The following is a 72,089-nucleotide window of genomic DNA, read 5'->3' on the forward strand; positions in this document are numbered from 1 at the left end:
GAAGTCTGAAACAAAGCCCAAACACTGTATCTTTTCCAGTAGGAATGTTTCCAGTAGGCTTCCACTGGCTTTCGCACATAGACTATCTATTTGGCAACCTAAAGCCGAATTTACAGGATTTATGAGACTAGTAAGATAAAGCACCATGCATATAAATCATTCAGGACACCATATATAATAAACAGTATTCATCTCAGTAGTACTTTCAAAAGCAAAGAAAATGACAACATTTTACTGAAAGTTTCCCAAAGTTCTTTCAGTTTTGCAAGTGTTTTTAAAATCAGATAAACAAATTTCAACAACAGCATTTACTAACATTATGCCAACTACAAATTTTCTGCTTTTGTCTGTTTTGTTTAGTCCCTAGTGTCCCAATGGCTATTTCCCCACTTTCCCTTGGAAAGTATTCTACACACAGACAAATTCCAGCTTTAAGAAACTTCACCTGCTACTTGCATATTTTTCCACTGTTAAGTTACTCAAATGAAAGTGATGGCTCAATTTCTGCTTGGAACGTACACTACACTCTTCCTCTACTAAACATTTAGAGACTAAAAATGTTACCAAATAAGCATCATCCTTTCCTGCAGCTGTGTTGTAATAACACCGAGAATGTTGATTTCTGTTAATCTTTCTTTAATGGTTCCTTCAGGCTCATAATAATCTTTAATGTTCTTTCACAAATTTCTCTAGTCTTTCAGTATCATTTATGTATCACAGAAATGACAGAAATTACTATTTGCATTTTAGAAAGTCAAACGAATTCTACTTTCATCTAGAAATCTATACATCTGAGCAGAAAGTTATTTACTTTTTGGATTTAGTCCAAATTAAAGCCAGTGTAATTGAGAGCAGAATTGTCCCCTAAAACACAATGGAGATAAACAAGAAGTAAATGTACTATATTTCTGTTATTTTTATGCACGACAGTACCAGTTGCATTTTATAAGACAAATTTTAAAACAGCAAAGTCATCAAAACTTTGGCATATTTTCTTTCCTAAGAAACACCTAAAAATGCCCAGAAGAAAAAGAATTATTTATGATTCCTAAATTTCATTAGTAAACATTCAGTATAGACTAATTTATACCTAATTCAGAAGAGTGGCACATATTATATATATACATAAACATATGTATTCTTATGTATCTATTTAACGTTTCTAATCCATAAACAGACTTCAAAGGACTTGTGATTGGTGAAGATACCAATTAGACATTAATCTGCATGAAGAATTGGCCCTACGTTTTTCCACCTGTTCAGGTAGGCATGCTGTGCTGTGACTGTTGAACTTGAACAAGTGTAAAGTCTAATGCTTTAGGGAAAGTATGGGAACTTGAATACACAAGTGATTCCATGTAGTCTGATGTATCTTTAGAGCACTCAAGAGATCATTTGCCATTGAAAAGTATAGGCAACAAAAAGTTGTAATTTGATGCATGAAGAAAAAAAAAAAAACAACAGTATCTGTAGACCAGTATAAATATTTGGCCTTAATTAAAAGCAATACCTCAGAATATTGTCTCTGGAGATTATGTTTGTTTTAGCTATATTTTTCCCTGCACTTTGGAAACAATAGGTGCTTTCAATTACACAGTTTTCTGTAAATTCAGAGGACAACAAGAAAAAGAAAAACAAAAGGTAATCTACAGAGGACAGTTTGCGAGTGCATTCTGAGCTTGTGTGTCATGAGACCTAAAATATATTCTGGAACAAACTGTGGGATAATGGAAGTCTTTAAGAATCTTCCTATTTATTACACTGGAGCTGTAGGTTGACCCAGCAATCTAATAACTCAGAGCTTTTAGAAATATACTGATTAGCTGCACAAGAAACAAAAAGATTCTGTGCCTCGATCCTGTTTGAATTTGTGGGTGTCTAATAATATTGCTGACAAAATGCCTTCCCAAGGTGAATTTTGACTGTCCTGTCCATTGACAGAATAGTTCATATAGCAGAAATTGTCCAATAGACTCAGAAGTTATTGGGCCAGAGAAGAATCTGTCAGATGGGTACACAGCTTGGAGATAGGAAGAAACAACATTTCTGTTCCTGACCACGTATAAAAGACAAGAAAATATTTATGAAACAACAGTACTTATTTACGGCATTCACTGAATCAAAATATTTCACAAGATCACACTGACTAAGGAGATAGTTCTTTATGATGAGGTGTTTATTTAGTTTTTCTTTTTCCTGCATGCCAGAGAAATAAAATCTTGGGTGTAAACTGGTTAGTGAAGAGAGATCAGCATCTTGGGAGAATGAGTAACATCTTAGGCAGAGTCATCAGATTCCTTCCGTTTCCTCCAGTACAGGGAGCTAATAACCAACCAACATACTAAGTTTTTACAGCTAAGTGACTAAAGTGAAGAGGGATGAGGCTGGGCCAGCAAGCATGGAAACCACAAGACTGACAGCTTCTCAAGAGTTTTTTCTGCAAAAGTTCCTGGGTCCACTGTAATTTTCCAGGTTCACAGCCTGCAGGTGAGGCAAAAAGTACTTGTTCCACTTTTCAGAAATACATTTAGTTTTCTTACTAAAGTAAAACGGTTTAAAACATTGTTCAATTATGTTGAATAATTGTTTAATAACATTCAACTTATTCATCAATGACCTGGACAATGAAATGGAGTGCACCCTCAGCAAGCTTGCTGACAACACAAAGCTGGGAGGAGTGGCTGATACCCCAGGGGGCTCTGCTGTCATTCAGAGGGACCACAACAGGCTGCAGGGTTGGGCTTCTTTTCTTGGCAGAAAGAAGCATTCAAAATTCTTGGAGTTTTCTGAGACTACTAGCCAAGACTCTGATGTGATAAGGTTATCATAAAAGCTTTCACTAGTACATTCTTCCTCTCAGATAGCAAGCACTAGCTTTATAGAAATATTGAGAAATCTTCTTCTAAACAATTTAACCCCGAGGAGACCTGGAGACCTTTCATTTTTTAGTAGGTGACTTAACTTATTTGGTGGAGAAACCTTTTTTTTCTCCCCCCCCCCCCAATTCCTTAATCCCTTTTATGCAACCTCTGTTTTCAGAAAATTCACTCATGGGAGGGAGAAAAATGCCCATTAGAACTGTTACTACTGTATGCTTCAACTCACTTCTAATGTTCTGATTAAATTTATTATTTTTTCTAATTTGCTTCTAGATTTTTATTTACCATTATTCTATTCACATCACATTAGTAAGTAGAATGAATTATCCACTTTCCAACCCTAATTGGAGAATGGATTAAGAGTTTTGATCTGGTGCCATCAGCATAATTTGAAACCAGGTGGTATTAAACCAATTAGATTTCTTTTAATTGATTTTTGCATTTTATGCAGTAAGGGAAATTCATTGATATTCATTTTTGGAAAAGAGATAACAATGACTTCTGAAACATTGCCAAAATTTTAAATGACTTTACAAAAATTTAAGTCAATATCAATTCTTTAGGAAATTAATGGGACTGATTTTATTGTAAATAGCTAATAATTGTGCAGCTGGCAACCCTGAGTTAGTGATTGTTCAAAGAGTATCATATTAAAGTTCTGAAAGTAATGGAAAAGTTCTGAAATAAATAGAATTTTTAATCAAGTGTTTTATAATGTACTTGCAAGTAAAACATTTTTCACCTTACAAAGAAGTGTGTTACAATGCTTTTATCATATAAGTATGAAAGAGTTTATATTAGAGCTAGTCTAGTCTTTAAATGGAGGCCTAAATACATTTGAATGAGCGACTCTATTTCGGATTGCAAAAAGAAAATTATTTCAGGTTGCTGTCAAATACTCTTTCTTTCCATTTTTTCACACTGGAATGAAGAGCTCTTGAAATTAAATGTTTGAATGAACAGTTTATTTCAAGCTGATGATAATGCTTTAGTTTGAACTTTTTTGTCTTTTGCAAACAAAGATTTTGTTCTCCTTATTAAACTGAGGTGCATTTTGCATTAAAACATCATTTTGACATGCCAGGTCAAAACTCCTAGTGTTTTTCTGGTTTTCCACCCTTTTTTTTTTTTTTTTTTTTTTAGCTTAAACGCTGTGAGAAATTTAAAATGAAATTGGGATTTGTTTCCGGCAGAAGCATTTTTCACTAAGAAAAGCTTTTGCCTGGAGTTTCCTTCAGCTACAGTCCTGAATAATACATTGTAGGTAGCTTTGCGCATAAGAGCATAGAAACAATTGTATATTTCACAGATGCTCCTCAGGATACAATCCCTCCAGAGCTCTCTTGAGAAGGAAATCCCACTTTTAGCCTTTAGAAAACCTACCAGATTCTGATTCATCACTGTGTCCAGCTGCTGCACTAGGGAATGACTGAAACCAAGGCTCTTTCTATTCCCTAGTGATTCTTAACCTGTTGGCAATAGCACATATTAGCATGAACAAAATACAGAGCTATTCAGCCTCCAATTCTAAACTAGAGCTTTTCCATCCAGCATGACATATTGTTATAAAAACCTGATTCTGCCTCACTTCTCTCTTATAAGCATTGAAAAGTAGTTGAAAGGAAGAAAAATAACGTCAGGAATTTGAAGCAGTGCCCTTCTTACTGCATTTATTTTAATGCATTCATCTGTGGGGTCTCAAATCTTCCTTCTCACCCAAGCCTGGCCAACTCAAGTAGCATCCATTCCAGTGCTTTAATGAAGCTCAGTCATTATCTTTGAAATTTTGTTTGGGTTTGTCCCCTGTGTAATCTGTATCTCATCTTTTTTTCAGAGGACATGCACAAGTGAAGGCATAATTTAGCTTTTTGATTTGCCTCACATTTCAAAAACTCTTCTGCAGCATGATTGTTATTCTAAAGCAAATACTTACAAAACTACATTAAATAATCCTGTGCAAAGAAAAAAAAAAAACAAAAACAAAACACACATACACACACAAAAACAACCCTCCGTGCATTGAAAAACGACTTATCAAATACTGTATGGGTATTTATTTGATTATTCCACAGTATGTCAGTAGAATTGCTTTAGTCAAATGTAACATTGAAATGCTTGCAGAAATAATATTTTTTTGATCTATCAGGGTTTAGAAAAGGATAAAGTTGTCATTAATATTTTGAATTCTTCCATTTCAGTTTTCAGTTCTTAAACATGAAAATATACAATATAGCTAGATTTCTATTCAGTGCCAAGTACCAAACCACCTTATACATAGGACTTTTTACTTCTAGCACCATACATATTTTTTTCATGTGCCCAAATCTCATTTAGCATCCTCTAGACTGTTCATTAGGTCAGCTTAACCTTAAAACCAAACATAGAATCCACAGCATTAGGTTTCTATCTCAGATCAGTGTTGAAATATTTTAAAGGCTTTGAGCCCATACACTCAATATGTAGACTACTTCTCCTGAACAACAGAGTGTGTTTTATGTTCCACTTTATTTAGTAAGGGTGTCATGGAGCTGCATTGAAAGGGTTACTACAGAAAGCTGATGGGTGACAGGAAATTCAAGATTTTCCAGCCACATCAAGAATATTGACTTTCTGAAGCTGACTAGATGATGTGAGCTACTTCCAACAATTCAATCTACTCCATTCAGAGTACAGTTAGTTTATAAAGGCATGCAATCTGTAGAGGACTGTTTCAGGGTCACTGTGCTACAGCCCTCTTGACACAGCCAAAAGAAAGTCCTGAATAGAGGATGAGAAGTCTGATTACTGATTAGCTTCAGTAGCTTCAATGTTATTTCAATCAATTCCCAGAAGGAAGTTAGCAATCTGCCCAGCATCCAACAAAAGATTGGTATTAAAGGGCTATTATGATGGGAACACTCAACTCAGAAAGGTAGGGTTTTTTGGTAGTGGTGGTGGTGGGTTTTTTTGTTTGGTGGTTGTGTGGTTTTTTTTTATTGTTATTACAATCTGGAGTTCTATATTTAGGACTTCTTTATTGTAAAAATCACTTGTTGAATTTATGCCCAAAAAGCACCTTTGTTTCACTTATATTTATCATGTCAAACTTTATACTCAAAATAATTGTCTCAGAGGCAGTCCTCCTCCCACAGATCAGGTGATTCTAAGTTCATTTAATTAGTGAACATTAGTGATTTCTTTTTAAGATGAAAGATCACTGGAGTACTTTATCTATTTTTATGATTTTTATTTCTTTATACACAAAGCATATTAAATTGGACATTTTCATAACAGTCCAGGTGTTCCTCACCATTTCAATACACAAAGAAACAAAATCTTTAAACTGAAAATATATATATATATATATATACACACACACCTGAAAAAAGGAATTACAAAAGGATGGACTAACAATTAGATTGTTAATATAGAACATGAAATATGAAGGAAATATTCTGCAATGCATTTTGTTTAACCTTAACGAAAATACTTAATATGTCAGTCTTGTTGTTGTTCTCCCAGAAAAATGAAAAGATATCTTCCTTCCCAGGAGTGTGATGAGGATTAACACACTAATACGTCAATAACTGAGGCACTCAGATGCTGTGCTAATATAAAAAATGTCTTCCATGATTAGAAAGATTTACAACTTCAAAAATATAACAAAACCTACTAAATATGTAAATGAATTCAGTGTGTGCATAGTCTTAAATGTGTTAATTTGTATGGTTTGTTATTCAGTTTCTCATAGTTACTTTTGGATCAATTTGCACTTTTCAAAAGAAAGAAGTTGACTTCCTAATTATCAGTGATGCAGACCTAGCCTGATGGCATCTGAATAGCTACCACACTGGTGATGACTCTGAAATCACTGTTAGTGTAAACTCTCCAATTGAAACACAGTAAATAATTTTGTTGTGATGTCTATAGCCAATTTAACAGGTGTAAGGGCTCTGAGCAGCAAAAAATTTCAATTTAGTTTTTGCCAATACAGGGAGTAACTCTGACTTGAAAGCAGGGGAGCAAATTACATTGAGCTAGAAAGTCCTCTCTTTCCATCACTTCTCTGTTTCAGTTTTTCAATTTTTTCCTGCTTTTAGCAAGAAAGAAGAATATACGGTCAAACAAGAAAAAAATGAGAGTACACTGCATGGAGAGAAAGGAGTTTAAGGGGAGCTGCAGTATGAATGTCAATGTATACAGATGAGTTACAGTCATAACTGAGTATCATTGCGTATAAATTGCATCACTGAGCCGCAGTGTCTTTTCTACACATTAGTCAGAGAAAAATGCTGTCCCAGGAGGGATGCCTGGCTGTAGGCTCTGTGGAGTCTTGTCCACCTCTAAGCATAGTCAGAAGAGGTATTTGGACGCTTAATGAGTTTTAGTAGTGGGAAAGTGAGTACGATAAGATTTTAAGCACATCCAACACCAGGAAAGAGTTTTTAGTATCTGAATTATGCACATAAGTGCCCAGAAGGGCTAGTAACCTGTATGTGTATCCTTTCCTCCTGTTCAGGCTGTGCAGATGTTAATTTGCACCCAGGAAATCTATTCTATATAGAATGGACAGAGCTTTCTTGGCGGAAAACTAAGGTACATTTATTTGCAATAGTTCAACAGTTTTCACTGAGATCTGTACCCTATTGGCAATATAAACATGACTTTATCAGTCTAGCTCCACAAATATTTCTGTTTCAGTCTTTTCATTTGTCATACAGATATACTTATTTTTTACTTATAAGACCATAACAAAATTTTGTTCATTAATATCTGCAGTCTGGTTAGATACCAAGAGTAAAAGTACTAAAATGTCCCCAAATTTTTGAGCCCAAATAAAAAAATATTTCACTATAAATCATTTACAGTAAGTTTTCCATGTTGTTATGGTCAAGAATGGTAAGAGTATTTCTTAATAGCCAAATTTAACAGCTAACTATCAGATAACAGAAAAATGTCCCCTTGAGGCTTGTCATACTGACGTCTGTGACAAACCAACACAAAAAGCAGGTATCAAAGCTGCGGGGATCTCTTGTTGTAAATGCTGTGGGCATGTGTTTGGAGATATTTTCACATTCCAGAGATTTGTATTATTAGTGCTTATTCATCAATAACTGCCAGAAATCTACTTGTTGGGAACATTATGAGCAAGCCAGTATTTGAAAAAAGAAAAGCTATTCTTTGTTAATAGTTCATATGAGTTATTTCACTGGACATAAAGGGTTTGGGAAGGTATTGAAGGTTAATTATAAATTATGCATAAAATTATGTAAAAATAAGTATAAAACTACAATTTAAATTACAATTGAATAGTATGTTCAAACTTTGAACATCACACGGCTGATTTAGCTACTCTCATTTATGTTTAAATGTAGGTTGTTTTATGAAGAAGGGAAAAATTACAGTGGCTTTGGACTGTGTGTTTGGATCAAAAAGAGCATCACAGTCAGTAGGGGAATGAAAGCTGCATCTTCAGTATCTTGCTGTTACTGATTACTCTGGCAATTATGCCACTACCCAATTAAAATGCTCAGACTCTTCATTGTAATTAACACATCTCTGGCATGTGATAAGTGCTTTGAGAGGAAGAACTTTTAAAACTGGGGAGTTTCACACTTAAGAAAGTGAACTATCATTCTGCTGTCTAGAATTGAGCGCAGTGTAGCAGAGGAAATAATTCTGCCAGTGCCCCAGAAGATCTCAGTGTTACTTCTTCAAAAGAGCAGCAGGTCAAATCTTTTGTAAAGGCACTCTCATTTATCTGGAGAAGAGCTTTAAAGATCAAGGTCATGTTTGTTATCCAATCCTGGCAGCCTTCCAGTAAGCTTTTTCAACTCGTCTCCATCCTGCATTACACTACTGCACATTTAGGATCTCCCTTACAGATTTCAACTGATCTCTGCACATATATTCTATAGTCCCACCATACTTTATAAATCTGAGATATCAGGAGATTGCACACCTAGAAGCTCACAAGAAAATAGAAATACTTAATAAAAATACTAACGTGGACAAAACCATTTTATATTTCATTGAAGAAGCAGATAACAATCCATTATTTAGAACAACAACAACAAAAAAGTAATTAGATGCTTTGGGAAAACTGTACTCAAAAACTAAGGTATGCCTAAATCAGCTTTCAATGTTAGTCAATGCCAGTTTAGTCAGAAGTGTCACTCTATACAGGGAGAGGTCATTTTTTCAGACATAATGGCATAACTCTCTAAGCAGTTCTATGCAGAAGAGAAAGATAGATAATCAGAACGGTAGTTTGACAGGGACTGAAAAAAAAAGAGGTAAGAGAAAGCAAAGAATGAGACTTGCCAGGACTGACATCTGGAAGGAAAGAAGTTTACAACTGTGGGAAAAGTAACTGCAGCCTGCCGTTTTATTTCTTCCCTGTTTACAGAAACTATTTTATATCTTCTTTGAAAATAAATAGTATGATAAAAGATACATTCCTGCCTCTGTCATCACTTTATCCCCATGAAATAAACAGTCCACATTCATATTTTCTGTTGTTTAGCTATTACCATCAAAATGGTAAATGATACTAAAATCTCACATAGACTGTTTATCCATTGTAAGTGCTTCATGTTCTAGTTTAATTCATGCAGATGACATTTCCCACACTTTAAATGGAATTTTTAAGTATTAGTAATTTCAATAAAAAATATTTCACTAATTAAAACAATCAAATCTTACTGTAAATGAAAAGATATATTGGACACTTCTCCACATTTAACTATTGAAACTTCAGTAATAAGGACAACTTGTCTACAGTATACATTAAGAAATTATCCCATTTGATAGAAAGTCAATATATAGATAACCAGATGGCTTTCTTTATCTAACACTTAACTGCACATGTTCATACGTAGCTGTCAAGGGATAACTTACGTGTTCAGCAGTGTTTCCATAGTATTCTTATTGAGAAACCATTATGTCTGTCAATATTTTTCTTCAGTGCTAAACATGGGGACATGAACATTGATTTATTAATGAAGGCAGCTCAATGTCTTTCTCAGTTCCTTTTTCTTTGTCTCTATATGTAAAGAACATATGGTCTAACTAGAAATCATCTACTCTCATTTGGATTTATCATTCTTGGTAATAGCAAAGCTGATGAAAATGCAGTTTTGCAAATGTGCTGAAGTCTTATGAGACAGTAACTTGGTTATTAAGGCCTTCTCATCCATGATATGACTAGAAAGTGATATACGTTCTTACTAATTTAAAGAGATAGGACAAGTCATTAGAATAATTTATGGAAATGAAGTTGTGTTTGTATACCTACGTATATTTTTGGTTTAATGCCAGTAATAAAGGAAAAAAAACGTTTGATTGTTTGTTTTTAACAGACACCCTTAGGGTTTTGTTTTGTTATTTTAAAGTTTCATTTATTAATAATTGTTGAGATTAGTTACGAGGATCCAGAGCTTCATTAGATGTTTAACATGCCCTTCAGATGGTATTCAGTTAAATACAATTGAGAATGTCAAATGTTATTCCTTAGTATAATTTGTTTTTCAGCCATTACAAAAATAATTAGATTAATCTTGCCAGACAGCAAAGGCACACTCCATTTGATTTAGGTGAAAAATTGCATCTCTTACATACTGAATATCTGAAGTACATATTCAATGAATAATTGTCAATGCAATATCTCGGTGTGTATTCAGGAATTAAAAATTCAGGAAGAAAAAAAGAAAGCAAAATGAAAAACAAATATGCTGATAGTTCAGACAGACCAATCTGCTAAATGAAAAAAAAGGGGAGGTACTACCAGGAGACTATAATATGACTCAGTATTACAAGGTTGCTTTAATACAAGTACTTTCATTTAGTGAGATTACACAGTGGGTAATGACGAAAGAGGGACAGATGATTTTACTGGGTATTGATTCTACATTTCCTTTAAGTGATGATACGTGTTTTACATATATCAATACTACATTACATGTGCTTTTGGTCATAAACACCTGTATGTGTTCCTTAGGTAAGGATATATTTGCATCCAGTTGTTACCACTCATTCCAAGTAATTGTTCATAAAGCCTGATCAGAAGATGCATTACAATGCCAGGGAAATACTGATTGTCTACAGATTGTGATGTCTCCCTCTCACAGAGGAAATAAAAATATGATACCTTATTACAGGGGAACAGAAGTACTAATCCTGCCACCTACCATGCTAATAAAAACAATTAATATTTTTATATTTAAGTATTTAAAAGCTAACTGCTATAGCAGACTTGCCTATTTCCATGTGTATTTCTTCATTAAACTTTGACCAAAAAAAGCAGTGTTATAATCATTTTTCTCTCTGACATTTGAGTCCTCAAATTAAAACAATTTACACAAAATCTTTTTTCCTCTTTTGCCTGTGATGTATACCAAGCCTATTCCAAGGGTTCACTTTTAGTTTTTCTTTCCCAAGGAACACCTGCCTCACGTAAAGCACACAAAAAAGCTGTTATTCATATTTTGTGTGCAACCTTAAGGTCAATATACAATGTGCTATTTACACCCTGCTCTGGTGAGAAAATTCTTAATCTCTTCATGTCTTTCTTTGTCATGCTTCCTAGAAGCTTCGTAAGTTTTAATTGATCTCCAGCGACTCTGGTAGGTAGTAAGGGAGTTTGTGTACATTCATACTCTGCATGAAGCCTGGACTTCTGTCCTGGCCCTTGTCTTAGACAGCATAATGATTCGTTGACATTACAAGTAAAGACATATTTATGTTGCATAGTGACAATCTCAGTTTGATTAATTTCTTCTACTTCTCTCTGTTCCCAGATCCTACATCAGCCAAAAAGAGGTCGGAAACCCGAGCCAGGAAAATAAAGCTCACAGCTGATAACAAGAGATGAAGAACAGAGAGAAAGAGGAAACATATCTGCTCTTGTCCCCATTCCTGCCCCTCTGTTCCGTGCCCCAGGTGGGAACTCAGAAACAGCCTTCTCAGACTGCCTTTCAGCTGTCATTCATTGTTGCCTGTTCAAATTGCAAAGCAGCAAATATGTCTGTTTCATATCCCTGAATTTCCCCAGATTACAAGACCAACTCAAAAGGCAATGATAGCCTTATGGGCTATCATAAGGGGCTATCATAATATGGGCTCACTGAATGTTAAAAACAAAAAAAAGTCTTAGGGATCATCCAGAGTGTTCAGACGCCTATAAAGCATACAGTATAAACACAGGCATCAATTCCATTTTGTGGATGAAGACAGAAGAGGTCAAGATAAAAAGTGTAACCACATGAACCTGATATATTTTGAGCATTTTTTTTAAATAATTTTGTTATTATTGGATTTAAATAAATCAATTTATGTGAAAAGTAATATTGGTTTTAGGATGTATTTTTGACAGTTCAGCTTTACATCCCTACTTTGACTATTCCTGAAAACTTCATGATGGGCAACTAGGCAACCCTTGAATAAAAAATATTTTGATTCATGCAACCTACACAGTGACAGGACTGCTGCTTTCATTCTGGGATGCTCTTCAAAATCTCGTCTCAGTGTCACCAAAGCAGATGATACCCAGTCTCAGACCATCTCTCTAATATGCACTGAAGGCATGAGAAGTTCTGGGAAAAAGCAAAGGGTTTGTTCTAAGAAAGTGATGATGTAAGCAAAGTTTGGACTTGACAGAGAAGCAATTTAGACATAACTAATCTTTTTTAAAAGGAATAAATAGTAAAAAACAATTGTTTCTGGCATCAGACTGACACTTATAAAATCAGCAGTGTAGTGGAAACCAACAGTTCTAAGAGCCTTGGGAAGAAAAACAACATCTCTAAAGCACTGAGTAAAAGCAGTAGACATTTTGCCAGAGGTAATAAAAAACTTGAATGAGACATCCTCCTTTAAAGTTGTGGCTTGTAACATTATGAATATCACGTAGTTATAAACTCCACTTCAGAGTTGTCAGTGACAATCCCCAAAGAATACTACAGCCATCAGTCTGGAACCTTTAGTATTCAGGGTGATACATAAGGCTGTAGATTTGCCTTAGATATACATTTGACCTCATTAATGTATATAAATATCTGAGGGGAGGGCGTCAAGAGGATGGAGCCAGTCTCTTTTCAGTTGTGCCCAGTGACAGGACAAGAGGCAATGGGCACAAGCTGAAGTACAGGAAGTTCTGACTGAATATGAGAGGGAATTTCTTTACTGTGAGGGTGACAGAGCACTGGAACAGGTTGCCCAGAGAGGGTGTGGAGTCTCCTTCTCTGGAGATATTCCATACCCACTTGGATGCCGTCCTGCACAATGTGCTCTGCATGATGCTGTTCAGCAGGGGGGCTGGACTAGATGATCTTCAGAGTTCTCTTCCAACCTTGGCCATTCTGTGATTCTGCAATTCTTTATTCATTCATAGGTCTGGCATCCTCTTAGTCTTTACTCTGACCTTTCATGTGTCTTACATCCTAGTTACATTCTACTTCCACTGGAAGCCCAGTGAAGTTTTTCTTTCAAAGAACAACAAACAGCAGCAAAATGTAAAATCTTGATTCAATGTTTTGTTTTTCTGCCCATGGAACTGTGTGTTATAAGAAATGACAAATTGGCAGGTTACTGTGTTCAGAGGCACCATCCCCACTTTACATCTATCAGCTTTGCATATAAAAAATAAAATAAAAATGTTAATTTTTGGTGGAGGACCTGTATCAGGCTCTTCTTTTTCCTTCCCAACCTGACATGCTCAGCATCTGCTGCCCTCTTACTTCTAGTATAATATGTTTCATGATAAAGCTTGTGGAATGCAGCCAGTTAAATGCTCCTCTTGGAAGCGCACGTACAGGTAATCCTGTAGGTAGCAGAAGGTTTTCTTTAAAGATTCTGCATGGTCCAATGGGTAAATGAAGAATATCATGTATAATTCAAATGCAAGGAACAATTTAGGGAGGAAAACTGGTTAACTATATGATAACCTGAGAGTTAACCCATTACCTTTGAGAGAAATGTCTTGGGATCTTCTAAAACCATACACTGGAACATCTTTTCTTCTCAAGCTGTAGAAGAAAACTCGGCATAGGCAGAGAAAACATGGAACTATGGAAAGGAAAATGAATCTCTTACATTAAAAGATAATGGAATAAACATAACAAAATACTTTACCTAAGAACTCCTTTGCTCCTATTTCTGCTGCAATTTGCGATCTCATGCAATTATTTGCCAAGTTTAATATGGCTGTCTTTGTGTCAAAAAGACCAGCACCTTTGACAGGCTGGCAAACATTCAAAATTGAATAGAAGTTGTTTTCTACTTCTGGTTTAGCAAGCTCAGACTGTCTTTTCCATCATTAATCATTATAGTCTTAAATGATACTTCGGAAATATTGGAGAATATTTAAGATTTCATCTAGGAAATGTTTACATATTTTTACTGAGGGACTCTGTCAAACGATCAGAAGCATTAAAAGGTTTCTGTTGGTATGACCTTTTCATATTCACAAACATTGATCCATTTTTGGTGTAACACCTGACAACTCAGGTCAGCAGTAATGTATTTCATAGGACTTGCTGTCTTAAACGATGTCAGTCAGCATACTCATTCCTGACAACTAAAGGAAATGTCTGGGCACTAACTTCAATGCAAATCGTCTGTATTATTTTAATTCTCACCACAGCCTCAGTGAAGGGCAATCAGCAGGGATATCGAAAGCATGGAGTAGACCATCTTCCCCTGAACTGTGACATTTTGTTTTAATACTTCAAATGCTTCTCCCTGCATTACTGTGATCTTTTATGACTTCACAGGATTACCTAAGTTTAAATTAAACTGTTCTCTTTCAGCCAAAGAAGTTTCAGAATGCAAACACTGATGCAAGGAAAAGAGTAATTACTCCAACAGTGGTATCTCTGAAAGTTAAGAGTTAATTGCACACAGGAAGAATAAAGGGAAGAAATGCCCTCTCCATAAGGCTATCAAAACAATTCACTGTGTGAGTAATTAAAACTTCTGATAGTGCTCCTCTATTAAGACTGGTTCAGTGCAACATGTCAGAAGCACATCAAGGTAGATGGGATCTTTTTCTCGTTTCACCTGCAGAGCTTGGATAAGGTCACTGACTGCCTCAGTCATTCTTGATCTGTGTTCTAGAATCAGCAAAGTTGTTTAAAGCCTCTACAGAGTAAACATTTACAGCGAAATCACTAGAATATGACACAATTTGTTTGAAAAGGTCAAAAGCAAGAAAACAAACGAAAAGGAGTGACCAGACTACAGCTCCACCAGGAGTATTATAGATAGCATGTATATTCTTCCAAGAGCTTACAGTCTGTTAAAAAAAATTTTGAGCACACCTTGGTACATCATTATTTATTGTGACAAGCCAACAAAGAAGAAAGAGCTTAAATCACAGTTCCTCCCATATTTTTCCTCTATCTACCATATTTTATTGATTTTTATTTATTTAATCTCATAGACAGTCATGTAGACTAGTTTCTTGAGTTAATCAGCAATTCTAGGAAATAAAGAAAAACATGTTTAGGGGCTGTTTGGTTTTCAAAATTTTGAACAGGTCAATATATCAAAAGTAGTTTATGTGAAATCACAAGAAGTTTTCCTTCTCAGTCTCGTTTTGTGAAAGAAAATTTGAAAAACATGCAATGAACTTAAACCTTTCAGTTCTAAAAAAAGTCTAACAGCAAATATTTCATGCATGTTTTCAGTTCTAATTATCTCTACTTTGTATATCTCCACTGAAAAATATAGCATTACTGTTGACTTACAATATATCTTAACCTTCTATTTGGCCACCAAACTGCATGTAAACAGGTCATCCTTCTTTCTTACATGAAAGACTACTGAGTCTTTAAAAAGCTTTTGTTAGTTTCCGTGTCTAGTTGTGTCTCCACGCTGACATGATGAAACAAGACCACGTTTAGGGTCAAAACATAAGAACTGCCTCAAAAGAGTGATTTACTATCATGACATCACTTGGTGAGCAGACAATTACTAGAATACTATTAACAATTAGGAGATTTCTAGGGATGACTGAACTTGAGTAAGGCTTTGTGTTTACATACAATGAAAGATGTCTAATTCTTGCCTCTATATTCAGTCTATTACCCCACAGAAACTTGAAGACTGGTTTCCTAAGGACTTAGTCTTCCTGTTTACCAGCCATACCAAACAGCATTAGGAAATAAGTTGTTACCAGATATACAGTACATGTGAGAGAAACATGATTTTACTGCAGCAAGTGTTCCAACATTCATCTTATTATACACCAGAAAATTCCATAAAAGGGGAAAATGATCGTGAAACAAACTCTGGCCAGCATTTATCCAACAGTTGAGGTATTTACAGCACTTTGTTCTTTTCCCCACCTCTACATTGATTCTCTGTTGTCCAATAAAGGCTGAGGTCATGCTGAAGTTTTTGTCTTACTATAAGCACTAACAAGCTCTTTCCTCTGTATGGACACCTTTTATGAGAGGTATAGCACAATAGTCTTCTGGGATTGACAGCCTGTGTCTGACTGAATTGAATAGATTCCAGATTTAACAGGGTAAGGCTGAGAGTCATATGTACAAATACATAAATACATTCTTTCCTTGTGGTATCTTAAGCTCTGTTTCCTTAAGAAGGAAGGTAAAAGATACTGCAGAGGCTAAATGAAGCAACTAAATGTATCAAAATGAACCAAATTAAGATGCATAGAACAAAATAGATATTAATGTAATATTTAGCTCACTGGATATCTACTGACATCACAAGAAATGTGAAATCTTTTAGTTCTCACCAACACACGTGAGAACAAACTATGATGTATTGATTTCAATGCCTGGTTTAATGGTGTAAGAGAAGAATCAGTCCCCACTATGAATTCTCTCATATCACATCTGACCATTAATTATAACACAAATTACATAACTAAAATTCAAGAGAAGGATTGTTCCCCATATCCTATAGACTGATAGGAATTTTACTAAGATACAATTAACTAGTTGCATTCACAGGAAGCACAAACTAGCATAGTTCCATGACTTAATGGAGCTATACCACTTTGCACCTGGATCTGGCGCATGTTTTTAAATAATCTCTATATTTGCAGCACAAGACCCGCCTGGAATAGAGTTTGCCTTTACAGCTCATAGCAAGTGAAATGTCATTAGTCCTATCATGTCACCAAGATTGATTACTACCTCAGAATATTCTCTGCACTACACATTGGGAATTATACATATTCATCTTCTGGCAAATATTTACCAAACCCATACAACACACCTTCATAAACATTTGTCTGCTTCCCATTGCAAAGGTAACCTCTTGCATATGGTAATAGCATCTCTTGAATTAATCTTCCATAAACAAAATGATTTATAATTATGCAAAGCTATAATTATGCCATGCTCCTTGCAAATTTGCACGTGGGTGAAGAGTGGCTCAGGGGGTTCACTAGAGTGGAACCCCCTGTACCACTGTGGTATGCTAATTGGGCTCATGAAAAGTTCAGAGTAATGATTCTGTATGCCAGCATTCATCTGCCAACTAACAATTATGTGTCCCAGCAGGGAGCAAAAACGCTACCAAACGCAGCAAATACACATACACATTCACACAGCAAAAGGATAAAGATCATGAGGAGGAAACAAAGCAAAGAATATGCTAATGAATGAAATAAGAAAACCACTTGATAGAAATATAGAGTTAAGGAAACAATGACGCTAAGGAAAAATGCTGACAGAAACCTCAGCTGACTCCAGCAACTGGCTACTAGATAAAGAGACTTTTGTATCCTGTATCACAGGGCCAATTATTTGGATACAAATAAAAAACGTTTGCCTCTACCTAATAAAGTTCTTGGGTGGGTAGTGATCTCCAGCCCCCAAATCTCTTGCATGATTGAAGCTTTCATCAAGTTGAATCAGACTGCTAAGAGCAGCAGCTTTTTAACCCAAGATCAGATTTGATGTTCTGTAAAGCCATTTTTTATTTAGACTAATTATATTTATTTGGCTTTGAGTGGCTTCTTTCACACATGCCTAAATATAACCTTACCCCAATCTAATTCATTGTATACCAAGATAATTCATAATCTGCATTTCAGCATTTTTTTTGTTACTTTCATCAGTTTTCTATTGTCTTTGCATTACTTCTTAGTTCCCATTGGATCCTATAATGGTATTTCATACCTCATTTTCAAACTATCAAAACACTTAAGCACATGCACAAGTGTAAGCACCAGAGCTGACCCATTCCCTTTCATGGGATTACTCACCAGAAAACACTTGTGCTGTCTGGATGGATGAGACATTTCAGCGCAGAAGTTCAATGTGCCTTCAGCTGTTAGGCTAACAGTGTGTGGTGTAAGCTTTATTTACCCCACTTACACAATCTGACCTACCCAAGTAGTTACGATTAGAGCCAAATGGATACAAATGACCAAAACGTGCCATTGTCTAAACCTTACAAAAAATATTTTTTTCAGGAATTGCTCTTTTATAGTCAAGCCCTACTGGTTTGATTGCCTTTTCATTTCTGAGATTATATAAAAACACTTAATGCTTTGAAGAATTTTGCTGAGTGAGGTGCATATTGTCGGAAAGATCTGAGAGTGCTGAAGGCAGTAATGAAGCAGGCAAGGCTCTGCTTGATCTGTTCTTTATTTCTGTGTTTATCATCAATAGTATTGCCAGGCACCAGCACCAGCAGTAACACAGCCAGAAAAAAATCAGGTCCCTTTCACCATCCATCTTTCCTTTACCCACTTTCACCTTTTCTTCCCAAAATTCCAGGTAAAGGAGAACAAAACAGTTTCCACCTGTTGGATCTCCACTTTATGTATAAAGGGTCAGAACTAGCTCTCAAATTAAATAAACACATACTTTGACTTTATCAATGAAAGGACTGAAATGGGTCATTGGCTAAATAATGAAAACAGATAATTATAGTGCAACTTTGTGATTTGGCCAGGATAGACTTTGCAAAGTATCTTACACAATATATATATTTTTTTCCTGATTACTAAGCATTAATCGTGGTTTTTTTTTTTTTGTTTGTTTGGGGGGTTGTCTTTTTTTTAGTTCTTCTTGCCTACAAGAACTGTTTTTGATTTGATTATCAAAGTAATTTATTCTTAATGCAGAATAATTATTTCCTGATTACCACTATTTGCATCTGCTATTAATCTGACCAGTTTATCAAGTTGGACGGTTCCAGTGATAAAGACAGTTTTACTTCAGCTGTCTCCACACACCCACTGACAGAGAGCAAACTGCCCCATACATGCCAATGACAAATGACGTTTTAGAATATCCTATTATATTTAAAAATGTCATGTTCTACTGTAATTTGAACTCAGGACAGAGTTAACTGAGCTCTCCAACATTGGAGATACAAACTAATCTTATTAAATCAAATATTAAAGTGACTTATCAGGAAGTCTTTTTCACTCAGGACTGCTCTTGGATCACCATATCATCTTGTTTTCTCCGGCTTTCTTTTTTCCCCAAACCATCACAAACTTTGTTGATAAAGTTAATTGCTAAAATGATAAATTTAATATGCATCACTTTGCTGTTCTCTGGATACAGTTCTGCCTAGGGTAAACAGTCATAAAACAAAAACTAAATTTATCCTGAATATTGATACTTAGGATCTCTATCTTATTTTACAACCTATAAATCAACTGCAAATTTTAATGAAGTCTCAACCACTTTTGTAGGATCATCCATAATTTATGGAAATCCCTAAGCTAGGGGTACTTTCAAGATTTGTTGTAGGAGTACCATAAGTACATTGTACTTCTTAAGTCTTATTTCTCCTTTAGTTGACCCAAATTGTTAAGTGCCTACAAAAAGGAGCATGGACAGGTTGTTTCCACATACATGCAAAAGGTACTACATCAATAAATAGGTGAAGGCATATAGGGTTTTGTTTAATGTCTTATTTACTCTGGAAGGTAACCTGTTTGCAGTTTTGCTGTCTGTGTGGAAGTCGAATATGATCATAAAGCACCTCAATATTCAAAATAGATGGGATATAAAATCATCTATTGAAATTAAATCAGCTAATTTGTAGCCAAGATGAGAAAAGCAATTCCTGTGTCTGCATTTCTCTCATGCTAGATACCCTGTGGCCTCTCATATTAGTAGTGCCACAGTTTCACAGGGGTATTGGACATTTTTGTTTGCTTATTTGTTTTTCCCTTGCACCTACTACTAGGCTTCATGTCCTGCTATTTTCCCATGTCCTGCTATTTTCCAGACAGTTGGCAATGCTGTGCTGATGTTCTCCTTAACATCAATCAGCATTGCCTCTGTCCCTGATTTGCTTGCCACTGGCTTGTCTGAAAAATCTGGAGCAGCAAATTGTTTCTCATCTTTAAAGCCTATGGAAGACCACTTCCTTCTAACATTAGAACCTGAATAATATAAATGTTGTTCTGCTCTCCCCATGCTTTTAGTGTATTATTGTTAGCAGTCAAGGGAAAGCAGACAAGCTGAGAGATACCTAAGAAGCCTGCCCCAAGGAAGTGTAGTCAATTTCTCTTGAAAAAATCCATCTGTTTCATTATTATGGCATTTAATCATGGTGACATGCTAATAAATAGAGATGGTCCTCAAAAAAACTGATTTAAGCTTCAAACACTGTCAAGCTGTTAAAATGTGTGCCCTAAGACAACAGAAACTATTGCTATATATGTTTTTCCCGTGTTTATACGCACATATGCACACATATATGTGCATATATGTGTGTGCCATTTCCAAAAGTCTCACTCATATTCTGATACTTTTTCCTCAGGGCCTTAGCCATGCTTTAGCTTTCTTCTCAGATGTACTTCAAGACACAAAGTCAGGCAACACAAAAAAATAAGGGAATCAAGAAGTACCTGTGCTTGTCAGTCACTTTGATTAATGAAGCTCAATATAATTACACAAATCAGGTGATATATGCGAATCATTTACTATTTCATGGAGCAATTATGTGAAAAAAGAATTTTTGTTCACTGATTGTTAGTAGCCTACTCAGAAGAACAGAGAACGGTTAGTTATTACTTGCCAGAGTAGAATAGTCTTGGATTGACTGAATGGAAATCCACAAGTCTCTGCAGCAAGCTATAGTTCCTAGGCTGGTATGTCAGAAGAAAGCAGAACTATGCCTATCCCCACTGAGAGAATTCGTTACCAGCACACAAAAACCTTCATGTGTGAGAACACGTGCAAAAAAAATCTGTCACAGAATAGGAAATATAGAAAACAAATGTAAGACTACAATCTAAGGAACAAAGGTAAAGAACAGAGTGAAGAAATTCATTAATGATGAGAAAATAGTAACCTAATCTAGTTCAAAATTAGTTACCTAAAACTTTAACCTTCCCAGTGATTACATCCTACACGTAGGGCAGCGTAGAAACTTTCTTATTACCACTTGTTTTTCAACTACCTCCCTGCTAGAAAAATATATAGGAATAATTCAGCTTTCCGCTTTCTCTGTTCCTTTTTTCCTCTGTATTGCAAGAAGAACAAGATGTATGACATGCATTAGAAACTTCATAATGCCATTCTGAAGGGTTTAGGGTTACTTTTAAAATAATGAAGCTGTAGTGAGACTTTTTCCCTCAGAGTACTGATCAGAAAAGGAAAAAATCTTCAGCCTTTAAAATTGAATGATGTTTTCCTCTCCATACCCTTTACCTATTCATGTATGCACAGCCACTGTATATAGACTCAGCATATACTCAGTGAAGAAGGAACGATATAAAAACAATATAAGAATAGAATACATCTCTTATAATTGGGTACATCAAGAAAATAACTTACTTTCTACCCACTAATTTTCTTGCCTGAAAGGCTTCTTTCCACAAATGTTTCCTAATTTTTCCTACTAGTCTGATAAACTAATTTCCTAAAAAACGATTTCACATATAATATTAGGCCATTCTTCAGAATGTCAGATCCCATAGAAGATATTTAGAGATCTGTAATGAAAGAGCAATAAATTTATATATATATATATATAGGAGGATAATATACAAGAAAAATTCCACTTTTTGTCATTTCTGTTCAGACCCTATCTCATGGAGCTTGCCTTCTTTTTCCACCTATGAAACTTCTGAAGTCTAGAAACACAAGATGGATTTAAGTTCTTCCTACTTATTTAGACACAAAAATCAAATTTTAAGGTGCCATTCACATTTTCAAGAACCTGCTTATTGATCACCTTCCTGTGTGAAGTGGAAGTGGCCAGAAGTGGAAGTATCAATATAGAAAGAAATCAGAAGAGTAGTGCAATATTCATCATGGTCATGGATTAGAGTCATAACAAGAGGTTTAACAAACAGGACAGTGAGTTCCAATATGATTTGTACTCTGTAGGTTGTACCAAAACATGACCAATAACATTAAGAAGAAACCGTTTTGTGGACAAGTTTACTTTGATGTTCTCAACTGTCATCTTAGGAACACAGCTATTAAATACCTAACATTGCAAACATGAAAAAGGTAGAAGAGTGATAACTGTCCATGAAGATATAGCTTCACTATGCATGCTTTGTTTACAAATAGCATTATTAACTGAATACTCTTAATGCTTAATAGTTATTGAAATTTTCTAGTTTTTGTTTCTTTGCTGTTTGAATCTAGCTAACAAGATTGCAAGTCATAAAGACCCTACAGCTACTGGAGAGGCACCGTAGTCACTAAAGACAGTGTTTTCACTAAATGAGGGTAAATTCTATAATCAAACCATGTAACAGCTTGAGTTGGAAGGGACCTTATAGACCATCTAGTTCCTACACCCCTACCATGGGTAGGGATGCCACCCACTCGATCAGGTTGCCCAGGGCCCCATCCAACCTGACCTTAAACACCACCAGGGATGGGGCATCCACAACTTCTCTGGGCAACCTGTGCCAGTGCCTCACCACCCTCATAGTAAAGAATTCCCTCCTAACACCTAATCTCTATCTCCCCTCTTTTAGTTTAAAAACACTCTTCTTTGTCCCATCACTATCGGCCCATGTAAAAAGTTGCTCTCCAAGCGACTAAATACCCTATGGTTCCTACAAAGCTTTTGACTATGAATGTCAGCTTCTGCCTAGATATAAATCTGAGATTAGTCATTCCAAAGCACAAAGAGCTGGTTGTATGAAGAGTGAATCAAGAGATTCTAAGACTTGATTCTAAAGACTTTCTACTACTTTGTAGCTAGCATTTGCATTTCAGTGCCTTTCTAAAAATCAACAGTAACTAGCTGTTTCTATTGTAATCTACCCTCTAAAACAAATGCTTAAGAGTATTGATGATGAATCAGTAAGCAATGTGAAAGAAACTGTGCTTTTCTGAAGAGGCCTGTTCTTTAACAAAGAAAGAAGTTACTAAGTTATAGTTATTCAACTTCTTGCCTTTATAAACACTTCTACAAGATAGATAAGATTGGAGTGAAAGAATAGAAAGAGATATAGAGAAAATGGATATGTCAAAAACTTTTAGGTGCTGGAGCATACTTTAAAAAACAGTTACAGCAATTCAACAACTTTAAATCCATGTTGAAAAGCTGTACAGGAAACTGCTAACATTACTTAGTAAGTGACACGCCACATTCTGTGTACAATTTTATGTATCTAAGTATGAGAATATATGCTCATAAGCATGGGTGTGTTCAGACCAAGGATGCATGTAAAATTACTCTTGTTATGATATCAATTTGAATTTGAGGTTTTGATATTTCATTTTAGTTAAGCACTTCATACAGTTAATTAAAATTTGATTTTTTCCTGGCCAGTTTCAGTACTATGCTACACAACCTTCTTAAAGCCTAACCTAGAGTATTTAGTCTATCACCTTGTCCATCCCTACACATCACCTACATGATTGTGCAAGCACAGAGCCTGTCCTGTTCATCTCAGTCTCATGATAGTATATCTAGCACTCTGTTTCATGAAAAAAATTATTTGCTAATACTTTGAGCCATGCTGTACCAGTAACATATTAGCCACAGCACAACAAGATCTATGATAAATCTGCACATTCTTAACAGGCTACTAAATGTCACATTCATTCAAGGACATACTTCAAAGTAGTCCTGCAATATGTGAAACAAGTAGCAGTATAGAAAACTGTGGTATTATAAAATACTTTCAACTGAGATAATAGGCTGCCTCCAAATAGATTTGATATTTCCAAAGAGAAATACCTATGGAGACAAAGGTACCTCCTTCTGTAGTGCAGCAAGATTGGTGCTGTTCCACAAGTTACAAGGAGCCCAAAGAAGCCACAATGCTGGTAGAGCACCCTTCTCTCCATCAAGAGCATAGCCCCATATTCCCCAAACAGGTTTAAGAAAGCAGTGGTGGTGAGGGTAAACAGGTCAATTGACAGTCTAGAAATCATCACACGTAAGCAAGGTGACAAGTCAGATCCAAGACTAGTTCAGGAATTTCTATCAAGTCAGACACAGCAAAGATCACTGAGACCAGGTCTACTTACAATAGAAATCAGACGAAGAGTGGATGCCCAAATCTGAGTTCACATGAAGCTTGTGGGGTGGGGATCTCACATGAAGTTAGTCAGTGCAATTAGATTTTTTTCTTTAAAACTATTTCACTAATGCCAATGGAAATTGATAATCATCACTTTAGGATAAAAAAATCCACTGACATGTGGACTTCATTTCTTCTGCTATAAGTGTTTTGGTGCCAAGGAACAGCAGACACCTAAACAGAATGAGTCTCTAGGCACTGTATGGATACTAAGGTTTGTCCGGGCATTGATTGTTTTAATACTCTAAAACCAAGTAGTGTCCTCTGCCATTTGAAGCCCTGCTAAGACAGATTGCCACATGGTGTAATATGTGGACACAGTAATCTTCTGCTGTCACAGCAATGTGGAGTGCTGCTTCCTGAAATTCATATTCACCCTCTTCCTCAGATTAGTCATATGTTATTTGCTAGCATGCAGCCCCATCTCCCAAGACAGTGAGCTTAATTAAGCCTCATCCTCTCTTTCTTACTTTTCTTCTGTCTCCAAACTACTGCTTCAAGGAGGAGGCACAGTAGCTGCTTATAGATTCAGTTACCAAGGAATGACACTTGGAAATGGTACAACAACGGTCAGATTTCTTCACCAATTTTTAATCCAACACATTCTGGCTGCCTACATTTACATTCAAATTGTCTTCCATTATCAACCTGATGGGTCTACCTTTTTTTAGTTTTCCATTCAAATTTTCCTTGCAGATCTGTCATAACAAGGGAGTGGAAAGATTGCGTCACCACACTTAATCCTTTAAGCATTTATATTGTTTTTAATTCTAAGCTGTCTTCTTTCACAGATTGTTAAAATAAACCACACAGTTTTAAAGCTCTCTTACATTTTACCATATGAAAATATCCCTTTGTGACATTGTGTTTGTTGTATAAATTTGAAACTTTTCTCCTGAAAGCTGATTAATAAAATGTTAACTCAGATTTGCACCAATGTTTAGCAAACACTTTTTATCATAGTAAAAAAGAGCTTTATTTTGAATATTCACAAGATGTTTTTAACTGAAACAATGTCTGAGGAAAAAAATAGTTAACTGTTCAAATATTTTATATTTATCTATTTTTAATAAATAAAAAAATCCATATTTAGAGATTCCCTTCCCCCCCCAAAAAAAATAGTATTTCAGTTAAAAAACACACATTAGAAAGTCTCCCACTTATTTCAGTTATTCAACAAGAAGTGTCACAGCAAAGAAATACTGAAGTTCTGAAATGCAGGAACACAACATTGTTGAAATATAGTTTCCATTTATCTTCAAAGACTAACAGACAGTGGATAATGGTCACATGATAAAGCTGACACTGAAATTTAGGTCCTTCTCAGAACAATATTTTGGCCATAAGAATATTTTTAGCATTTCAGAACACTGGAGTCACTGAACCTAAAAAGACGGTGGAGTTTAAAATGCTTTAGCACTGATCAAACTGTTTGACACTATTTCTTTCAGTCCTAAAATAAGCTTCTGAAATCTCATGATCTGTAAGACTAAGCTTCTTTTCATTAAGATACCCCTTCCAGTCACAACTGAATGCTATGTCAGCAACAGATACCAAGTTGAAAGCTATGCTTCAGTATGCTTGCCCTGCATTGTCTGTGACAAAATTGAGTAATTCCATTTCCAGGACTCACTGGCTTATATTTTAACAGACCTTAAAAACCTGAAAAGACTGAACAAAATAAGGGAAGAAAAGTAAATACAGTAGTTTAGACTACCTGATACAAAATCACCTTTGTTTAACACAGTTCACAGCTTTTATTGACTTTCTAACATTCCAATAAACCTAGGTAAAGTATTTATCTTAGACATACATAAAAAAATCCTTTTAATTTTACCTTAAATATAAATAAATTATAAGGTGTTTAGATTTGGTGGTCTTGTCACTTAAAAGAGAAGCAGAGAGAGAGAGGGGCAGATAGTTGCTTTAGAAACTCTATGTAGGAGAGTAATAAAAACATCATTGTCTCTCTTTATAGAAAAGATGAATCACCAGCAGGAGAAAGAAAGGACAGAATTTATTTTGAGAAGACCATAAAGAAGAAAATGGTTTCTTAGGCAGTTCAAGACAACTGCTAGGTCTCCTAGGTTTACTATGGACAAAATCCCAAAGTTCTTGTTAAAGGCAATGGGCCTTTGCTGTCATGACTAAATAAATCTGACAGCTAACTCACTCTGTGACAGCAAATTTATTATAAGGTTTAAAGAACCTATAGCAATTCCTCCTATCCCATAGTTAGCACAACTAATGCATCAGATGTTCAGCAGCTGTTGTGTGAAACTAATGACATCCATCATGGTAACACATAAGAGTTCATCTTTTCCCTTATTATGCTCACGAAAGATAATACAGATTCAGAGAAGGCAGCATGCCACATCCTCAGTATAGGTAAAATGCCATATCTCCTCCGAAGTAAATGGAGTTAACACTGAATTGTCTTGCTGAGAGCCATAAACTAACTGACTTTAAACAAAATCAGATAATGCATTCTCAGGGGCATTTTTTGTTGTTTCCGTGTTCTGGTGGGTTTTGTTGGTCTGGGGATAGGTTTTTTGTTTTGGTTTGGTTGGTCTGTCATAGATAATGAACCATGACCATCCATGTTTTAGAAACTATAGTCTTTTTCCTTCCCCCCCCCTACTTCTGACTAAACTTTCCTATATTAATTCTAAAATGTGTGGTTATGTAAATCCTTTACAGAATTTCTTACTGGTTGTCATCCCTTTCTCATTTCCTCAGTAATCTCTTTGTCTTTCTAACATCAATGAATTTGACTTTAGGACAGATAGAAATGCTAGCCATTTTCAACTTCCCCTATAATCAAAGGGCTTATGCTAGGCAGAAAAGCTAACTTCTGGGTTGAACCACTACCTTTTTACCCTAGTTCCCATAGCTTGTACCATGTACAAAATTCAATCTGTTAGTTTAAATTATCTTTAGAGAGAATTCTCCTGAGCAACAGCATTCTCTCAAGACAAAGTCTAAACCAGGAAGTTGTTATTTTAGTTACTTTACATATTAGCAGTGGAAAGGAAAGTAAGTTGCTCACCTCATTGTCACAAAAACAGTGAATTAAAAAGGGGAAGAGTGGAATAACATGTATAAATTTTTCATACCCTACTCTAGAATGAAAGGGAGAAAATACCTGGATTAAATTCATTTATTTTAAATTTTTGTCCCTAACCAATCCTCATAAACTTAAAAAAATAGACCTTCCTAATCCACAACTCTTTAGCAACAGGATAGCATTGCTGGTACATAATCAATAAGCAAGCAGTGAGTCAAGAAGGGCATACCACATGCAGTAATAAGTTACTGAATTTCTTATATAACCAAAGCATTCATTTCTCTTCCTGGGCAGCTTAGTCACTTCTTACAGCAAAATCTCCCAGGAGTACATGAAGTTACATTTCGTTTTGCTAAAATAGTACATAATTAGTCAAATGATCAATTACTATCAAAACTACATCATAACTTTTGCTGTTTCTTTACTCTATGATGCATCTAATTGTTTTGTGTCTCCAACCCATCAACTTATACACTTGTGCCAGGGAACAATGCAAAGTTGTCTGAAATGTCTTCGGACCAAAAAAGAAGTTTTGGTGCTGTTTAAGTAAATCCCAAATAATATTGAGAAAGAACTGTATGGGTTTATTAGTTTTGCAGTATCACAAAACCCTTCCCAAGAGCAATTGATGCTCCTTTAAGACACAGAACATTACTTGAGCTCAAATGTTGCTGGGTTCAGGTTCCTCAGAAAAGACACGTTGGGGTGAAGGCTTCAAAAAAAACAGAAAGGAAAGGCTTCTGATACAAAAATCATGTAGTGAAAAATAGAACAAGTGAAAATTAAAAATAAATGCAAGGAGACAGAACAAACACTAGATGGAAAAGCCACATGAAAAAAATAAACAAATACACTTGTTCAAACTTGAGAGTGACAGAAATAGTCCTGTATATTCTATGGTGGGTGTACATAAGAAATGAACAAACTTCATAGAAGATTTTAACTTCTGTAACACAGCATAATTGTAAAACGGACTTGCAAAATGAGATGGCAGAAAGCAAATTAGTTATCTCATGAATATGCTCAGTATGAATGACTTCCATACACAGAGAAGACTCTGAAATATCAAAAAGAACTTTTGTTTCCCTCAAAAAGACAAAAGGATCAGGATTGCAGATAGTGTTTCCTCTATCATCCTAGTTGGAGAATGGGACCCAAGAAGGGAGATGAGATCGAGTGAATGAGTTAGCTCTTGGGTTTCTTTACCATGAAAGGTTTAGTTCAACCACTGTAACTTGAATAACACTTACTTGACGAATTTTCCGTGGTCTGGATTACTGCAGAAAATTATACTAGATAACATTATTCCCTTTTTAGATATAGCAGAGGATTGTCTGGTTATTTCCCCATTGGGCAAGGCACTCCATAAACTCAAGACAGTGGACAGTTTTGGCCTTGAACTGCTTACTAAGGTGTCATTCTTTTTTCCATGACAGTGGACAGTTCAATACCAATCCAAACAATTCTGTTGGCAAAACAACAAAATTGTGATTGTGTGCCTGAGAGAGTTAAGCCTCCCCAGACTGTTCACCATGTGGAACAGTCTACTGTCTGTTCATATTCAGAAACAGTAATAAAGGTAAATAAGATAAGACAACTTTTATAGAAAACCCCACAGACTACTCTCAGGCAAAGGCAGAATAAACCATGTGAGATCTGTTTGCAGACTAGATGTCTTCTACCAGGGTAAGTTAACCCAGCTCACAGATTTTGGACTTGAATCAGAAAACAAGCAAAGACGGAATGAAAATACTCTAAATAGTAAATTTATGAAAGGGAATAATCTATCAAAGGAAAATTTTTGTAGCAATTAGATGGAAAACCTTATGCATGTAGCTTCTTCAGAACTAGATGCACTTCTTTGTGAACTTATTTTTCATTAAATAAGTTATTACACTGCACAAAGCTGTACTTTTCTACAGTTTTTAAAAGTTGGAATTGATCTGATAATAATGTAAAGTGTTCTTCAAATGCATATTTTCTGTTAATACAAGGAAGTTTCTGCTATGGGGCTCTGAAGAAAAAAGACCTAACAGTAACTTACTAACAAGTAACTTGTATTTTTTAAAAAGCATTTGAAAATATGTAGATCATAGTATTCTATAATCAGGGTTCTGAAATGGGCTTACAAATAGTAATTTTCATGTGAACTGAATAACTAAATTTAATTTTCTTGTGAACTGAAAATCCACCTACTCCATTACCTTTAATTAGGAAAAAGATCCTGATCCTCCTATTTGCTTCCTAGGCTGAAACACAGACAGTGCTGCCTCTTCCTTAAATGGCTTTCTTGAGTAGCATCTACATTTCAGAAGTTAGAAAGAAGAGAAACAGGATAGCCTCAAAAAGGAGTCTATAACCCAAAGACAGAAAAGATATCTGACCCTACTGGATTTGAAGTGCGAAAATAAACAAGACAGCTTGACCCAGGGCTGAAAACTGTGCTCCTTTTTAGATGACAAAGAGCTTTAATCTCCCCTACTGGCCATTAAAGTGAACAAAAAGGAGTCTTTTTAACGTTTGACAGAATGAAAATCCCCAGGAAATAAAAAAAAGGCAGCAACAAGGAGTATCAGTTGTCAAAAACAATCTTCACAGGGCAGATGAATAGGATTTCACTGAAGACAAGATACCATATATTTCGGTGATGTTTAATCTCTTCATTCCCATATTAAGGAGATTTTTATGTTTTCAAAAACAGCAGGATGTTATGTTTTACAGGATATTCAGAACAGTGGACAAATAAAAGCAGTCCAGCCTACAACAAAGGTTTACTTACAATCACTTAATTTTATCCTTGTCAGAGTTAATACATAAGCATTCACTTTACTGCTTACAAGAAAACACTAATATATTATGAAATAAGTATTGGTTTGAAAATTAAATAATTAAAGCAAAACTGCAGCTTTTATAGAGAAAGGGGTGTTACTATGTGTCAATCATATGAATTACACCAATGCGCACTTGTTAGCAATAGAGAAAACAACTACTGTTGGGTTATTTCTCACATATTGTTACTGCCTGGCTCCAAGGATCAGATGTCTGACAATACAAAGGAAGACTGTGAAATAAACAGTTTCTTTTGTTAGGGTTCAATATGGAGAGGATTTTTTAAATTCTTATTCAGTTAGGTGTTCTTCTTTAGAAATTTAACTACAATTAAAACCTGACGTGAAATTTAGCTAGTTGACTTACAGACTCACTGTCTGGAAAATGACTTCAGGAATAGAAATGGATTTCTGTACCCCGAAAGTTATTTTCCCATTCTTCATCAGGAATCACCTGGAGTGGGTCAGTTCCTCATGTGAAAGAAAAAGACAAAAGTTCCTGTTCCATTTACTACTCAAACTCTCCTGTATAAAACAGAAGAGCTCATATTTATCAGATATCAGCTTTTTTTGTGATGAAGAACGTTTCTTAGTCTCTTGTCTTTACATATAGTTGGAGAAAAAAAACAGCTCTTCAGAAAATTTCTAACTATTTGTATCCAAAACTGCCTTCTGTCTGTCTTCAGACTTTCTTGCTTGGTCTTTTGGACTGTGGCCTATACACAAACAGATTTGCTTGGAACTCACTCAAGAGCCATTCACTTCAAAAGACAGGCCTGATAGCTAACTAGAAAATCAGCTCCAGGCTGAGTGAAAATCCAAACTAAGGTTTTGAAAACTCCATTAAGATTCTAAGAGTATATAGTTGACATTTTTCTAATTCTGATCAGGTTTGGATTATAGGTCGATCAATTCAACTGAGATTAAAGTATTGGAAGTACCTTTAAAAGACTATCAGAAGGTATGTAGGAAAAAAACTAGAAACAGTAACATTAAACACTACTGGTGCATCTCAGGTAGACACACAGACAGAACACTCCCTTCAGAGACTATTTGAAAGAACCCCCTGCTTGTATGTTATGCAAATGTGATCTGTTTAAATTACGTATCACAAACTTCAGCCAACAGTGAATAAAATCTGGTAATTGTATCATGTTGATATACACAGTCCAAGAGCAAGTGTTATCTTCAAAGGTTATTTACTTAACCCTTCTCTCTTCATTCATCTTTCATAGTCACACAAACTCAATCCATGCAAAGACCACACAATAAGGTTTTCTTTACTTAACGGCTAAAGTTACTCCATCCAAGAATACAGGGTGTTTGCATTCCACAAAACAGGTACCATAAGTCTACGGATGACTGTTGAACTTGCATGAAAAATATTTAAAATAATGCAGGCAGGAACAGTAGTCCAATCTGAACATAACCTAGATAATCATCATAACCAACATAAGATTTTGAAATTAACTGATTTTTTAAACTATCTATTAGTGTATCTGTGAATGTATGTTGAATCTTGCATGCACTCTTCTGACACTGCTCTGAAATAGTATTTAGAAAAGTGATGACAGGAAAAGTGCTATTTGGGAAGCTAGAATTCAGAATTCATTTAAGTAAGACAAGTATTAAAATTTTATTTCCACAAATGAAGGTTTGATATTTACTGATTTTCAATCAAGACTGTACTTTAAAGTCTTATTAATTAACGTTCTTTTGAGGATTCAGTTTCTTAGCATATATGATGACATAGGTCACGGAAGAAGGCAAACAAAAGAAATTTTTAAAACAAAGAGGGAAGAGTTAGGAAGGTTTGAAACATTTCAGACCTATTTCTATGATATCCAGTGAACGGACATACATGAAATTTGTTTCTCATGGAAAAAATAAACAAGGAAAATGTACATACCTTGCTCAAGTTTCAGAGAAGGAAAAAAAATATGGTTTTCATTCCCGGAACCTAAGAAGAAGCACGAAACCGTTCACAATGTTTTTACTTGCACTCCCAGAGGCTTACAAGAGAGAATTTGTCAGTAGTTTCAGGGGAAATAAATCTTTTTTCTGTTTCTTTTGAGAAAGTCAGCATTTTTTTTTCCCATTGTCCTATATCTTTTTCACTCTATTTAGGAGATGTCAAAAGAATAGCTGTTCTGGCCTTCTCCTGGTTCAGCATGGTACCAATGTTCTTTAATATCATTTTTTACAATTACTACTCAAAGCAGAATAAAATTTAGAATTCCTTCTTTGTCTTATAAGTATGTTGACAAATCAAGCTCAGGCATTCTGAAACTGAGCTACATGCTAGAATTTCAAAGACAGAAGTAGCATTTAGGCACTTCACTTTCACTGAAAGTCAGTAGGAGTTTGTTACCCAAGTGCCATTTGAATGTCTATCCTGAAATCGTAATAGAGAGAAACTACAGAATGTAACCTGTCCACTTTTCCTGATCACACAGATCTTTTTCTTCCAGGTCATTAACTTCAAACCTTTGAAGTACTACTGATGGAATATATATGTGTGTGAAAAAATGTGCCACCTTTTATAAATTTCAGGCTGGCTAATTTGATGTTTAATCATTTCTAAGCAAAACAAAAATAAGTGCATTGATATTTTATAAATGTTTCCTGAAGTACTATCCAAACTTCTGGGAAGAATCTCTTCTTCCTTCTGAAGAAATTTTTTTTTTCCAGTTATGGGCATGAAGGTCAGCAAGTAATACCCTTAAGAAATTTGATTTGTTTTTCACTTTTTAAAGAAACTAGGTAGAAATTATGCAGAAAATCCACAACAACATGACCTTCCAACTCTCATATAACCAACACAAGTTTTGACTCACTGAGATACGTATCATACTAAAGTTTGAAAACTTCTGAACTTGACTAAAGCAGATGAAATATATTGCAGAAATAGTGTTATATCTTCTAGAAACCTACTAAGCTGCATTAATTCAACCAGATTTGTTAGAGAAGGAAACTTTCTGATGAGTGAAAAGCCTCCAGAATAAGTGACTCTAACAGTAACTAGTGATCTTTTGATTGTGTAACTATGAGTTATATGGCAGAGTAGTTGTATAGGGAAGACCTCAAAATGTAAACAAATTGCACGCTCCAGGCTAGGATTTAAAAAGCAATCTAGTCCAATACTTGTTCATTTTCCTTAAATAGATAGGCCACAGACTACAGAGAATCTTGCCAGGAGACAGTTACAGAAACTAACAAAAATGAAGTATAATTGTTTTGCTTTTCAGAGAGAAGAGCTTCATCGTTTATTGTCTCTGGACCAAAGCCAGAAGTAGGAGAAAACTGAATTCATACTATAATGGCACCTGCAAGTAATAAGGAAATCCTTACCACCAAGACAGATCCTGGGGCCACAGTACTAAATGTGAAGAACTGTCTCTGAACTTCAATAAGTATGGTAAAAGCATATAGGGACTGTATTAAGAGATTTTTAGCCCAAAGAATTAAAGGAATATGTTTGTGAAAAAAAAAAAAAGCTTTTATGTTGCTGTGTTCTTAAAGTATTGCTACCTCTGAATTTGCAAATAAGAAGGCAGCTACCAGAATAATTTACCAGTTATTAGATTTTACAGAATGAAATACTATTAATGAAGATCTAATGTATCTTTTGCTCTCATGACCTCTGAAGTTCAAGGATTCAAAATTTTCTTCTTAAAAAAGAGATTTCTTTAGTAAAATGGAAGGTCAATCAGTTAATCACACAAACCCTTTAATTTGAGCAATAAGGCTTTAAGAAGCCCTAGTGAAATATATCAAATCCATGTCTTCACAAGCAAACCCAAACTTAAGATCCCACGGATTAACTTGCCTGGGGATCAAATACTGATGAATGTAGTCAGAATGCTAAAATATTCTTACACGTATATTAGGCCCATTGACACCACAAGTGACACTCACTGTTTTAGTAACACGCTTCCCCTTCCATCACCCCTCACAGTAATTTGCTGACAAATTTGTCTTTTGGGCTTTTAAAAATATGACAAGTTTAATGCATTCAATATACAATTGCTGTTTAAAAATAATCATAAGCAACTCAGAGAAACAGACCCACACTATTGGTGGAGAAAAAGGCTGCATTAAAGAGTCATGCCACAGAATCACAGAACCATTAGGGTTGGAAAAGACCTCCAAGATCATCTGGTCCAACCATCCCCCTACTACCAATGTCATCCATTAAACCATGTCCCTAAGGACCAAATCCAACCTTTCTGTAAACACCCCTGGGGATAGTGACTCCATCACCTCCCTGGGCAACCCGTTCCAATGCCTGACTACTCTTTCTGAGAAAAGATGTCTCAGAATTTCCAACCTAAATCTCTCCCGGCACAACTTGAGGCCATTCCCTCTAGTCCTATCACTAGAGGAAACACAATCAGACACCACCTGTTCCAGGCCTGTGCCCAAGATGCTTGCAAATAATCTGTCATTTTCTTTGTCAGAAATCTGACTTTATATCAAAGGATGTTGGTATTTATGACAAGTTTTTACTTCTTTATATTAACATGCGACATGACATACAATATTTCAAATCTTACCCAGTCTGGACTAAAGTTCCTGGAAGTACAATGCTCAAGAACAGGATGTGACTAAAGTGGCTAAGCAGGGTAGGAAAACATGAAGTATGACATGTAATTACATAAGACATCTGTGGGATTATATGGAGGAGCATAAAGAAAACAAAAATAGCTCTGAAAGCCATTTCACTTTAACCAAATATAGTGGTATTCATGGCCACACTTGCATGTATGCTTGATTAAAGGACAACAATAAAGAATAAGATGAAAACATCATTGCAAAAAGGTGATATCCATCCAGAGAATGCATTATATAGTAGATGTTGAGAAAATGGGAAACCACAATAAGGAGTAAGACTGCAGAACAGATGTGGATTCTTAGGCAACTATTACACTTGATCCCTATCTGAGGAATAGAACAAAGAAACATGGTGGACAAATGCTGAATAAAATCAAGATAACATTTAGAAAAGAGGAGTAAGTCTATTTCCTGAAAGCCATAAAAACTGTCTAGGGAGCACGAGGGTTATGAGTAACAGAGAGACAAAGCCTAGAGCTCTAGGTAGAGTGGGTCCAAAAAAAGAAATAACAGGCTACACTAAAACTTCTCTCAGGACAGCTGCTTCCTCACGAATACAAAAAGGGATCTCAGGCTAAACTTCAGCCTACCCTAACACTTAGGTTAAGATTAGAATTAAGACTAGGAGCGAGACAAAGCCTAGAGTTCCAGGTACAGTGAGATGCGGGGGACAAACAGAAGTAGGGTAGACTGTACCAAAAAGGCATTCTGATAACTTCTTACTCTAGATAAGGGATTTAGACTTCAGACTAAGCCTCAGCTCATCCTAAGAGTTAGGGTTAGCATTAGCTGAGAGACAAACTGAGAGCTGCAGGTGGGGTGGAGTTGTAAAGCAAATGCTAAAGGATAGATTGGACTGCATCAAGAATGGTTCCAATCAACACCTTCTGGGCTGTGGCTTAAGTATCAACTCTTTCCTCCAAAAACACTTTTTCAGTTCCACTGCATGTGGAGATCCTAGTTTTTCTCTTCCCCCAAAAATAAATCTAAACCTAAGCCTAGGCATAGGCAAAGCTTTATACTGAAACTACCAGATGTGGCCCAGAGAAGAACCTGCCAGGATAGAATTCTTGGGGCTGTCCACCTCTTCCTCTGGCACTCCTCTTCAGCCCCACTCCATTTGGAGCTGCAGTCTTTGTCTATCTACTAACATATAATGTCAAGACAGGATAAGCCTTAGGTCAGCACTCTCACCCATATCCTGGAAGAAGTTGTCCAAGCAGCAAGTATTGTTGTGTCCATGCCTTCCTTTTTAAGTCCTTTTGCAAACTCTCTGCACCTGGAGCAGGAGGCTTTGTTTCTGTCTCCCCATATTGCCATCAGGTGTGCAGCTGAAGCCTTGAATTTCTCTAACAGCTGTTGGACCACAGCCAACTGGGGACTAATTTGCCAGTGGGACCAAAAGATAGTTTTGAACACATTAATGTACTTTCTGGATCTTAAGAGCATGCTAAACAGTTCATTAAGAACCATCACAGACATGGCTAAAAATACCTCTTGCAAAGAGGTACAGACAGATAACAAACCAATCATTCAGACTTTTGAAGCATACTGGAGTGTTACTAGACTTACCAAAGCAAGGGCCTCCTTTGTGCTTTATGTTTCCTCATTTCTCATTAAGACCTAAGAAGCAAAACAATGAAGGAAGAGTCACACAGTGCACTCAACTAAGCTTAAACAAGGAAAGGGGAAGAATCCAGGACAGGATGTCCCAGTGATTTGTGAGTTTCCCTGAGGTGCCCGGTGATAGATGGGAGGTTTATGGTTATCAGGGTAGGGCAGGCCTTGTTTCCTGAATATTGATTCCCACTTGCTGAAGAATGAACTGTGCTATAAATCCCTAGCTTCTCTTCCTTCTGCATGCTCAGCAAAGACATGCATTGAGGAGAGTAAGAATGAATAGGAGCAGTGGAGTTTAGAGAGAAGACAGAAGCATCTGAATTGAAAGAACTGCTTGGAAATCATTTTGAGCAGCTTACCCAGGTAAGCTCCCCTCTAACCGTTTTTAGTGTATTAATATAGTAATTAACATCAGGGAAAGAGTAGAGTGTTCCCAAATCATATGAGACAAACTATTCACATTACAGAAGAGACAGGGGAAGAAAAGATGCTCTAGCATGCTCTTAAATGGCCTTTCTGTTTCTGTCTCATAAGACAACTTTCAAACATATATTTATTTTACATCAAAGCCTTTACAGATGTTAGTTTTAGTCTTCACTTGCAAGTGAATTCAGTTAGAAGTTTTATTTCAAGAAGTTTTTATTCAAGAAGTTTTATTTATTGGAGACTGCTGGTTGCGTTTTTTTGTTTTGTTTTGTTTTGTTTGCTTGTTTGTTGTTTTGTTTTTTGTTTTGGTTTGTTTTTTGTTTGTTGGTTTGTTTTTTTTTATGTTTGTGTTTTTTGTTGTTGTATGTTTGTCTTTTCCTGAAGGAGAAAGTTAGTGAAAGAGGCAATATGTGTATGAAATTAATAGACTTAGGAACTGTCTATGACGTGTTATTGTCTGTGTTGTAGGCATACATGTCTTTGCTTTTACTGTTGAGCTCTTTCAATAAAATAGCCAAATAAGAGATATCAGGATAGTAAAGTGTATTCCCAGAAAAATAATTCACATTAAAGAGCTAAAGGGAAAGATTTTTTTTTAAGCTGGGCAAGCAAAATGCTTAATCTTGGGGTCTGCACTCAAGCAGGAATTTATTTAATAGGTTAGTTCCATTCTATGATTGTGAGAAATTCACTTTGAATAGTGACAAAAAGGTTTCACAGTAAACTATGATCTTTCGTAATGGAAACAGAAATACACTATGTGACAGAACTGAACAGCTACCTGACTAGAGCAGCAAATGGAGAAAAACAAAGGTGCTGCCTGTTATAAGCAACATATTGGCAAGGTGCTGACATAAATAATCATTGAAGAACATTAACTGACTAAAAATATATAAAAAATTTGATCAGCTCAAAAAAAAATAATTGCAAATATATTATCAGTGTTTGGGATGTAAACAGACTTTCAATCTTCAGGAAATGGAGGAGAGAGCTGCCTAACCCTTGTTTTCCCTCTGCCAGTCTAGGTCCGCATATCTCACGATATTTCAAACAAGCAGCTGGTGGAAGCACTCCTTACCCTGCCTTCAGTCCCGCTATCCTGGATTGGCACAGCCTATTACTTGAATAAAGCCAAACAATACAGAAACTTACTTGTTAGTGTTCACTGACAGGATTGTTTCTGTCACTGCAGCACCATGCCTCTGCAAAGATGGACAGATCTGTCAAGGCAGCAGTGCTGAGACATCAGATATGGTCCAAGGACAGTAACATCTTACAGCCTGCCTAAATCTTTTATAAAGCATAATTCCAGCTCTACTCTTAATTTCATCCTAGACATAATTTCACCTACAGAATCTACATCACAACTCCTTCCCATGATTAAATTTTACTGGAAATCTCAGTCAGTCAGATTTAATTCACAAGCCACGGAGACCTCTTACCTACTTTTAAAGACAACAACAGACATTTTCTCAGGAGATGTATAAGGATTTCTTTCTCATCATTTGTAAGCCCCTGACTTCCAGGCAATAGTTATTCTGACATTTTCTAGAGAAAGCATTTTGATTTTCATGATTCTTTAAAATGATGGTTTCATTTACATTAATAAGTGCGTAAGACAAAACAAATGCCAGAATTTCATTTCTAAATTGTACAAACATTTCTTTCATGAATTCTGAGGAGCCAAGAGGAGGGGAAGAGAGGAAAGGAATAGCTATTTTGGCTAGCAAATTGAAAGAACTACTATATATTGAATAAGCATGATAAATAGCATAAGGGGGAAAAATGTAATTTCTTGGCACTCTAATATCATCTGGGGAAAAATAAAGGCAATGAAAAACATAATGTTGAAAAAAATCATGAAGTACAGCTGCCAGTGTCCCACTCATGGAGTAAAATTTTTAACACTATTTACAGGAACTTGAAGAATACAGAGAACTAACTCTGAAATTCCTTTATACTCCGGTATTAGTGGACAAGGCTTTAGAGACTTTCACAAGCCAGGCAGCGGAAATTTGCTATTTTTCAGAAGTATTTCCAAGCTCCTATTTATGTTTGATTCAAACAGTACTTCCTATCAGTCAATATCAGTAGCTAATCAAAGCTTTTCTAACGCAGTATGAGTTGAGTTATTCTAGGAAAATATTTGGAGAGAACATAAAAGTGAAAATGCAGAAATTTTCATTTCTAAGGCACTAAAGACTGGCAGATATTTATTAATTTAATTTATTTATTTACTGTGACAACACTTAATATATACATTGGTTAGTTGTATGAAAATCCTTCAGGTCCCTGTACTTTTAAAAGATGTTTCTTCTTATTGATTTCCTGCAGTCATCTCTAAGACAAACTCTGTGATTCCTAATAATATACACACTGAGGAAGCTTGGGCAATAAAAGTGTTTATTATGTCATAGCATGAGGAATGAGAGTAAAAGGATCTCAATTCAGTCATAAGGGTATTCCCAACACAACAGCTGTGGTAAATCCAGAGATGAAATGAAAGATTAATTCATGGAGAGTACAGTTTGGCAGCAGCATGTTAACGTTAGATTGTTATTCTTGTAATAATATTTTTTCTTTTGCACATGCTTTCATTTGCATTGGATTTCTGCATGGCAAACAGCCTCCCTGTTCTACCTATACATTTACTACTGGCTTCCTCTTCTGCAAGATTAATACTGATAACAATTATGATAACAACAATAATAAAAATCCAATACGTTTATATTGCCCCTTTCATACGGAAAATTACCAAGATACTTTTCACCAACAGTGTGGAATGGAAAATTAATATATCTTTCTGCAGAGAAACAGAGAATAATTTAGCTAAGATGAGACCTCTCGCTTCCTTCTCAAAACACATCTAATAAATTAGGATATCATAGAAGCAAAATTAGAGCCTGCGATACCAGCCATGTAGCCAGGTGACCTTCTAGATAAGTCTACTTCTGCTGAAACATTGCCTTCTTACTGTAAGGACTGAGGAGACACCACCTTGCCTTCCCTGCTTGCCACCCTCACCTCACAGGATCAGGTTTCCCTAACACACCCAGGTTTCCGGTGGCAGTTGCCCTCTGCTGCCCACATGACTACAGCTTCTACTGTCCTTCCTGTATTTTGTATGGCTCTGCTTCTGTCTCTGCATATTTTCCACAAAGACCCTCTAAATATTCCCTTCTTTCTCCTCTCCCTGTGATTCAGGGCCTCAACCAGAACACCCCCTGCAGGAGAGGCCCAGCCTAACCCATGGCCCCGGGTCCCAGGCAGTGGCATCCTCCCTGGAGCCCCCAGTGTCCAGGCATCACTGTGCCTTGGGCACCAGCTCCAGCAAGTGAAGTGCAGCTCTGAAAACCATGAAGGCACGATCCCCAAGCAGCCCTGTTCAGAAGAGCTGCCCTGCTGGAGTGCTGACTGCTGTGAGGCCTGCAGGGCCCTGCATGCAGCCCCTCCTTGGAACCAGTACTGGATCCACCATTCAGAAGCAGACAAGACTACAAACCCACCTCAACAGCCACTTGCTTAGGCCATCCGCACCCTCTGTGGACCCTGCTACCCTCACAAGAACTGTGAGATCGTGCCCAGTTTTTCCAGGCTGTGGACATTCTTATAGTACTGTTCCTTTTCCGCTTCCCTGGGGTATCAAAAATACTGAGTCATTGTAGGCAAAGAGTGAGTGGCCTGTCTGGACTTGCCACCAGGAGCTCCAGTGGTCTGGGTTAATGCTCCTGAGCACAGCTCTGCTTCCCAGCATGAGGTTCAAGCAGCTGCACACCCACCAGACATGTTCCCACCACATCCTTCCTTCCACAGCACACCTTCCCGTGAGACAGTTCAGGCTGTGTGCACGCAGCAGGTTTCACAGCTGTGTGTGCATTCTCCAGGCAATTTAGTAAAAAGCTAGTCTCTGTCAGCCTTAGCTTGTGGTGTTTTCAGCTTCACGGGGTTCTCATGTGCAGGGTAAGTCGAGCTCAAACTTCCCTAATGCTTCTCCGTGGCACTGCTGAGCACTGCCAGTGAGCAAGGAGCTGGGAAGCAGACCAGGAGTTCAGGTGTGACAGCTTGAGCAGGTCAGGTGCTCATAAGGCATTGCAGGGAGAGTGGATGGCAGAATAGTATGTTAGGGTGTACTCCTGACCTTCACTTCTTCCTACTCACTTCCATTCCTATTTCTTATCCAGCTCAGTAATGTCATAGCATTCCAGATAGCTGAAGTGAGCTTCCAAACAGAAGGAGTCAATGGTGGAAATGAAAACAGGGCAGCAATTGCCCAAATCTCAGCATGCATTTGAATGCAGAAGGAGAACAAGAGAGGCCTTGATCATAGTTACAATCTCTCTGACACTGTAAAAGATGGAAAAATCGGAGATGAGGAATTTGCAACAAAAATACAGCAACATACTTAATGTGAACATCTCTTTCCCTGAAAGATAGGAAGGAGATGAAAGGCAGCTGCTCTTTAGTGACCTCCTCCGTTTCTTCCCTTCCATCATTATGTAGATAGAGGAGGAATTGAAGGATAGTAGGTGTCGGGCAGCAGGGGTGGGTGGAGCAAGGAAACATCCTCCCACATTAATGCATTCACAGATGGAAAAAATATATACGTAGGGGCAGAAAGATAAGAGCAGCAAACACACAGATGAACACTCCCACTGATGGGGGCAGTTCAAAGCAGAGTAAAGATGCAATCAGGAGTACCACTCAGGTTTTGGGAGAAGAGGAGGGAGATGTAGGGGAGCCCTCACTGCTTTCCACTTCACGCACACAGCTGTGTATGTGTGAGCTACCAGGGAGCATTATGAACCAAAAGAAAGGTTGCTCCTGCAAGCCTTGCTGTCATGAATGAAGGATTAGATCTGGAGTTAGACAGTAAATTATATGCCATTAATCCTCTACATGGATGTCAAGACATCCTTGCACGGAGGTTATATATTCTGAGCTGGAATTTTTTCTGAGCTGGAATATTTCCATTGGAGGAGAGTTGGGAAACAAACCTTGGTCTGATGCAAGGCTTGATACTCAACATGCTTGAGAGAAGTGTCAGCAACTTTCTGGCCTCAGAACTTCTGTAGTGTTGTAAAGGTCTGGGGCTTTTTATACAGAAGGCACAATATGACTCGTCCTGTCTACAGCTTGGAGATGCTTCTTTGGTTATTGTTAGAACTACTAAGCCAGCAAGAGAACTAGCAGAATGGGCTTGTAAAATAAACCAGCACAGATACACCTCTATAACAGTCACAAAATATACTTTTCTTGAAATGGCCCTGCAAATATCTGGGAGTGTTAGCCTGTGGTAAGGAATGTGCAGATCTGATAAAAAGCTAGAGGTAAAAACGTAATTAGAAGATTTAAAGTTAAAGGTTACAGATATTCAGCCTTTGAGTTATTGCTGGTTGAGGAGAGTACTGGTATCAAATATAACATTTCAGAAGTATTTCTGAGCTGGAAGATTAGTCGGGTACTGGGTACTCTTCTTCTTTCTTTCAAATTATTTAACTGCACAGAGCAAATCTGTTTCTTTAGGTGGTACTGTAGCTGCTGCGGTCATGAACACTAGATTCAACAGTAACAGTAACCAGTCCTTGGGTTTCTTAATAAGAAACGTATTTCATTGGTTTTGATCTTTAATCATTTTTGTCTTTCTTCATGATGACTCTGAGCTTGACTCAAAAGTTCTTTTAAGCTTTCTCACTTACCGGAAGAAACATGGGGTGGGACTGTGTGCAAAGGTCTTTTTTCAGTTTGGAGCTTTTCCTTACCATCTCTACGGATCTGACAAAGGTGACAGCTTAGCATAAGGTTTGAAAATGTCCCTCTGACTAAGTAAAAACTTAATTTTTCCTGACAAGGATAAACTGGTGTATTGGATTTTAGCCTATTTGAATCTGTAACATTTTGTGAGTTTTAAAATAGATACATTTAGGAAATTCAAGTGAGAGATGAAAAAAAAATATATATATATACTTCCAAACATTATAAACCTCCCTAAGTTTTCTTTATTTTTTCCCTTTTTTTATTATACATTCAAAGGCATCCCATGTCATGTTGATATAAAAATACCTTTGCTCTCCATGAAATGTCCATTGATGATATCTTAATTATCTTTTCAAAGAAGTACGCTTTGCTGAGATAATATTTTGAAAAAGCCCAGCGTTTCACTTTGTGTCCAGCACTCATTCACAAAGCTGGTTAAAATAACAGGTATGTGAAACCTTGAGATAATCTTCAGAAGACATTATTGTTGGCAAGATGCTCACTAATGTTGTCAGTGCACTTTATGTAACAAACTGATTTTAAACCAGTCTCTGCTAAAACAAATTCTATATAATTAGTTCTTTAGGTGGATAGAAAGGACTGTATCTTTGGAAGAACATAGTCTTAGTTGTCAGTTATCCTGCTAATTCCCTAATGATAATCAGCAATGTAAGAGCAACCTGTTTTCTTGACATCTCAACATTTTAGGACATTCTGCGGATGGGTGGATAGTCCCTTTACCATTCCATGAGCACTTCTGAGATTTCATAATTTCATGATGGCTTGTATAGCAATGATCAATAAATACCAAATCTGTGTTCTGCTGCGTCACATACCTGAAAAGATGCTATGTGTCTGGGTCAGGTGTAGGCAAACGACTGAATTTTTTCAGGTTGGCCATGTTCTAGGTATTTTATGCTGGTTTTATGATGGATACAGGAGGTCAGAAGACACTTTATGTGGTTTCATAATAATCTGGCATAAGGAATGTTAAAATCTGGATTTATTTTACCATTAATTACAGCCTAAGTTTCACAGGAAAAAAAAAAAAAAAAAGTCTTAACTAAGATAGCCGTGCTGCAGAATAGCTAACAGTGATTATATCACATAGTCTAGCTTTATATCACATAGTCTAGCTCAAATCTAGCTCTTTTATGCCTAGTGCTGAACAAGAATTTGATCCTCCTCATTTCCACACAAACAAGCTGAATACATTACCATCAAACACATTTGTTATTACAAAATAAAATTTTTCAAGCACCTCTGCTAAAGTTGTTCCAATTTGTATAAATATAAATTAATTGAACCCAACAGAGTCAGAAAAGAAGGACGTGAAATTATCTATATATCCTAGTGATTATAGTACCAAGAATTATGGAAAGTCATGGTGCAAGCCTTTGTTTCAGAAAACACTTAATTATTCAATGGAAAATGAAAACATTTCAGTGCTTGCTGGAAATTTCCAGCCAGCTTAGATTACTATTTCTGTTTTCTATAATGTAACAATTTAACATTGCTCTGTTAAGATTAAAAAGCTTTTTTTTTTTTTAAATAACACCCTTATCTACATTGCTTATCATAGTTTGGATTAGCAACACTTAGCAAGATGTTAAAAATCTAATTCTATCTCATGTTATTACTGTTTATACTGCAAAGGAGGAAGATATCTGGTGCGTAAGGCTGCAAAAGGATTTTGGAGATGCTCATTCATCCACTGGAACTGCCAAGACCCTATCTCAATCATATATGCTCAAGATCTGGCCTTCAAAAGTGGAATCTAAAAATCTTATTGTTCACTTAGGCCATGTACAGATACGTCATGCTGGAATCCAGGAAAACAAGGACATTATGGCAGCAATTGCAGGTTTTAAGCACTGTGAGATATAAATCCTAACCTCCCTCCCTAGCAGTAGGTTTCTATAATCATTCTTTCATTTGAAAGGATTTTTCCTCTCAGCCCAGAGAGGGACTGGGGTCAGACTGAAAGATGTTATGGCTATAGAAAAATCATGTTCAGTTATTCATTATTATATTATTCCCCAAAGAATATTCAAGTGACGAGCTGGTGAAGAAAAGGTGCAGTTGCATGAATCCACTGAACTGTCCTACCTCTGAGTGCTGTTCACAGAATGCCACCAGTCTGAGACATTCACCCACTTTCCAGGTAAGGTACTCTACATCTCACTCCCAAGGTTTCCTCTCTTTCTAACCTAGAAGAGCCACACTTTTTCATGAGCTGAGATTAATTCTCCAGGTGGCAATATCATACCCTCTTGAACTGGATTTTCTTCCCACAGCTAAATATAGATGTAACAATGTGTTACAGCAAAGAATTAGGAGCACCACTGCATGTCTACGCTCACATATTTTACTCCTCCCTGCTGCTGAAAAGAGCCAGCCTCCTACTGACCCAGAAATCCCAAACCCAACACACTTCCTGATCATAGAGTCAGAATGCTTCATTTGCTCAGTGCATTGCTATAAGTCCAAAACTTCAAGCTGTTTTTAATTGATATCCAAGTAAAAATATCATCTCCTTCCTTTCCTTGCAGCCAGGGGTTTATGTTTTGATTTTTTTCCACCCAATAAAATGAAATAGAAGACTTGTTTAGAACCCTGTATCATTTCCCATAGACTGGATTAGTATTATACAATGTATTTGTGAACTGCAGACACTTTGAGATCTTTTGGGGGGTTATTTTTAATGCATAAAATAGCTATACTTTTGATGGGATTTGTGTGACACTGAAACATTTTAAATTGTTCCAAGGTCTGTAAAAATGTGTTTATACAACATGCATGTCGGAGGCTAAATTTGCTCTTTTCACTGAAATCATTAGTTTTAATCCTTCAGCTTTGAATTCATTGTTGGTTTCCTTCCAGAATTGCATTCTTCCATTGTAGACTGGAAATAATAATGCTTGGTATTTATAGAGCACTTTATATTCTCAAATCTCTGTGTAAGCATTCATTATTTCATCACTACAGATTTAAAATAATTCAGTCCTATTTTAGAGGAGTGAAATGGAAGGCATGGAAACACTGAGGACTTCAGTCTTGAAGCAAGTCAGTGACAGAAGTAGGGTAAAAATCATGAAGTTCTGACTTCTGGGATCATGGTACACGCCAATTCATAGCACTTATCAAATAGGTAAAAAAAAAAAAAAAAAGAAAAAAAGAAAGCCATTTACAAAGACCAACATGTGTTACAGATTAAACCACATCATTATTATAGATATCTCAGCATACATAATAATGGACTTGGAAAGTTTGTGACATTTATTTTGGATAAAGATAAAAATAGAAGTTGTGGTTCTGAAAGACATTCAGTCAATACTGGGGTATTGGGTCACATTGTTGAGAAATAATTTCATCAAATGATTTCATCACTTTTTCTAGGACTAGGGACATTTTCTCAAATAAAACAATTATTTAGTTATTCTTCCCCTCTTTCTTTTTTTCCAGTAATACTGAAATATTCTTTCACATGGGATTAGACCTCTAGCTAATTTTTATCCAAACTGTAGCCTAAAGTTGTAATATTCGATGCAAGAAAAAATGGAAATATATAAAATATACCCAGCTAATTTTGAATTGTTTTCCAAGAAAGTTATACTCCCCATTTGTCCTGCAAAGGTAATTTCCAATAGTATATTTTCATGAAGTAAAATCAATCTGTTGACATTTCATTGTCTTGGAGAAGTGAGTTGAATCTGAGCATTACAAAACACTCAGAAAATTAGGAAATAAATCTGGAGAGTTTAATGCTATCCCCCTTCTCCATGTCTTCCTCATTAGAAAGAGACACTAGCAGTTGGTTAACCCTCTGAAGGTCAAAAATCTTTAGGAAAGACACCAGTGATTACAAATAACCAAGTTACCATATCTTAACAAATTACTTTTTTTCTGAGCTGACTTTTTCTAATTGATTCCTTACACACCCCTACACTTCTGTACTTGCAAAGCAATTTATTTTCAGTGGGCTGGAAGTGGATAGATAAAATAGTCTGAAGTGCTGAATCCTATACCACAGTAGCCTGTCTGTCTGAGCAACGGCTCTGTAAGGACACTGAGTGCATCCTGGGGATTTGCCTGCTTGAGCTCAGGATGAACTAAGACACAGCACAGCTGGAGGCTGTTCCTCTTCCTTCTGGTGACTGGGGAGGGGCCACCAGAAAAGTCTACAGGGAGGCTTCAGGAAGGGCTTACCCATGGGAGCTGATTTCAAGCACAAGCTCTTGCACTTGGCAGGTGCCTGGCCATGAACCCTCTGCTCTGGGCCCCAAACAGTAGCCAGACTTTCCAGATGGACTTCAGTTTCATTTGATGCCCTGGGCTGTGGTGTCCTTTCCATTTGTACAGGAAATAGTACAATAGAGCTCTAAACTTTTGGGTGTAGCATTTTATCATGTTTAGAAACATGTTGGGCAGTAAGATGTGATCCAGACGAAGCTCCAACTGATTCAACTTTGTACTACTGATCAACAAGGAAATACAAATGTTTTTTAACACTGCAACATAGAAATAACTCATTTAAAGTAACAAAATGGCAAATAATGAATATTTTTATTTCTGAATATGGAGTTAATGTTAACTTCCCATACATCAGAGTGAGGAAATATCCATTTGAATATTTCTAATCACCATCAGAAAAGGAATGGAAATACAGCTGAATTGAACAGTAGTTCAGATTGGAAAAGAGGTTTCAGTGGATTGTGAGGATATTAGAGAACTTTGATTCTCCTCAAAATGATCTCTCCAAAGTTTCTGATGGTCTGCTCTAGAATCTGTGGAGAAAACCCTGCAATAGTATGGCATTTTATTGTTATTATCTGGAATTTTCAGGTTAGTTCTTCATTCCCAGCATTCACAAGAACATCTGTCTCTCTCTCCTGTATTATCACATATCTGACTCTCTTAGGTATTTTAACTCTGAAGAAAAATCAAAGCAAAATTAGCAGCACAATAGCAGGGAAGCTGGACGGCTTCAAAGGTAAAGACTCTGTTTTGTGGTTTGAAGGCCTCTGTGGAGTTTCAGCTCGCAGACCGAGATCAGGTGTTAGTCTCAGCTTAGCTTCTGATGGACTACAATGCACTGTACAAGATGGTTGCTATGCTATTTGACATGCATCTGGGATTTTCTGCAAAAAGAAATAGATTGAAAACTGCAATTAGATTTCTATCCTGGAGAAATTTGTCAGTATAGAAAATAGCCATCTCCATGTCTGTGCTCTCTGACTTTGTTGGAAGGCTCCCACATGTCCTGTCACTACCACAAAAGCTCTCTGAGAACTCTGGGCACTGCTACCATTCATGTGTGTGGCTGAATGTTCACTATTGAAAACTCATGCCATGGAAGAAATCTTACGGTCAAAGAGCTTTGGTTGCTGGTGCCTGCTCTCCTGTAGCTGAGACTAGTTTTCAGTGACTCAGATGAAATGAGTGTCTGTATAAGTGTTCCTCGTCCTTCATCCTTCATCTGTGGTTCTCGCTGGAGCAAGGCAGATGAGTTCTCACAGAGGAATATCCTATCAGACACTGACCTCAGCAGTGATAACAAAGCATTACCTTGAACACTAGCACTGAATTTTACCACAATCAGGAACAAAGGAATGAAATTCTTAGGAAAATCTTTTTCTATTTTTTCCATCTGGAGGTGGAAGAACTCAGTATCTCATGATACATCTCTTTTTACGGGTATTCCAGACCAGGTTGGCTGACTGAAGAGACATGGGTAGTTATGGTGCAGTTCTGTAATTTACGAGGAAAACCTTTATACTAGCCCATGTTACAGGAATAAAGCTCTTAAAATATTTTTTTTTAGTGACTTTTATTTGAGGTTCTCATGGGGTATCAGGTAATGAATTAAGTCCCAGTCCTACAAAGGTCTGATTTCACTTTACTGGTCCAGCTAATGCAAAATGATCTATCTAGATGAGCTTGATGCATCACTAAATAGAGCTCTGAGCATTTCCTGTGAATGAGTCAGTAACTGCAAATCATGCAGAGTTGTGGATGTTCAGATACCTTGCTGCATTAGACCTTTAGTGACGCTGGTAATTATTACTGCTTACATTTTAATGATCTGTAATCTGAGATGTAAATGGCAAAGTGACTTCTCTGCAAACATCAGCTGCAGACACAAAAGTCCTGATACCCAGATTATTTAAACTTTACTTAGGTTTTTGCTTTGTGTAAATTGAGGTCAGAGTTGTAACACAGATGAAGCAACTACGCTGTGTTTCCTCATACTGTGGTAAAGCTTATGATACTCAGTATTTGCAATTAAATTGCTCTTTTCATCTTTAATAACTCTCCTTCCTCCTTAATTGTTTTTTGATCAGTATGTTCTTCCCAAGCACATATGAGTCAATTCTCCCTAGTACAAGAAAGGGTCCTTTCTGGCATCAACAAATTTGTGACTGGCATAAATGCTAATATAAAAACACATTTATAAAGAAAAAAAGAAAAAGCCTGCTGACTGTGAATGATTTGCTTTCTCATCCCAAGGTGATAGATGATAATTTTGATGAAGGATTCAGAGTCAGGGATCATCAAGTGAGTTCACTCCAGATTAATTTCCCTTTAAAAAAGTGCAAAATGGTTACTTCCAGAGTATGGAGCTGCATTCTATCTGTCCCATTCAGGGTAGAATGAGTAGGTTGTATCTTTGTTAGCCATTTAATTCAATCAATGCAATTTAATTATGTTTCCATGCAAAACCACCTGTGACTTTCCGTCTACTAACAAAATCCACCCATCCCTGCATATACATGTACAGTCTTCAAAGAAAGGAAGAGTATGCTCCTGGAGGTATATAAGAAATATGGATTCTGACTCTTGCAGCCAGAAGCATCTGCTAATACTGCCTTTCTGGAGAGCTGGTGGACAGGAGCTTGCCACCTGGGTTGCCTTTGAAGGAATGGAGATGAAAACCATCCATTCAAAGAAAATCAGAATTACATAGGTGAGCTGATAGAAGCCAAAATGATATATTGCTCATGGTCCTGCACAGAAACAGAAACATATTAAATGTGGTTTCAGGAGTATAAATCACATTTTGTACTTTTTAAAATTTGGGAAAAAAAATGCTAAGGAGGAAAAAAAAAAGTTTTGTATGCTTTGCTTTGTTTTGTCTTTTATCTGAAAAAAATGATGAAAGGAATCAAGGTGTGTTAGATTTCTGGAGGGGAGAGGTTGGTACAAATTTCTACCTGTTTGATATAAGGCATATGCTTTGTGCTATATGAAATTAATACCTCTTACTGTATGGCTTCCCTACCCGCTAACAGATACCAACAGGACAATTTCTTGACAAACCAAGATGTACAGTAGTTATCAGGCCGCACCAGGTAGGGAAAGCTTGGAACTAATGACCTGACCTCTCTAGCCCACAGTCAATCTTGATTCTCAAGTGTTTTCTCAGGTTCTCTTTTGCTATGAAAAAGCAGTTCTTAATGATAATAGAAATGGTAATTAGCCATTTAAAATATAGATTTTAATTTCTTCAGAAAATAGCAAGGTTTCAAAGCCATTTCCTATTCCAATCCTAATAAAAGTCAAAATAAGGAGAATCTGGATGGGATGAAAAGTAATGCATATTTCATACTGGCAATCTCCAAAAGAAAATATTGCTATTTGTAATCTCAGTGAAATGATTCGATAATTTCAGAAGACATTTCACATCTAAATCAACTGAGTTACAGGGTTCTTTGTAATCAGTGTTTTTCCTGTATCAAATATTTCATTAAAAATATTTCCTAATTTACATACTTGTTTTTATCAACAGGTAATCTAATAGTTTGGCATGTACCATGTTATTCTTAAGGAAGATTACAATATAAGGATCTTTTGTAAGATCTCATAGAAAAGTTGTGACCAAGCGAAGAAGAAAATCTGAGTTTCCTATGAGACAGTCCTGGTACTTACAGCCAAAGATTCTAAATTTGGAACAGAAGCTAAAAAGAGGATTGAGATCTCAATTGATATTCCTTTCCCCAGTATTAAATAGGAAGGAAGTCCAGGCTCCTCTGGGTGCAGACTGAAGGGGCTTTTTTTTTATTACTGAAACAGAATTGTGCTAGACTGCAGTTTCTTTCCTGGAAAAGTCTTTTCAACAAGGTGTATGTAGAGCTCTGCCAATTAAAGAAAGTATTTTCTTATTTCCAAGTTAGTGTTATAGCTCCTATTTTTTCTTCACCAAACAAGTGGAAATATTCCATAGCCAGTTCTTATTGTGTATCTCCTCAGGCATATGACCGCCTCTTTCAACTAGAGAACCTGTAAGATCTTTCAAAAGTATGTGTAACTTACAAGCTGAAATAAAAAGGAAGAAAAAATCTCCAAACCTTTCGACACAAAGGTTTATAAATATCAGCTTCTCCTGATAAAAGAAATGAAGCCTTGGAATTGAATGAGGCATTGAAACTGAATGATGGTTTGCTTCTCTCTCTCTCTCTCTCTCTCTTTCTCTCTCTCTCTGTCTCTCTCTCTCTCTCTCTCCCCTCTTTTTGTTATTTTTTAGTTCTTTTTCACATTTGAAGGAACCATTTAGTGATGAGTCTAGCTAGACGAATGAGAATGGATAAAATAAAATGTTGAAAAGGCAAATGCCTTTAGTGGCAAAGGAAGAGATGAAGAGATCAACTTTGTGATCTTAGCAATAGTTTTTAATTCTATGTTCTGCATTAGAAAAAGAATAGGTTTCATGTTTATGAGATAAATTTATGAATTCATCTGGAGCTGTTTTCCTCTGAAGCTTACGTATTTTCATATATTGGTGTAATCTGGAGCTATGGTCTAATCGTAATTCAGGTTTTGTCTTTAGTAAAAGCATGTGCTTCTAATTTGCAATCAATTTCTGTGCTCAACACATGGAAATAATGAATGTCCTCATCTACAGCTGTAGACAAAGGGAGAAATGAGTGTGCAGCATTTTGCAGGATGGACTATTTGGATACTTCATTTACCTAGATATTAGAACTTGGGCATCCAAATCATGTTAATGTCATGCTATAATCATTTGGCGAATAACAATTTTCTATTAAAATTTTCCCTCCTCTCATTTTAATGTACAACTTGAGTAATTGCATAACATAATTGAGAATTTGATGGCACCACCTTGTGTTGTGGAATCTACCATAGTATAAAGCATATCATTTTTACCTCTTTTTTTTTTTTTTTAATCAAATGTTGTGCAGTTTCCAAAAGCTGATATTTGTGGACATGTTCATATCTATGTGTATGTCATAGATACTATTATTTTTCCCTAATGACATGCTTACCTTTTTCTGAACAAAAGATGGAAATATTCATTTTCAACAGTAAATGTTTAGTTTAAAATCCCTCCCTTTCCAAGAAGTCTCATGCACAATTTTCAGGTGTAGCTGTAAAACTAATTTTCCAATGTGTAGTGATTTTGCTGAAGATTTTCTGTTTTAAACCACTGAATTTGAGAAGAACATATGACACTGCATTATAAAGAAATTATCTTATTGTTGCACTTCCCTATATTGGATAAAATGAGACTTGCTCAAGCTCTGTCACAGCTTATCTATTTATTTAGTTAGTTAGTTTATTTTCATAGTGTCTGAGATCTTCAGACGTGATCAGAGTCTTGTTCTGCTAAACAATATGGAAATAAAGAATACAAAGATAGGTCTTCCTTCAAAAAGCTTTTACCCAAGGGTGTCAGGAGAAAAAATAAGTGACATAAAACAGATGAAAAGAACACAGTGTAATAGTGACAATTCCATACCAGAAACCAGTACCAATAAAAAAAACATTTGCAATTCTGGGACAAGATGATCTGTTTTCTCACTTGCAGTTGTGAATGTCTAAATGGCTACTGAAGAGAGGAAAGACAAACATGGTACTTATTGATTGTTTCATCTATCACTAATGAAATCACTGCTAGTTTGGAACATGGAACCTGCTTAACAGCAACACAGAATGATAGCAGTGAAAAAGAGAAATGCTCCAAGATGCTGCTGGAAGGCACTGAAACTTCACATACACTTTATTAGGACAATTGCATCCAGCTCCTCTGAGATTTGGCCAACTGCGTAGAACTGAAATCACTATACTTGCAGTTTTAAGATTTCCTCTAATCACTATAATGATAATAACAAAATATTAATAACAAAATATTATGAATCAAGAATGTTCTGTAGACAAAGTATTGGTCAATAGTAAGGGCATTAAAAAATTCTCCACAGCTCCACAGTGTCATGACAATTTAGATTTTAACAAAGATGATTTAAAATGGTAATGAATATTCAAGAAGAGTTTAGCAAGAAGAATTCTTAGGCCTTTCTGGATCATTTTTCCTATTGTGATATAAATAATCTGCTAATTTTTCCCCCTATGAAATATGTATGTGTTAATTAAGCAAAAGCTTGCAGCTCACTATATATGCAATTATTTCTTTTTTTTTAATAAGCAAGGTTACTGGCTGGGGCTGGATTCAATGGGAAATAATTAATAGCCATAGAATCCATTTTCAACCAAAACTAGTTGAGAGAAAGGGAGCAGAGCTAGTCATAAAGGTGATGTATTATAACATTAATCAAGAAAATGGATGCTGTAGAAAACCAAAAGGCCAGCTACTGTGAAAAGTAGGGAAAAATAGTGAATATAGGAGATTAACATTTCAGACAAGACTTTGGCAGTCCACTGCCTTTCCAGCAAAAATTTCCTGAAAGACTTTATAAAAAGTGTGTGAGTGAATGGTAACCAATTCAGTAAATTAGTCAGCTCTAGAATGATACAAGACAGACTTACTGTACTACCAATGAGGGCAGGTGGATCCCTTTTGTTAATCTCATGCTTGAAGAGGGAACTTTATTAGTAACAAGCAAATAACTTTAAATGACACGCGATTAAGGAATGCATACATTTTTGTTCACAAATACTTTCAGTATATGAGATATTTTTTTTTTCCCCAAAGGGCAACAAATTCTGTTAGTAACAGCAATTCAAGATAGTATTAGTGATATAGCAAGGACAAGAAGTATGAATCAAATAGAAGTTTGATGTGTGATCATATACTCACAGTCACTGATTTGTAGCCACTGCTTAGGACATGTTTATGTGATAAGAGGAACGCTGCAGGAAAATCTTATTACTTTTGTTTTTCTGTTTAAGATGGCTTACCTTTGCTGGGATATCTTACTATATTTGAATACAATAGTGGGTAGATATGATATCTGCAACAATGATGATTATAGGCAACAGTTCAACATAAAAAATGTCAAATCCTGGTTATGTCAGCTAATTCTATGTTTCTCAGTCATTGCAATTTCCAAGTACTGTGTTTCATTTTGTTTTTTAAATAAACCCTGCAAAAATCAATTTCAGCATGTCTTCAAGGATTGTCTCTTCTGTTCTCTGAGTTAGACTTTCCATTCTCTGCCTGCCTATTCTGATTCCTTCTCTCAGCTCCTGTCTCTAAATCTGCATTTATTTTGGTGCTTCCACACTCTTTTCTTCAGCCCACTGTGTTGTACTTCCTTGGACTAATCTTCTACTCACTACCTCTTGTCCTTTCACAACAAACCCAATTTCACTGCCAAAATACTTGCCTCTATGTTCTCCTTGGCACACATCCTCCAAGTAGTTTCTACCTCATGCATTCTCTGTCAGTCATGACTTTTGAAGATGACAGTAATACTCCAAATGGCAACACCAGACAGTGAGGAAATCTACTTCCCTTCACTAGAGAAAATTGGTGAAAACCCTTTATTGTTCTTTATCATTAACTTTCAGTACACAAAATGCTTTACATGGATTATTAGCAGTTCTTTCCTAGTTATTTATCTCCTAGGGTTTGGCTATTTATTTACTTATTTACTGCAACAACAACACTTATTTACTGGCACCAAGTAATTCTACCTAACCTTCAGGGATTTTTGTTTGCTATCATTTCAGAGGGGAAGAAAGAGAGACAAGTTTAAAAATGCATATGTTGTCCTTACTGTGCTGTAACAAGATTGGCATGGTACCAGTGATGTTTGAATTTCTCTCTTAGGAAGACTAAGATAGTTCAACCAGCTGCACAGAAATTGCATTGAAAATGGATACTTTGCAAATTCGCTCGTAAATGAAAGTTTAAATTACAAAAAGCTGTCTGACCAGTTATCTCTTAGTAAAGTGCTTTACAATTTGCATATAAACTTCATTTCTTTTTCTAATTACACAGAGTAAAATGCATTCATTTTGCTTTTGATTACAAGCTGGTCTTGCCAAACACCTGTGACTGCCACAAATTCTAATTTGTTATTTATTTACTTCAAAGCAATCTTATTATCTAAATGATTCAAAGCATCAAAGACCTTAATTATTGATAGTCAATTCGATAGGGTTGCAGTTTCCATGTCCTTGGGCTGAAGGCACTTTTCTGCTTTCTTTTCCTCAAGTACACACTTGGCTGAGCAAGATGACATATGATTCTGCTATTAAGTGTATTGGAAATCACATTCTTGCTTAATTGTAACTAGATTTAGGCAATATCAAAGAGCCAAGATTGACAGCTACAATGTGTTGGCTAATGGAACTTAAAAAAGAAAAAAAATTAAAATAATAAAATTAAATAAAATATAAAATAAAATACCCTCCCTTCTACTTCAGTAGTCAAAAAACTTGTTGCATGTGTAGCACAGTTATTCTGTAGGTTTGATACTAGTCTCCACAATACAAATGTTGCATGAGTATCTTTCATTTATTCCAGGCAGCAATACTCCACATTTACACTGCTGCAATAAATGTGCACATGGTATGTCCTGTGTGCATGTTGAAACCTTTATGCTTTCTGACAGCTTAATTAGAACATTATATGTGTATAAATGCCCTTATATGTGTCAGAAGTGAAAGGGTGAAGAAAGTCCTCAGTACAAATGAGACATACTATCTGTTAGGCATGTTTTAGTGTGCAGAGGTGCATACTCCTACTGAATGCCTGAACATGAGTATCACAATGCAAACCACTGCACAAAGGCACAAAACCACTGCAAAAAGCTGCCTGTCTGCAAACTGTATCTTTGTCTTGGACAATCAAAACTACCATACTGTCATAATTCCTTGAAGGTATGTTATATCACACTCATTTCTAAAAGCTGAGATCACCCAGAGCTTCATTCAGATATTTAGTCATAGTATTCTCCTTTAGCCTCCATAACTTTCTGCCTCACCTTTAACATTTAAGATCTGCAGACATAAGAAGGGTCATACTGAGTCTGAGGCTTTCATTAAAGTGATCTTGGAGCTTACAGTATGCATGGATCTTAGCCTAACTTACTTCTCTGTATGCTTTTATTTTACTTTTTGACAAATAGTCAAAAATATAGATTACATTTCAGCTATGTTTTTTCCAGGGATGGTAGAATTTTCTAGTTGCAGTCTTCTTCTAAATATATCCATAGGTTATCTTGTGATTTGACTGAAAGTACTCCTTTACCCTGTCTCATTTCTCTCAGACTGGGCTAGCATCTGTTATTTCATTATTTGACTGTTAAAACAAAAGTTGTCCATCTTGAATGCATATCGTACTACACAGTCCACTCAGGTACAATAGGGTTGGTGTTGCGTAATGTTATGAAGATTTGCAGAGAATCCTGCTCCACAGGAATTAAGGTGCAAATTAAGGAGGAAATGCACAATATCTTATATAACACAAATGCATGGATCCAAGATTGATAAAGAAACTCAGTATAGATATACACATACACAGTACATGAACCCACACTGCGGCATAGACTTTTGCCTTTATAAACCTTCAGTTCCAGTGGCTGAGGGGTAAAGCAAATCTAGGAAGGCATTATATGTGTCCCAACCGCATTGTGGTATCTCTTCAGAATCTGTTCTGTATATGTAATGTTGATGTGTCAATATGTTGTTTATGTATTCCTTAAATGAGTTGTTAATCCGTGAATTCAAGGCTGACCTTCTTCAGTAATATGAGATGCCAGTGGAAACTCTTTCACATCTAGACTTCTTTGATTCTTGTTTTCTTATTTTCATGATATCATTGCTTACTGCAAAAGAACCACCAAACCAGCTGTTCTGTTCTTGGCAAGTTAAAGGAAACTGATTTTCAATAATTTCATTGAAGTAAATAAGTATGCAATATCTTAAATTGAATATTTAATACTGTTTGGATACTTACAATTAATGTTTTCATTCTGTTTCCTTTTTAAAAAAATAAAAATTTATGTTAGAAAGCCAGAAGTAACATCTCCACGCCAACATTCTACACAACTGGGAAGATACTAAACAATAATAATCTGCCTGGAGATACAAAAGTGATAGAGAAAAATTGCAAGCACTTGATCTGTGAATGCTCTCAACATCAGTAGTAGGAGACTAAAAATGACAGAAATTGTAATGCACTTCATTGTTCGACTAACTCTTGACCTCCTAAGCAGCACCATTTCTGAACAGTAACAGTTTAATGTTGTTGATGTCTTATAAGGGCAAAGAGAATATGACAACCATAATCATATGATGACCCCAGAGAAGATATAGATCCCCTTATTACATCATGAATTTTAAAACAAAGATATCTCATAACCAATGGAACATAGCAACATACAAATTTTGAGGTCAAACTACAAAATATAGAACAATGTTGTGCCTGCTAATTTTAGGGCTTAATCAGAAGCAATATATGAAATGGTGGAGAGAATACTTCAATCTTCAGGCTAAATAAGATTGATCAGAGACAAATACAGAACAGGATAATGGACAAATTCCTTTAAGATCCTGAATGTAAATTTTAGCGCAGCCACCAAAAGATGATTTTGCAAGTGTATTTTAAATTTTTAAAAAAGTTTTTCATTATGTTAAAAAAAAAAAAACACTAATTTATCTTTTACATAGTAATCTCTTCAACATTTTGAAATAACTACAAATCTGCAAGCTTGATCTGAGGAAAGTAAAATGTACAGGTCAGGTTTTCCTGCTGAAGTTAACATGAACAATCAAACAGCATGGATAATGAAAAGCATATTAGATTCTTAAATGATTTTCAACTTAACAACCTAATGTGTTATTGTTAACTGAATGAAATAAAATTATTTAACTCCAGTGCTTTCCACTTCTTTAAATCACTAGTTAATTGGATTTTCTAGGTAATTGGTAAAAGCATAGTTTCGGTCTCTCTCTTCCTTTCTCATTATCTTACCTATGGCTTTTCAAATATTGCAGCAGTACTGTTTTGATTAAGAAACAGTAAACACCTGATGCAAAGCTCCCTGAAGTTAGAGTAAAGATTTCCACTAACTTTAGTAAAATTTGGATCAAGCCCTTAATAAACTGCATTAAATGTCTACCCTTATAACTGAGTATCCAAGCAAGAGAAATTACTGGATGGCCATTTCAGGATTTCCATCTAATCTGAAAACAGTTTTCTTTACTGACCCCTATAGTGTATCCTGGGCTGTATCAACGGAGGAGTGGGCAGCAGGTCGAGGGAGGTGATTGCCCCCCTCTACTCTGCCCTTGTGAGGCCCCACTTGGAGTACTGCATCCAGGTCCGGGGCCCCCAGCACAAGAAGGATGTTGATCTGTTGGAGTGGGTGCAGAAGAGGGCCACAAAGATGATCAAGGGGCCGGAGCGCTTCTCCTACGAAGAAAGGCTGAGAGAGCTGGGGCTGTTCAGCCTACAAAAGAGAAGGCTCCAGGGTGACCAAATTGTGACCTTTCAGTACTTAAAGAGGACTTCTAAAAAGGATGGAGAGCGACTCTTTGCTCAATTCAGATACTGACAGGATGAGGGGGCATGGTTTTAAACTAAAACGGGAGATTTAGATTAGGGATTAGGAGAAAATTCTTCACTCAGAGGGTGGTGAGGCACTGGCACAGGTTGCCCAGAGAGGTTGGGGATGCCCCGTCCCTGGAGGTGTTCAAGACCAGGTTAGATGAGCAACCTGATCTAGTGGGTGGCATCCCTGCCTATGGCAAGGGGGCTGGAACTAGATGATCCCTGAGGTCCCTTCCAACCCAAGCCATTCTAAGGTTCCCCCAGGAATTGTCAGGTGTGGTATGACTGCAAGCAGTCGAGGCACTAGAAGTGAGATTACCCAAAGAGACCGGCTGTCTGGGGGAACTCCCGCAAGGACCACTCAACCCACTGACCCTCTAAAGCTCCGAGTCGTAAAGGAGTCATGAACTATAGTGACCAATGAGGAACATACACATTTTGATAGATTGCGAGATGTCATAACTTTTGGTGAGCAGCATAATTTGTTTATTGCCATGAAGCAATTTCTAATAACTATAAGCATGCTTGTTTGTACATCCCCAAAGCAAACAAAAGCAGAGCACCAGCAAAATAACCCGGCTGTTATGGATGCAGGCAATTGCCACTGAAATAAATTAAACCTATTTCAGGTGTTGTTTCCATGTCCCCAGGATGGCATGAGGAAGCTTTCACCGGCAGCAGGGCCCTTGAACCTGGATGCAGAGCTACAAAACTTACCAAGAGGTTTTTTAGGCCATTCTCACATTCCTCCTTTTAGGAGACAGGCCACCCTAGCTTTACACAAATTCAAAGGCAAACACCCATTGGCACAGAGAAAAGGTGAGGGACAGGATGTGCACATGATTTCCTTAGTGTCCAGACCAATTGCAACCTCACTAGAACTGATATTAATTTCAACCCAAAAGTTTTCATTAACAAAAACACTACTTTAGAAATCAAAATGGGCTGGTATGGACAGAAAACAGTGAATGAATGGGGAATATTCTTGTACTCGCACAATACTTTGGGTTTTGAATAGAACAATAGCGTACGTGTAGTAGCCATGCTGTTGCAAAAGGGTACTTTTGGCTAGGTGGAAACAATGCTTCCGAAGCCCTAGAATGCAGCTGTGAAGGTACATGAACACTGAGGATGTTGTTCCTGAGACTCACACCACCACAACCCTCTCAGAAGAAATCCTCCAGCAGCATCAACCACAGCCAAAAAGGCAAAGGCAAAACTATAGCAATAAGCCACCGGTCAAGCAACTGCCATAAACTCACCAGAACCTCCCAGCCGTGGCCAGGAAAAGCAGCACTATCGAAGTCAAGAGTAGGTATTACCAGGCAGAGAGGTGCTTCAGTTTGAGGAAGTGTTTTAAACTACTGCCTTGAGGCTCCAGGAACCTTCAGGCCGGTGAAACGCACTGCTTCCTCGGTCCTACTGCCCTCTCCTGACAGCTACGAATGGCCCTCCCCAGCCAGCAGGGCCTGGCCTACCCCAGCCTCCTGCCCAGGGGCTCCCTGCAGAGCCCCCAGCCCCTGGCCCTGGTGGGTGCCCCTCTCTGGTCCTGCGTCTGCGCCCTCCGCCTGGGCTCTCTGATGCGCTCAGTGGTGTCACAGAGCTGGCAGCGACCTCACAGTCTCACTCCTGCCCTTATCCCCCGGTGACAGCAGCCACCGAGGCCAGTGTCGCACGGAGAGGCATCTCCGGAGGATGGCACAGCCACTTGTCTCTGGTCCCAGCATGCTGGATACCCTGGGGCTGGCACTTCACGGCTGCCTCTGCCTCGGCCCCGGCCTCGTCCTGCTCCTGGTGGCCTGGGCCACCCTACGCTGCTGCTGCAGCACTTCAGGCAAACGCCACCAGGTAGGAGGGAGGCTCCAGGCCAGCCTTTCTCAGGAAGCCTGGCAGGGCAGGGGGGATGGGGATTTGGGGGGGTCCCACTACACCGTGGGATGGGACACAAAGCCTCTCGGGGGGCTCAGCTGGGGCCAGGCTCACTGGGGTTATGCTCTCTGCCAGCAGGTCTGTGCCGGGAGCCGAGGCAGGGGAAGGCACAGGAAGGTTCATGAAACAGGTAGAGCTCTCCTCGGCCCTGGCGCTGGCTCCTGCAGGCGCCGGGGTCCCCTAGGGCCCCGCTGCTGCCCAGAGCTGGGCCACATCCAAGCCAGGGGCAGCCAGGCCCCATCTTCAGAGGCCAGCTGGCCACCTGGGCCAGGCACAGGGCCCATCCCAGCAGACACTTGCTCACGGCGCTCCATGTCCCCCATCTCTTGCGGATGCTGAGTCAAGCGCTCACGGCTGCAGGAGCAGCCTGATCTGGATCGGCAGCAGACCCTTAGGCCAGCTTCTGTGTTACGATCTCGACTGTGAAAGCTGCAGCCAGGCTGTCAGGGAGAGGCAGCAGCGGCTCCTTGCCAGGCAGGCCAGAGCCTCCTGCTGTTCACACTCCTCTTCCTCTTCGGACTCCAGAGACTCCTGCCAGCACGGGGCCATGGCCAGTTCATTCCGCCCAGCCAAGCTAACATCTGTCAGATCCTGGTGGCAGCCAGTGTTGCGGAACAGAAAGTGGAGGAGACCCTTTCCCCACTGTGCAGCGATGCCCCAAACAGCGCTGAAAACCCATGGGGCAACCACACTCCCCCGCGATGCTGGGCCTCTCAGACAGGCTGACGAGCTTGCCAAGACATCTCCCAGGCACCATGAGGCTGGCTTGCCCCCCACCTCAGGCTCTGACATGGCTGACAAGGATGGCAGCCTGCCCGCTGGTGTGGATCTTCATCCTGTGAAAAGGCTGGAGCAAGGACTTGGCTTCTGGAAGCTCCTGCGGATGCACACCCTGAGGAAGTCCATAGAAATGAAGCTGGGAGCCCTCCCCACCATGGTGCAGCAATCCCACAGGAGGTACACATACAGGATGGCACGCCGCACAGCTCCCACGCTGCTGCACTCCCATTCTGCCCCCTCCTACTTCTGCTCAGCGGAGGCCCTGTTCCTGCCTGAGGATGTGCGGGAGTCCCTGGAGATGCACATCCGTGAGAAGAAGCTGCGCCACCAATGGGGCTTGCCTGCAGGGTTGCTGGGAGAACCCCAGGCACTGTCATCAGTCCCCTAACAGCAGCGCGCAGGGCTCCATGTTCAGCACCACCCTCAAGATCCAGGGTTGGGCACCAGAAAAGCGGGTGTCTGATGGAAAACATCCCCTACTGCCTGTGCTGTGAGGGACAGAAGCTGTGAGGGAACGTGGAGGCCTCCCCATCACTGACTCTTCCTACTCCTGTTAAATCCATTAAACCCATTCCTGTTAAAACTCTGCCTCTTCTGGGTAGCTGCACTGATACAAGCAGAGATGGAGGATCTGGGAAACTACAGGCCAGTCAGTCTCACCTATGTCCCTGGAAAGGTGTTGGAATAGTTTGTTCTGGATGCCATCTCCAAGCAATTGGAAGAGAATAATATTATGAGGAGTAGTCAGCATGGATTCACCATGGGGAAATCATGCTTGACCAACCTCATTGCCTTCTATGATGGCATCACCAGCTCGGTAGATGGGGGGAGAGCAGTGGATGTCATCTACCTTGACTTCAGCAAGGCTTTTGATACTGTCTCCCACGACATCCTGCTAACAAAGCTGAGAAAGAGTGGGATAGATGAGTGGACAGTAAGGTGGGCTGAGAACTGGATGACTGGCCGAGCTCAGAGGGTGGTGATCAGTGGTGCAGAGGCCGGTTGGAGACCTGTGACAAGTGGTGTTCTGCAGGGGTTGGTGCTGGGTCAGGTCTTGTTCAACACCTTCATCAACGACCTTAATGAGGGAATAGTGTCCACCTTCAGCAAGTACACTGATGATACAAAGCTGGGAGGAGTGGCTGACACGCCAGAAGGCTGTGCTGCCGTTCAGCGAGACCTGGACAGGCCGGAGAGCTGGGCAGGAAGAAACCAAATGAAGTTTAACAAGAGCAGGTGTAGAGTCCTGCACCTGGGAAGGAACAACCGCATGTATCAGTACAGGCTGGGGGATGACCTGCTGGAGAGGAGCTCTGTGGAGAAGGACCTGGGGGTCCTGGTGGACAACAGGTTGGCCATGAGCCAGCAGTGTGCCCTGGTGGCCAAGAAGGCCAATGGGATCCTGGTGTGCATTAAAAGGAGTATGGCCAGCAGGTCAAGGGAGGTGATCCTCCCCCTCTACTCTGCCCTGGTCAGGCCTCACCTGAAATATTGTGTCCAGTTCTTGGCTCCCCTCTACAAAAAAAGACAGGGATCTCCTGGAAAGAGTCCAGCGGAGGGCCACAAAGATGATACGGGGCCTGGAGCATCTCCCCTGTGAGGAAAGGCTGAGAGACCTGGGTCTGTTCAGCCTTGAAAAAAGACTGAGAGGGGATCTTATTAATGCTTATAACTAGCTGAAGTGTGGGAGACAGTGGGATTTGGCCAACCTCTCTTCAGTGATTTGTGGAGACAGGACAAGGGGCAATGGCCACAAAATGGATCATAGGAAGTTCCACACCAACATGAGAAAGAACTTCTTCACAGTGAGGGTGACAGAGCACTGGAACAGGCTGCCCAGGGAGGTTGTGGAGTCTCCCTCTCTGGAGATATTCAAGGCCCGTCTGCACACCTACCTGGGCAACTTGCTCTAGGGAACCTGCTTTGGCAGGGGAGTTGGACCTGATGGTCTTTTGAGGTCCCTTCCAGCCCCTGCAATTCTGTGATTCTGTGATTCTGTAACTATGAAATTCTTTTCAGGTTATTAAGTGTTATGTGGGCAGCTGGGCACATAGTAATGTCAAGATGTAACTCACAGGACATGATACAATTCACACTCAGAAATGAGGTTTTAATTTGCTGCAGAATTTAACACTATTAAGCAGGAATTAAGATTGAGGAAATTAAAGTACATTTGGAAAAGCTTGTAAAGCTCCTGCTTATGGAGGTGGGAGAGGATCAATTACCTTTAGGCAAACACCAGGAAGCTTTGAGAGAATGAAAGAAAACAGTGGCACAGGAGAGAGCACACAATTTCAAAATCCCTTCCTGAATAGGTAAACTCTCTTGACTAATAGAAGCCTCAGGTAAATATTTTGGACATCGATCTACACAAATACAGCAATACTGAAATTCTGTTAGCCTCAAAGTCAGAAATAAAGGGGCCGTTTCTGACATTTCTGTTCAAGCTGGGTCTAGAGACATTCTCCTCCTTCATCTGACAGACCATTTACAAGCAGAACCAGAAAATGGCTTTTGAAGTTTTGGATTTTTGTCCGAAGGACTATTTTCATGAACGAGCCAATTCATGCTTGTATACATCTTTTATTATTCTTAAAGAAGTTATTGAAACAGTTTTGTTCAACTGTCATTATTTTATACCTCTTCATATTGCAAAGGGTGGCTCTGTAATACCTGTCTTAACTTCTGGGTTTTCTTCCTTACTTTTCCTTACGCTTTTGGCTTTCTACTATTTGTTAGCTTCCAGTGTTTCACCACTGCATTTTTTGCTTTTCACAATGCCCAGATTTTATTTTTATTTTCTTTGCACTCTCTTCATTTATTTAACACTTTCAGATTTCCTAATTGGTTAAATCTAGCTGATGATTCTATACCAAAGCAACAGAAGGCTTTCTTTGACCTACTATTTTTTTTTTTTTTTCTTTCCCCATGGAAGATCATTCCATTGTTGTTTATGGCAATGGTTCTAAATGTTCTTATGGATGATGAGGTTTATTCTTCTCTGCTAGCAAAATAATAGTTTTCATTTGCTATCCTGTTAGTAAGCAATCTCCAGGCAACCTTATGTGTACATCTGTGTGGAAGCAAAGATCCAGAGGAAAATCCTGCTGGCAAGTATTAAGTATCTAAAATAATAGAGAAGTTACCTCAGAATACTTCTGTAGTTGGGGCCACTGAAAGAGGGACGGATAAGGAGGGAGATAAAGAGATCAAGACCCATAGGCTCTGCATTCCTGAAGGGACAGAGTTTCAGTGAAGGCATGAAAAGGACTGGGAACTGGAAGCCAGGATCAATTCTCCACTGAAAATGAAAACAGTGCAGAGTAGCTTTCTTTGTGAGAGAGAAGTTTCAGGGCCAGGAGACCCTTTTCCCCCTCCTAGGTGTTCAGCTGCCTGAGCTCAAGGCCATCTCTTTGATTTGGCACAGCTGTCTTATCTGAGCTTAGACTGTCGTGAAGAAGACAGCCATATAGAAATGGTTTACTTTTAATTTGAGACCCCAGCCCTTGGTCCTTGTCTCTTTGTATTCCAAACTGGTATTCTTACCAGACTCCAGGCTTTGTTTCTATCCTTTGCAGATATCATGTGGCTCCATTTATTTGAAGAGGGAAATTGCTGTTAATCCGTTAGTCTAATTCTACCAATTCTATAACAAAAATTGAACCTTTTTTTTTTTTTCATTCTACATATGGTGAGAGTGCAGATTACAGGAGATAAGAAGTGTGATAATGAAAATGGAATACAATTCAGACTTGCCTCTTCTCTAACATGCATAACAAACCACTGCTTTTCTATTCCTGTTGAAGCAATTCCCACGTTCTCTCTGTAAAATAAGCTGAAATTCTGCAGAAAAACTTGAAATATAATAAATTTCCTTTACAGAATACTGGTCCTTCTCTGGCTAAGAGGGTTTTCATATTAATAGGTGGAGAATGCATTTCTGAAGGTATCACCATAATGACAGGCAGGTTCAGTATAGCAGAGTTCACATAAAGGGACACTACAAAGGCCCCGCTTGGTTTTGTTTTAATTTATGGACTCTGCAGTGCTTTCCTGGAAATCATCTAGGAAACGATTTTTTCCCTAAGATTTCACAAATTAAAAATACCTGAATAATATTTCATGATTACATTTCATAATTAAAATATTTTTTTTCTAGTAGTACAGTGAGCAGCATCACAGAAATTAGATCAGTCAACAGATGAACAGCTGCTCTCTATTTTCAGCCCTTCTCTCTGGGTAGCACTAGAGGCAGGAAAACCTGACTGAGTCCCAACTCAAATATAAAACTAACTCCTCTCAGTAACTTTGACAGGAACACCAAATGGAGTACACTTTCCATAGGAAAACTCTAGAGATACATCATGAAAAATTTTAAAAATGAAAAATAGAAATTTAAAAAATAAAAATAAAACAATACATCCTGATTGTTAGGGTTCTGTGGCTTGCATGCCTTACAGTGACATTGTTTATTTGGAACCATATGGATTCAGCCTGTAGAGAACATAAATACCACAGCCTGAGCCCACGGAACTTTGTTCAGAATCTATAGACTCTGTATGAAATCATGATTTCAATTCCTTGCTGCAGTCTTTCAAGTCACGGAGATCTTGCATGGATAGGCTCCTGGATTCTTCTAAATGAAGTCTCCCAGGTGAGAACAGCAGATACAGAGGTAGCAGGGAGAGGATTATTGTGCCACAGTTTCACAGGGAACATTTTCCGTGACACCAAAGCATTTCAAAATATCAAAATATTCCCATCTCAAAATAGGATGAACACTAACAAATAAAAAGGTTCAAGACTGAAAAGATATATTTTCAGATGCTTTGGGACCATGTAAGAAAATTATTTCAACCATCCTAAAATGCTTCTTTTAATTACAAAAGTTTTAAAAGCTGTGAAGTTTTTCTTCGTTTGCTTAAGAAAAATATTTTTAATCTGGAAAACTGATTAAAAAAAAAATCCAAACAAGACACTGAAACTAATTTTGAAGCACTTTTCAAAGCAGCTGCTGGGCTGTAATTTCACTGATACCAGTCTTTTGCCCCAAGAAGTCTTGCTTCAATAAATCAACACTTTTAGTGGGAAAAGTGTCATTACCCAAATCTGACCAGTGATATTTCCTATTACTGAATTCTGAAATATGCTTGGCTGCTATGTAATTTACTTTTTTATGTCCTGTTCTTAACATATTTGACTTGCCTTCATTTTTAAAGTCCTAATAATTGATCTTTGTATAGAAATAGTTCCCTTTTCCTTTAATTCTTTCTCTCAGATAAATCCAGCACATTTTCTTGCATGCCAATTTTACACTGAAAAAGGCATCCATATATACAAAGACGTGAATTCCCTAGCACTTCCTGAAAGGAAACTTTCTTCCTCTTTCTTTCCCATTATGCAGCAAGTATAAAAATTCAGAGCTCCAGTTGCTCTTTCCCCTGAGGATTTTCATTCTATATCATTTAACTTTTCCTGACATCTTTCTTCCCTCACTTTTATATTACAATTTTCCCCTAAGCAATGCAAACCTGTATTTGCATCTTTGACAGCAAAGGGGAGACTGATGGATGGAAGCAATGCTTTCTTTGAATAATGCAAGATGTTGTGACACTGACAGTAATAAGGAGTCCTACATAATAGGTCCTCCTTGATACAATTTAAAAATGTGCAGCCTATTGTCTCAGCCACCAGCAAACCATCTCATAACTAGTGCCTCCGTAGTAAGGCTGAGTTTCATCCACCTCAATGACAGCTGACAACAGGAGACAAATCTCTTTTAAAAATACTTCCCAATCACTTTTTGCTGTAATTAAACAACCAGTGTTCAGCCACACACACATACAAGAAAATGGTTCTCTGTTTTATGATATTTCAGAGCAAGCGATGTGCTTACGAGTTACTCATCGCTGCCCTGAGGGAAGTGACTGCCAATTAGGGTAGTCTGTGTCACCTAATCACAGTCAAGACCCTGTTCTCTTTTGTATTTTTTTCCCCAGCAGTGCCCACATATATTAACAAACAGGAATGAAATTGTGATAGAATTGTAGAGCCTTACAGGCTTATATCATCCACAGGCATAAAAATTCCAGAATCCTATCAGGCTGACACCACTGATACCTAGTGACACCACTGATCTAGTGCTGACACAGATTCCTATTCTCAGGATTTTATCTGTGTCTTACTCAGTGTCTGTCATTTTATTTGGTACATTATTTGCCACATTAAATGAAGTCAGAAGGGACTTGGAAGATGTTCAAAAGGTGAAAAATTGGTTAGTCTCAGTTGTACTTTTAATTATGCGTATAAATTGATACAACTTATGCCATTAGAGAGGTTTTATTAACTTGTACAGATTTTGAACTACAGTTTCAGTGACAGAATTCGGTAATTAGTGAGTTACAGACTTTCATTAAGGTGTTTCTGGAAAATGCTGTCAGAGTTAGGAAGAGGGAAAGACATAAAGAGGGCAAACAGAATATGGTTAATTTTATAGAGAGACTTAGGCCCTATGACAGTCAATGAAACTTGCATTTATGCTAATAGCTGTGTGCTGAAGTTCTGGGTTGTGTGAAAGATTGTTTGTGTGATAAAAGTTTAAACCAGTAGCAAATAAACCTACAACTATCACAAGAAAAAAGGTAATCAAGACTGAAATTCTCCAACCTACCCAAGGTACTTTGCAGAATCACTGGCAGGGAAAATACACTATATAGTTTTATATCTTTGGCTGAGTGAGGTCTTGGATATCTGAGACAGCATGTCCAGTATGTCTACACACCAGACTTAAGCACATTATAGCTACACCCAAACTAAGTGTTAGCAGTTACAGTGCAGCCATAGCAAAATGAAATTCAGCATGAGATTTGCTAAGTCCTATATTCCCTAAGCTACTGATACCAGAGAGGCTTTTTAAAGCCTGCTTTGGTATCTCTCTCTAACATTGACATTGACAGTGCAGTCAGACTTTTAAGTTATAGCTGCCTTTCTAATCCTGTCTTTGGCTGCTGTTGCTCAAAATAACTGCATGCCACTTGCACTGAACAAACCCTTCCCCAGCCACAGCCATGGTTTCTATGGTTGTACCTTATCACATCAGCCTTATTAGCTGGAGTGTAATGACCAACACAGCAGCAGAGATGTCATCTTAAAATCATTTTCCATCACAAAAGTTCCAGTATTACCAATCACAAATTTCTGTACCATGGTTTCAAGAACTTTCTCTTTTGCAACAGATTTCCACTCTATCATTAACCAAATCAGAACAAATCTATTTCATCTTAAACTAGATAGAGGTATGCAAAACAAATACAGCCAGTTGTCTAAAGCTGTTTTGTACTTTCAAAGGAATATGAAAAACATTCAATTTTCCTTTTACTTCTAAGAAAGTTGCATGAAGGAAGACACCAAGGTTATGTTTTTCCTTCTATGGGAAACTGAACACCTAGCTGGGAGGTTAAAGAGTTTTGTTGAGCTTATGATAGAAGTGGATATACGGATTAAGAGTTTGGCAAAATTGCCCCCAATTGAAGCACATTCACTTTGAAACCAGGATTGCATACATACTCAAGATAATCTGAATATATGTGGGAAAAATCCTTTGATTTTTAGAATCCTTAGAATAAAGGATAAAAAAGGCAAATAGAGGCAAAATGAAATTTCATACAATTGCACTCATGGGTAAAATCTACCTGTGGTTCTGGAGTTTGCATGCCTTTGTCTGAAATTGTAGCAAAGAAAGATTCAGAAATAACCTTATACCCATCTTCTACCATCTCTGCAGTGCTTGTGTGTTAGCAAAGATATGTTTTAATATGCAGCCATTTGCTTGCTTAGGAGTGTGGACTTCTGACTTCTGAGTCATCTGTGAGTGCCCGGAGAAATCAATTCAGGCAAATTCTCCATGGGTGTTAAAAGACTTTTCAGCACTTAATGGAGATCAAAACTACTTCTGGTACTGTTTGAAAGCACCATTCCAAGGTCAAGGGAGAGCTGGCGGTGCACCTCTTTCTATGATGACACAGAAGAGCACTGCCTCCTTCCTTCTCTTGCTTTTCAGCAGCAATGGAGATAAGTGACCCTATATGTTGCAGGTCATTCCAATTTTCCTTTATTCATACAATATATCAACAAAGTACAATTCTGCTACTCAAGACTAACAGACATAAGAAACCAGCCTTAGGAAACTAGATAAAGGAAGCTTCTTATTATACATATATACTCACAGCTGGGCTGGTAAAAAAGGGTCTGCAGTTTCTTCTATTGATTCAAGCTATTCCATAAACATCTGGCATGCAGTGTCTCATTCCATCTGCCTGTTGAAGGGCAGCAAAATTGTTATTGAAAATAGTATGAAATAACAGAAAAACAAACAAAATATATATATAAAAAACAACTCTGACAAGAGGAAAAGAAATATACCAGAGACTTTGTCATTTAAGTAAAAGAGAAAACATTCTTTTCCATTTAAAACCAGTGAAAAAAAAGTTGTTTGCACATCTGTCGCTGATTCCCCAACACTGATTTAATTCTAATACTTGCATCATACTCAAAGTGACCCTGACAGATGTTTGATAATCAATCTGCTTTGAAAGTCATCCAGAGAAGGAAAATCTGTTCAGGGAATCCAGGATCCAGTGCTCTAGCTCAAAGGGAATAACTTCAGATCTGCCTGGAGCCACTTAATACAATTAAACTTGTACAGTTCTTTACTTGATATGTTTACTAAATGTCATAGGGCAAAAAAATGAACAAGAATGGGCTAAGCATAACATTAAATCCATTTCCCACCTGCCTGTGAGCTAAAGTGTAACAACCTTTGCTGCCTCTGAGGAGAGGGGAGATTTGTGACTGTAGATTTGTAATTTCAAAGGGATACGTGTTTGATCTAAAATTTCAGTTTAAAATTGTGACAGCTGCCTCTGACTGAGAACTTCTTTAAGTTCATCCACTGAGACTGTATTCTTTCAATTCTGTATTCATTCCACCAAATATCTCCCAGTTCTCTAGAAGGTTTTTTCATCCTCTCCACCAGTTATGAATGCTACTGTGATTTCACTTGCTTTGTTGACCACTGATGACTACTAATGCAAATGTTACAGGGGTTCAGAAGGCATTTTACTATCACCCAGCTGAGGCACCATGCTATCATCCTATTATGGAGCTGCCTGAACAAGCAGGAAACAAGCAAGCGTACAAGGAAACAAATATATATATATATATATAAACAAAAAAAGGGGGGGGCGGAAGGGAAGGGAAGGGAAGGGAAGGGAAGGGAAGGGAAGGGAAGGGAAGGGAAGGGAAGGGAAGGGAAGGGAAGGGAAGGGAAGGGAAGGGAAGGGAAGGGAAGGGAAGGGAAGGGAAGGGAAGGGAAGGGAAGAATACAATCATGCTATTTTTTTCAGTATTTTTTGAAAAACTTTTTTCTATCAGAAGTCACATTCATAGCATAGAAAATTCCTGGTCTCTGCAGGACAGAGAGAGAGAACTCTGTTTTACCATTCTTAATTTTAATGTTTTTATAACTCACTATTCTATCTAAGTTTCAATCAGAACTGATAAGGGCTTAACCAAAATCATTTGTCCCCACACCACTTTTCAGGCTACTGAAATGTCCAGACAGCCTTTGCATGCAAACTTGCCCACCTTACTGAAATCCTGACAAGTGCAGAACAATCCTCCTCATCTGGTATGGCAGCCAAAGCCCATTGCTTGTCACTGCACATCAAAGAGAAAGCAATGCCGAATTAAATGTGGCTGCTGAGCTGGCTGAGCTCTACAAGAGCAGAAGCACTCTTCTTTTGAGAGCTCCAATGGAAAAGACAGTAGGAATTTAATCAACTTTTCAACATATACTTTTGAAGTAATAGGACAGCTTTCTGACTAGGATAATTTTATTTATAAAGACAGTGCAGTTTACAGTGTTTGTTTAGAGTAAAACATTCCAACTCAGCCCTGGTAATGAGACTCCTCAGGGATTGTGCAAGCAGCATATACAATCCATGGTACAGCAGGCAGGCAGGAACTGGAGTAAAGCTCTTTGGGGGAGTTATCAGGCCTGCTTTGATAGCTGGTAAGTGCCTAGCGGTATGTTGTGTGTTTTTCTGACTACATGTTTTTGGAACTTGAAAGCCTGAGATTAACAAGCAGGTAGGGCAGTAGTTAGCTACAAAACAGTTTGTAGAACAATTTGCACATTGGAAAATCAGTTTTTAACCAAATATACGTAGTATTCTCCTTCAAAATCGTCTTTCTTATATTATTTTGCTATCCATATTTCAACTTTGGAACAATTTTCTGGTGCCCTAGAACTTGAGATTTTCAGTGCAATGGTGGCAACATGGAATGAAACTTACTTTTTCCTTCTTTTCCAAAACTCTGTTGTAAAACAGGCTAAAAGCCACAGGTGTGTCTTTTGAAGGTCAGATTAAATAACCCTCTTCCAGTAGCGAATAAAGTTCTTATGAAGGAGATTCTCAACTGATAAATCTTGACAGTGGCAAGATATATTGGTATGATGGTTTGGAGTTATTTTAAACAGTTTGTATTGTCTAGTACCAGACCAGCAAAAACAATTCCATGAAAGCTTGGTTTTATCCGTCTATTGGGACTATTGTTGAGGTTTTGATATTAAAGACAAGTATCATGAGAAAAATAAACAACTTATTTGTTATCTAAAATCAACACTTTAAAAATATAGTGCTTATAAAATACGAATGCTTTTACATTATTCCCTAGTCCTCAAGCATGAAAAATACATGTTTGTCATGCTTTTCATGTTTTCATTTCATAATTTGTTTTGATTCAAGCTATGAGTTTGCCTACTGCCAAGTAATACAGCCAAGGGCGTTGGACACGATGATCTCTTGAGGTCCCTTCCAACCCCTACAATTCTGTGATTCTGTGATTCTGTAATTCTGTGAAACCGTGCAAACTCTTCAAATAACAGAAA

The 72,089-nt window shown here is 37.6% G+C and overlaps 1 long non-coding RNA gene across 1 annotated transcript; it reads right to left on the reverse strand.

Annotated features, from left to right (window-relative positions):
* Positions 1-36,442: 36,442 nt before the first annotated feature.
* Positions 36,443-41,276, reverse strand: LOC121070983. The gene is made up of 3 exons (XR_005820327.1): positions 39,831-41,276; positions 38,071-38,120; positions 36,443-36,495 (listed from the first exon to the last, which is right to left on the reverse strand). It is a non-coding gene; the product is annotated as an uncharacterized LOC121070983 (long non-coding RNA).
* Positions 41,277-72,089: the final 30,813 nt, after the last annotated feature.

This window comes from Cygnus olor, chromosome 5 (assembly GCF_009769625.2).
Source record: "Cygnus olor isolate bCygOlo1 chromosome 5, bCygOlo1.pri.v2, whole genome shotgun sequence".
NCBI classification, from domain to species: domain Eukaryota; kingdom Metazoa; phylum Chordata; class Aves; order Anseriformes; family Anatidae; genus Cygnus; species Cygnus olor.